Here is a 59,482-nt window from a genome sequence, read left to right on the forward strand (position 1 = left end):
GGTGGCTCAAATGCTGTATTTCACATCATCACACGTGATGCTGGATATACCTATTGCTACGAACCCGAAACCAAAAGACAATCAGCTCAGTGGGTGTTTCGTCTCAAGGATCGGCCAACTAAGGTAAAGAAAGGAAGATGTAAAGGAAGAAAGTTGATTGCCTCATTCTTTGGTTGGAAAAGTCATTTCGCAGCAGTTGTGCTAGAAGATGTAAGGATAGTTATTGCAGGTTAGTATGTCAATAGCTGTTTGCCTATCATCTTGTAAAAAATTCGACAGCATCGCCCTCGAAGCAGGATCCTCCTTCACCACGACAATATGTCATCCGCCATACAGTTTTGACCTGACACCGACTTTCATTAATTCCTAAAGATTAAATTCGAGGTATTCGCTTTACGAGCCCTGAAGATACGGCGAAAGCATAGGAAATTGTCATAGAAGAGACCCCTAAGGAACACTGTTTTTCTCACCGGTTCCATCGAATGCGTGAACTATGTGCAGAGACAACATTAGCACTTAGCAGTTATCAATACTTTTATTAGAAAGTTTCGACATTAAGATGTTTTTCATTTTCTAAACATTTTCGTTTATTTATAAAATAGCGCACAAAAGGCTTCATGAAGCCGTGGGTTGTCAGTTGTCACAAAATAAAACGTTCCATTCCTTACTATAATCATATTACCACAAAAAATAATTATCATATTTATTAATTTAAAAAGTTGAACGTTCTTATTATACAACGCTACTAAACCAAGAATATTTACTTTTAATTTTTATAAACAGATACGTAGTCTAACTTATTTTATTCCGTTCCAAAAATAGCAAACTTACAACATATTGCATTGCACGAAACGGGGTCGAGAGGGAAGGATCACGCCAAAGATTGCTTGCAATCTATCGTCGAATGAACAATCGGAAATAAAAGTTATTATAGTAGCACGCGGATTGGAGATCGAACTTTACATATTAATCAATCCAAGATTGTTTATAATCTTAGATTGAGAATACATTATTAATTTTGAGCGTTAAAGGTTAATGTTTAGTCATTAGTTGCAATAAAGGAGTTGAAGAGAGAAGACGTGTTTAAATTTTATTTAACAATATGTGGTATTAGTATAGTGGTAGTTATTTGAATATTGAACCTTAAGTGACCGAACATTTGGTCTATAATCGAGCCGGATGAAGTAAACGTGCAAAACAAAAAATAGTGAGCTCGGCCGCATTCCTTAGATAAGAAACCGGTTTTTGATGCATTGAGTGGTCGTTTTGCGCATAGAAAGAATAAATGTGAATAAGTGAAGAATAAAGACGTTTTGAAGTTTTAAGATATATTTAAAATATAAACATTATATATATATATATAAATAATAATGACGACAACAGTTAGTGCTGAACAGCAGGTGCTTTTAAATAAACTAGAAGATTTAGCCTCAAAAATTAAAAAAAACCGAAGTAAATTTTAAGAAAAGTCCGAAGTCAAGAATAACTACTGGATATATTCGTGCGAGGCTGGAATGTATTGAAGATTATTGGAGGTTATTTAATGTAGCACATGAAGATTTGTCGTCATGCACTCCAAGGGAACAAAAGGGAATATTACCCTATTTTCTAAACGAAGAATATTATAAATATGAAGAGTTGTATTTGTATTTTAAAGCCGATATGTTGGACTTATTAAGTAAGAATGTAATTGGTAGCCAAGAAAGTTGCAGTAACCACCAGAGGTTAAGCACCGAAACAAATTCATCTTGTGTAAAACTGCCTCAAATCGAATTACCCGTATTTTCCGGTAATTATGAAGATTTCTTAACTTTTCAAGATTTATTTTTAACCCTCATCCACAATAATAATTCGCTTGCCAATGTACAAAAGTTGCACTATCTGAAGTTAAGTGTTACCGGCGAAGCAGCTACCTTGTTAAAACATATTAGTGTAACAGAAAATAATTATGACCAAGCATGGAATATTTTAAAGAAGCGTTACGGAAATAAGAGAATAATTATAAATTACACATTAAAAAGACTGTTTAACCTACGTAAAATCAACACACAGACATCAAATCAAATTAAAATAATTTTGGATACAACAAGTGAGTGCTTAAATAATTTAAATAACTTGGGAATATCGACCGAGTCTTGGAGTCCGATTATAATACATGTAGTGGTTTTCTAGAATCCAAGTATCGAACTTTGGAGCTAGTAAACACAACTAACCAAAACTGTTCAAAAGATCTAAGACAAATAGTACAAAAGAGTTTTTACGTGGCTAAAGAAGGTGTTGATACTAAGCCCTCATGCTCCTTCTGTAACAAACACCATTACATTCATAATTGCAAAGATTTTATTAAGCAAAGTGTGGAAGACAGACATAATATTGCATTAAAAAACAACCTGCGTTTTAATTGCTTGCTACCAAATCACAAGGTGACTGAATGCAAGCGACACATTTCATGTAAGATATGTGGAAGAAAACATAATTTTCTTCTGCATTTAAAAAGGAAACAAGAAGCTCCTGCATCACTAAAAACAACTTCATTGACATCTCAAGATATTGAAACAAAGGTAGCATCACATTATTCCAGCGAAGAAAAATCGAGTCAAGGTGTTTTATTGGCTACTGCACTAGTTCACGTGAAATCAAGCTCGGGTGACTATCATACACTCCGTGCCCTTGTTGACCAGGGTTCAGAAGCGACTTTTGTAACAACCAGAGTCGTTGAACTTCTTAACTTAAAGAAAGAGAAAGTCAACGGCACAGTTTCGGGTATCGGTGAAGAAAAGCATTGCCTTAAGTCTAAAGTCCAGCTATCAATTAAAGCTAATTCTACTTACATTTACACTGAAGCCTACGTTCTAAAAACTATTTCATCATTAATACCTGCGAAGAAAGTAATTATGAATAAAAGTGATTTACTAAATATTGAGTTGGCTGACCCTACCTGTTTTATGCCAAGTCGAATTGATTTATTATTGGGTGCTGGTGATTTTGCAAAAATAATAGAAGATGGGTTAATGCGTCTTGAATGCGGTTTAGTAGCTCAGAAGACTAGTCTTGGTTGGATACTGTCTGGGAAAACCCTATGCTCCAACTATAACATTAATATTACAAGTATGCACATTAAAGAAGACAATGATTTACTGAAAACTTTTTGGGAAATTGACAAAGATTTATTTAAGAAGAAAGTTATATACACAAAAGAAGAAGAAGAATGTGAAAGAATTTACTCAAGCACAACCCAAAGAGACATTGACGGTAAATATATTGTACAACTACCACTAAAGCGAAGTAAAGAAGATACTATTAAGCAAGTAGGAGATACTAAAGAACAAGCAATAAAGAGATTTCAGCATCTAGAGAAAAGATTAAATAAAGATTTACAATTAAAAGATGAATATACAAAAGTTATAAAAGAATATATCGATTTGGGTCATATGAAAGAGCTTGAAGATCAGAATGACTGCAATACAATTTATCTACCTCATCATGCGGTAGTAAGACAAGACAAAGATACTACGAAGGTTCGAGTAGTCTTTGATGCATCAGCAAAAGGTTCTCAAGGGTATTCCTTGAACGATACAATGTTGGTTGGTCCTGTAATACAACAAGACCTTCGAAGTTTAATTATCACATGGAGACAACATTATATTTGTTTTGTCTGTGATATAATGAAGATGTATAGAATGCTGAAGATGTCCGAGGAACACACAAAATTATGCATCGTTTGGCGAGACAATTCAGATGAAATATTAAAAAGTTACCAATTAACGACTGTAACATTTGGAACGGCTGCAGCTCCATTCCTAGCTGTAAGAAATCTATTAAGGTTAGCCGACGATGAATGTTCTAGTGACGTTAAGTATTCTGAAGCTATGAAAGCAATAAAAGAGTCATTTTACGTTGATGATTTAATGGGGGGACATGAAGATGTAGAGAAGGCAAAAAAGTTATGTGTTGACATTAAAGAGATATTAGAAAAAGGCGGTTTCAAAATAAAAAAATGGTCAAGTAATTCTGAAGAAGTACTACAACACATTCAAGAAAACACCAAAATTGAAGATTCATTGGAAATTAAATTAGACAAAGTTATTAAAATCTTAGGACTTACTTGGGATCGAAGAGAAGATGCATTTAAAATAACAGTTAACTTACCTTTACTTACCTATCCTATAACAAAAAGATCTATCCTGTCTGACATTGCCCGTTTATTTGACCCTTTTGGGTGGTTATCTCCTGTCATCATCATAGCAAAAACTTTTATACAAAAGCTATAGCTTCTAAAATTTGAGTGGGATGATGAACTTCCTGAAAATCTAGTTAAAGAATGGATAGATTATAGAAATGACTTACCAGCTCTACGACATATTAAAGTGCCTCGTTGGTTTCATATGTCATCAAACACGAGAGAAGTACAAATTCACGGCTTCGCAGATGCCTCAGAAAAGGCGTTTGCAGCTGTTGCTTACCTGCGAGTAGTTGATGAAAATAATGCAATCTATGTATCAATGATTGCATCTCGAACAAAAGTGGCTCCTCTAAAACAGCTTTCTATTCCAAGACTTGAATTGTGTGCTGCTGCATTGCTGTCAGAATTAATGGAAGAAGTCACTGAAATACTAAAAGTTTCCATCGATAATGTTTACGTGTACACCGATTCCATGGTAGTGCTATCTTGGCTTCAATCTCAGCCGGGTAGATGGCACACATTCGTCGCCAACAGAGTGGCAGAAATACAAAGATATCTTAATAGTAGCAAGTGGAATCACGTACAATCATATGAAAATCCAGCTGACGTTGCCTCCAGAGGAGTAAAATCCAGTGAACTTAACAACATTGACTTATGGTGGAATGGGCCAGAATGGCTTAAACATGAAAGAATACAAATCTTAAGAAATTATTCTATAACTCAGACCTATGAAGAAGAAAAAGAAGGAAGTGAAAAAGAAGGTTTTTATCATACCAACATATTACAGGAAGACGAAAAACCAATATGGGAACGATTTTCAACCTTAAACAGATTGAAAAGAGTTATTTCGTACTGTATGAGAATGAAGAAAGGAAGCAAGAAGTTACATATAACAACCGAAGAAATGGAAAATACATTACAAAGGTGTGTTCATTTTTATCAAGACAGAATATATCAAAAAGACATTGAAGACTTGAAGAAAGAAGGAAAGGTCAAACCCAAAAGCTCACTGTCAACATTGTGTCCTTTTCTAGATAAAAATTGTATCTTACGAGTAGGAGGAAGACTGCAGAATGCAGAAATATCTGAAGCTAGTCAACATCCAATTATTTTATCTAAACAAGTGTAAACGTTTCGACGTTACTAGTACAAATAGAAGCATGTCTAAACTCCCGCCCCATATACCAAAAGAGAAAGATTTCATGTTATGATATTTTTTGCATGATATTTTTTATTAATACAGTCCACTATTCGAAAGGAAGTTTTTCAAGTATTGTTACATTTTTTTTTATAAGGTTAATAAGCATTATTATTTTTGTATAAAGTTAAGTAAGAAGTTTAAGTTCAATATAATAAAATGTAAAGCTTTAAGTTAAAAACAATATGTTTTGGTGAGCGGTATGTTTAGTCATTAGTTGCAATAAAGGAGTTGAAGAGAGAAGACGTGTTTAAATTTTATTTAACAATATGTGGTATTAGTATAGTGGTAGTTATTTGAATATTGAACCTTAAGTGACCGAACAGTTAAGTTAAAATTTACAACGTGTAATTGTAATGTAAAACAGATCCTACTGTTTTAATCCAATACCTTAATCTAAAAAACAAAAAATATTTATAAAAACTTAGAAGCTTATTATGTTTTTATAACGAATGATTTATTTTCAATCAATTGGCTGTATCATGCTTACATTTTCTTCGCCATCTTTTTTTTTTTTTTTTAAAATTGGTACTTTCTGTTTAATTGCAATTGATATTAATCTTCCTTAAAAATGCGAGGCATATTATAGCACGTGTTATGAAATATGCAAATTCTTAATTATCGAACGCTAAAGTTATAGTTTCAATGTCATATATAACAATAAAGTGCTTATGATAATTGGTTATTAATCATTAATTTTGACAAGACTTCCGTTTTCTATATCAAAAATTAATTAAAAAATGTATAAATTACTGTACTATTACAAAAAAGATTACATGGCATAATATATAAAAGGACGGCGCTTTATATGAACATGTGTATGCTACTACAGAACTGTCAATGATGATGGGCGTCTCAAAGATATCCTTTATATTAATGTTAGCCGCATGGAGCGCACAGGGTAAGTTTTCTTTACATTCTTATTAATCAACCTTTCATAAATATAATTTTCAAATTAAGTATAGAACCGTTTATTGTAGGCGATGCTAAGTCTGCAGAGGATGAGCCTGACACCCGAGTGGTGGGTGGCAGCGACGCACCCGAAGGCCTGGTGCCACACCAAGTCGCTCTAAAATATAATAAAGACGGCTGGACTTTCTGCGGTGCTGCCGTCATCTCGGATAGATGGATACTGACAGCTGCCCATTGTGTCGAAAGGTATATAATACATATTGTGTTAACTGCGCCCATTTAAGAGGCATTAGGTTATATTAGGTTGCAGTTTTTTGTCTGAGCTCTTAAAATTATATGTAATAACTATTACCTTTTTCCAGTCTCAAACCATCCGATTTTACCGCTGTAGTTGGTACGTTATCGAAAACAAAAGGTGGTACAACATATAAAATAAGCAAAGTCATTCCTCACAAAGAACATAATAAGCCAAATAAATTTAACAACGATATTGCTGTTATAAGTACGAAAAAGGCCATCGAGTTCAATAAAAACGTTCAGCCCCTGCCGTTACCCAAAAAAGATATCAAGGCTGGATTGTGGTGTATACTGAGCGGCTGGGGTAAACTTGTGAGTAAACATTTTTGTGGAGATATTTGGAAATTTTTCATTATTATTATTTATAGCCTTATATCAGAATCATCAATATATACATTATTTTTTTCATTATGTTTTTGTTGTCTATGATTCTGTTTGCCCACTGGCAAAGGCCTCCCACATTTTTACATTTAAGGTTGTACATTTGGGGGGTTGTGGTCTAATTCCCCACGGGGACCAACCGGTTTTCTTTTGTTTGATTATGTTTAATTGTTTGATTTTGTTTATTTGGGCCCAATTGGGACTATTCAGTGACTATTTGAGCAATAGGACCCAGGCCACAAAGATTGGTGATAGTGTGAGCGAGGACCTTCCTGTTCGATACGGTGTCCCGCAGGGTAGCGTATTGGGCCCTACCCTGTTTTTAGTCTATATTAATCAGCTATGCAACCTACAGTTAACCAATGGAACCATTGTAACCTTTGCGGATGACACGGCTTTATTATTTATTGCACCGACTTGGGGGGAGGTTTACGCTCACGCCCAATCTGGCCTGGATAGGGTGACGGATTGGCTTAGCGACAATGTCTTAACGCTCAATGCAGACAAAACAAAATACATGGCATTTACAAAACGAGGGTGCCATCCACAACATCAGTGGAAAATCGTGACTCATTGCTGCCCCCGTCTGCAACGCTCGAATGGTTCGTGCGACTGCCCACGGCTGCAAAACGTTAGTACAATAATGTACCTCGGCGTACTTATAGACCATAATCTTAGCTATAATGGTCACATTTAATGAATTGAATTGCTTTCGGGACACTTGCGTAAGCTAATGTATGTATTCAGGAGCCTGCGTGGGGTTGCTGACTCTACTACAATTAGAATGGTGTACGAGTCGCTTTGCCAATCCCTGCTAATTTACTGTGTCTGGGTCTGGGGAGGCACCTATAAAATCTCTCTCCTGAAACTTGAGCGAGCCCAACGAGCAATTCTTAAAACCTCATTGTCTCTCCCCTTCCGATTCCCTACTGATGAACTTTATAAAACCTGTGCTGTACTTACAGTTCGTCAACTATTTATCTTATACGCTATTCTTAAACAACATTCGCTGTTATTTTTTGATACCGTTATATTGGACAAACGTCGCAAATATAACGTTTGTACAACCCCATCTTTTTCTAATTTTTCTCAACGATCGTTCTCTTTTCTTGGCTGTTACTTGTATAACAAACTCAACAAAACTCTGAATATATATGCTAAAACAAAAAAATGTGTAAAGCAAACAATTCATAAATTTTTAAGTACTTTGAGCTATGATGAAACTGAAATTCTACTAGAAGTAATAAAATAATAATTTTCACATAATATGTACTTGTCATGTCAAACACCCTTTAACACTCACTAACACACGCATGCGTACCCTTCCCCACTATCACACACAAATACACACACACTCACATACACAATCCCTTACAAACTTCCTTTTTGTTATGTATATGACTTGCTATGGAATGGAAGCCTGGTTATCCATATTACAGGTTCTTACCTAGTTTGGAAACCAGTCTCCCAATACTGTCACTATATTATGAATTATTATTGTTAATGTTTAAGGGTGAAAAATAAATAAATAAATAATAATAACAATTATTATTATTATATAAATTATATTTCACCCGCCGGTGCACTCCAAAAAAAACCAATTTAATATCAAACTAATTTATTATAATTACAAATTAATAGAGTGATCTGTAGCGCGATGCTTACAAGAATGAATTCTTAAAACTAAGTCTTATATCTAGCGTCGCCGGTGGCGTCCTACATCAGCAGAAATCCTATATCGTTAGGTGCAGGGCTGGCACATAACTCCTCCCCCCGCAGATCCGCAACTATTTGAGGACGTTGAGGGAAAATGTTGCGGCTGGATCACCTTCTGGGTGTCCCTGTTGCTCTTGAATTCCAGCATTCTGGGTACTTTTATGGAGTCGACGATATCCGATGTATATTACAAAAATAGCTGAACACAGGAGCATTACGTAGAAGGGTAAAGTGGTGTGGTAAATGATGGTTGGATTTTCCGGAATAATAGGCATTTGTACTTCGATTTGCTTCTCTAAATTATGTAATCCATTCAAATCAATCGTATGTATCTTTAAGGATCGCTGTGGTGTCGTAGGGGTAGAGTTCATTGGTAGCAAAATCTTCAAAGGCTCCCCTTTTAATTGGTTATTTATGTTAACAATGGTGAGGTCCTTAGTATGCAGAGAACAGTTCGGCGGTATTGTTACAAGGTAACTGCCCTGCAGATTCAGATATTCTCTTCGTTTACATGTCAGGGATATTTTAGTTAAACTCGGAAACGTAACGCAGTAATGTTGGTCGTCTAATTTTTCCATGGCAGGCTTAGCGAGTGTCAACGTTGTAGGTATGCATGAATTTGACACTTGCTGGCTGATGACAAGGTCTGCTATGCAATCAGGTGAGCGTTTTATATGATGATTAAGTGTCTCTTCACACAGAAACCGATTTCTTGACTTCGGGCATTCAGCCTCTATGTACACATAATTATCGTTATTGGTTGCTATATAAGGAAAGGGAGGTAATAAATAATATGTGTATACCAATAATGTGTTGGTAATGATTTGGTAAGATGGATAATTTAAAAAGGGTAAAAGTATTAGGGGATATTATGGGAAACCGTAACACTATAACTATTCTATTATTACTAAAATATGACCCAGTGCGAATTACGCTATAGTATTCGCGGAGTTCTAAATCTAATAACTGTTCCGGTTTATAAACAGAACTTAAAGTACCTAACATACTACGTAACATACTTATATCTAACATAATATGGTGCGCTGTATAAGTGCGCGTAAAAGCTAAACTATCTTCGATATTTCTTATAACTAATAGTAGCTCATTAATATTATCATCAAATGAATTTAATAATTGGGAAATTTCTGCGAAGATTACTGTATCTACATGTTCAGTATTAAATTTCGAAATCATAAAATACATTGTTTTATTTAAATCAATTTGATTTTCCACTAATTTATCAATAGTTTTTGCGTGCTCGGACATCCACGCCTTACTAAGACTTATATGATTATTAAATTCGGAAATTATATTATCTTGATTATTTTGAAGAATTTTAATGGCCTCGTCATATTTAATGGCATCGCTGTAGTCTAAGTTACCGGTTACACTTTTAATAATAGAGCCTAAACCATTAATTAAACCTCTTTTAACGCGACCAGGTTTTAATGTATTTAATAACAACGATGCTTTATCTAATTTTTCCGTTAAATGTTGAAGACGAGCTTTAGAAATAGGTAAACTGTGGTTGTCAAAGTAACCCTCAATGTCATGAATTTGAGTCTTTAATGTTTCAATCTTCAGGCCAATTTCATCCAATTCAATGAAATGCAAAAAGGTATGATAATGGGTAATTATGTCAGTAAGTCCGATATTAAACGGTAATAGTCCAGGTCCGTTGTCCATATTCTCAAGTCTTATCTCCTGGGTCATTGCTATGTCCAGGGACAACATCAGGGTTGTCAGCAGCATCCTGTAACAATTTACTACTTTTTGGAACACGTTTTAGTCGGGACTTCGATACAGGTAATCGTTTTTTGGAGGTATATATATGTATGGGTAAATTTGTAACAACTTTGTCTTGTATATAACGTTGAGCTAACTTTTGTCTCGCAGCTATCGGATTACTTATATAAACATCCTGTCCAGGTGTGTAATCAGTCTCGGGTTCCCTATGGGAATTGTGTCTCTGCATTATCGCTTGGCGTTCTGCGAACGATGAGTCATGTATCATACTATACACTGTTAGCATATTGTTACGGTGACTTTGTATGTATTGTTGCAAAAGTCTTTCTGTTAAGTTTAAATCTGTAGGGTCTCTAGGGTCATAATGTTCAGTAACAATGTCATATGGTCTACATTTAGTCAAGCTATGTATAGAATTATTATATGCTAAAATAGCGTATAAAATTAAATTGGCTGCCGATTCGTTTTTGTGTTTTAATCTTAATATTCTAATATGTTCTATAAGGGTGCTATGTAAACGCTCTATCATTCCGTTTTCATTAGGACTGTGAGGTGCTATCATATGGTGATTTATTTTATGTAGGCGTAGGAATTCAGCAAATACTTGATTTGTGAACTCTGTTCCTCTATCGGAAATTAAAGTCATAGGTGATCCATGATGTGTCATGAAAGTTAATAGTTTATCAATTATGTTTGGAGCTGTACAGTCATTAAGTCGGTATGCTTGAGCATACTTAGAAAATGCGTCAATGAAAGTCAAAAATTTATCTTGTTCTAAGGTCAAGACGTCTATGTGAACTGTTTCAAATGGTCGAGAAGGTGGCGGTACAATTTTAAACTCTGGGCGTACGGGATTACGGTCGTATTTTGCGGAGTTACAAATTGGGCATATGCTTATGTAATTAACTATATCTTGTTTCATTCTAGGCCAGAAATACCTTTGGGATAAGGACATATATGTTTCATTTATTCCGCGGTGGTTGGTTTTACCTTCATGATATTTTCTAATCGTGTCCTGTTGGGTTAAATAATCTCTAATATTTTCAACTTGCCGTTTAACAAGTAATAATTTCATAGATGAGCTTCGAAAAGTGTTTTGAATAATAGGTACTATACTCAACATTTTTCCTAAGGGTTCGACGAGTATAGCAGTACGTATTTTCGGATCTACATATTTTTTAATTATGGCGATAATTTCTTGTTGAAGGCTGTTCTCATTAATTTGTACAGAGACGCGCGAAAAATTCTCAAAAGGTCTATTAAGAACGGGTTTAGTTGAGGGTGAGTTATTTGTGATTTTTATTAGAATTTGCTTTCGAAACAAGTTAAGAGGGTCTTCACTTATGGGGATGTCAAGTATTGGACTTTCGCGACTAGTATGTTTTGTACCTACCTGATTTATATCAGCTCCGTCGTCGCTTCCGTCAGTGCTGTATGCTCTTAAAGTTGGTGCAGTATCAGTCGATGAAAGGCTAATAAGAGGTCTATCGTCAGGACATGTCACAGTCGATTCGGAGTCAGATATATTAACTACTAATGATTCTACTGTCTCGTTATTTAATTCTACACGTGACAAAGCGTCGGCATTCGTGTTCGACTTACCTTTTTTATACACAACCGTATAGTCATATTCACTAAGTTTTAATCGCCAACGGGTTAAACGTGAGTTAGGCTCTTTCAAATTCATTATCCATTGTAAAGGCTTATGGTCTGTAACGATTTTAAACTTACGGCCAAATAAATAGGGTCTAAAGTATTTTGTAGCCCAAACTATAGCCAACAATTCCTTCTCTATCGTACTATAATTAATTTCGCTTTCATTTAAAGTACGCGAGGCAAATGAGACAGGTTTATCTGAGCCTATTGTGCCTTGAGAAAGAACGGCGCCAATAGCTAAATTAGATGCATCTGTGGTCAGTATAAAATCCTTTGTAAAATCGGGGTATTGCAAAATCGGGTCATTAGTTAAAAGAGCTTTACATTTTTCAAAACAATCCATATATTCTGAATTTAAAATAATCTTACTACCTTTTTTTAAACATTTAGTTAATGGTTTGGTAACACGTGCGAAATCTGGAATAAATTTTCTGTAATAGCCTAATAAACCTAAAAATTGTTTTATTTCTTTTGTAGTTTTCGGGACTGGGTATTTTGTTATAGCTTTAATTTTGTCCGGATTTGGTTTAATTCCTTCTTTACTTATTATATGTCCTAGGTATGCTGTTTCTAATTTAAGGAATTCTGATTTGTCCATTTGTATTTTAAAGTTAGATTCGCGGAGACGTTGAAATACTTTTTCAAGGTTAATTATGTGCTCTTGTAAACTAGTGCTAAATACGATTATATCATCCAAGTATACTAGGCAAATAACGTTTTGTAAGCCACGTAAAACATTGTCCATAACTCTTTGAAAGGTTGATGGTGAGTTCTTAAGTCCCATGGGCATTCTCAAAAATTCAAAATGCCCGTGTTCTACATTAAATGCGGTCTTTGAAATGTCGATTGGGTCCATTTCCACTTGGTAAAAACCACTAGCTAAATCGAGAGTAGTGAAGTACTGGCAATTCCCTAATTTATCAAGGACATCGGTTATATTTGGTATAGGATATTTGTCATCAATAGTTTTCTCATTTAATTTACGAAAATCGACGACTAATCTCCATTTCTGTTTTCCAGAAGCATCTGCCTTTTTTGGTACTATCCAAATTGGTGAGCTCCAAGCTGAATCAGAAGGTTTAATTATCCCTTGATTTAGCATTTTTTCAATTTGTTCCCTAACTTCCTGCCTGTGTATTTGCGGATAGCGATAACTTTTAGTATATATGGGGATTTCATCGGTTGTTCTAATTCGGTGTTTAATTTTGTTGGTAAAAGTAAGCGATTCCCCTTCAATATAAAAAACATCTGCATATTTAGAGCAAACTGAAATTAAATTCGCTTTTTCCTCCGGGTTTAAATGGTCGGTACGTAATTTTGAAATAACCTGTTCGACTTTATTTGGTGAACGACTGTCAAAACTTTCAATATTAAATAATTCCGCGGTTGCAGGGCGATCGAATGAAATAATTACGTCATTATCTGTGGGATTGTCAATTTCTAAAAATCCGCGATTATTTTTAACTGTGGTTAAACACTCATGTATAATACAGTTACATATTAATTGCTCATGCACTAAGACTTCACCGTCTAATGTATTAATAGGAACTCTAATTAATTTTGAACTGTTTGCAGGCACTATGTCTTCGTATAAATTACAATTTTTAGAATCGTACATTCGAATCGGGTTAGTTGCAAATTTAGTCACTAATGTTTTATGTTTAAGGTCTATTTTAGACTCCCATTCTGTCAACAAGTCAAGTCCAATTAAACCGTCAAAGTAGTCATGAAATTTATACATAAATAATTTAATTTCTTTATCACTATTAAATTCCTGGAAACAAGGTATCGTAATCGAATATTTATTTCGAGATGTTGCATGAACGTTAGTGACTTCAAACGGATCGTAAGTCAATGGGATATGGTAAAAGTAAGTATTAACTGCGTCGGGGCTAATAAAGGATTGGTTTGCCCCAGTGTCTATTAAAAGTTTAAGTGGGGGATTCTCAATTTGTATATAGGGCAACTGTCTTTGAGTTTGAAGATTAATTTCTATTTTGGTTCTTTTGAACTCTTGACCTTGGTAAAATTTCCAGTGTCAGTCATGTCAGTTTGTGGATTTGATTCGTTATCTTCGTTATAGTCACAAGGTTCGTTATAGTACTCTTGATTCCTGTCTTCGTAATAGTAGTTGTAATCGTCAGAATATCGATCATAGTAATAGTTATACTCAGGTTCATAATAGTCATAATTTGGGTAAAAGTTATTGGTTGCACATTCATTTAAATTTACGTCACGAGTTTTAAAATAATTTGTAGGTGGTGGATTTCCGTGTATACGCCAATCGTGTCTAGGTACGGATTCCTTTGTCACATAATGACTGACGCCACTCATTGGAGTTGGGCCAGTTTGGGGTTTCGGTTGAGGACGTGGGGGTGCACGGAATACATTACTTTGAGGATTATAATTAGGTGGAAGGGCACGGAACATTTGTTGGGTACGTGTGGGCATTCTAGGTGGGTATTGTTGGTTTAGAATAGGCATTCTAAATTGGTAAGGTGGGTTAGGTTTAAATTGTGGCGGGAAAGTGTATGGTACTTGTGGTAAAGTAAATCTGTTTAACGAATTGTTAGTGTTATATGTAGGCTTAGGTACATTACTGTTATAGTTAGATGACTGATTTGGCTTAGATGAAGCATCGTTACGTTGCTGTAAATATATAGTATTTAATTCCTCTTGAACGTATTCGAGAGCCTTTTCAATAGATTCGGGCCTCATGCACCTTATACGAGACCCAAGTGGCTCCTTAAGGCCACGAATAAACGCCTGTTTCGTTAATTTTTTGTATAAGTGCCGTTTGGCCTCTATTGTTGTAGAAAGGGTCTCGTGTAACGTGACATAAGTCATCATTGTACTAAATAAGGATTGTAACTTATCATAAAATTCCTGAGGGGTACTATTACCCTGAGTTTGCAAAGAAATGTCATTGTACAGCGCCGTCTCATCCCTCTGATCTGAGAAGTTGTTAATTAACGCTTCCCTAATGCCACCCCAGCTCTCAGGGATGCCATTACTATTTATGAGGCAAGCGGCCGGTCCCGTTATCTTATTTAAAATGCCGTTAATCAAAGATAAATTCGATAGAGTTGATTCGGCGTCATTTTTTAAATATCTTTTCACCAGTTCATCACAAATTCTTATAAATCTAGTTAATACATGTGGGTTCCCGTCAAATTCGGGCACCACCCGTAAAGCTTTAAAAATAATATCAGGGTCGAAAGACATTTCTTCTATATTTCTAATTCTATCAATAAAATTACTTCTGGAAGACTGTTGGTAAGTAACAGCCTCCTTATTACTTAATTCCCTCGGATGGAAAATGATGGAACAACTAGGAAACTAGGATATATAACAACACAATAAGTAATTTGTGCAACTCACATTGGTTTTCTGGACTGCTGCATCGATTTCTAGATTCCAGGGGCTTTCTTCTTAACTCGATACTCGCTTGCGGTTTTTAGAAAAACCGGTCGGCCAGGCGGGGCCTCGAAACCGTTATATTTTCTTAATTTTCCGGAAAATCTTGCCCGCGAGGCGCGACCCGAGTATCCTACCGACTGCGCCAATTATATTTCACCCGCCGGTGCACTCCAAAAAAAAACAATTTAATATCAAACTAATTTATTATAATTACAAATTAATAGAGTGATCTGTAGCGCGATGCTTACAAGAATGAATTCTTAAAACTAAGTCTTATATCTAGCGTCGCCGGTGGCGTCCTACATCAGCAGAAATCCTATATCGTTAGGTGCAGGGCTGGCACATAACTTATATTTGTTTGATTTTGTTTATCGGTTCTATTTATTTATCGGTTTTATTTATTTTAGTTTGTATTTTCCTTATTATCGATGTTTGGTTGCTAGCTGCCACCGTTCTCTGTTTCTCTGTGGCATCTATTCTCATTTTTTCAAATGCATTAACCTTACTGAATATTGACACTGGTGTAGATTCACTCTCAATCTCTCAAAATTTGGAAAATTTTAATATTACAGAAATTATAGTGACTTGCGAACTTATGTTTATAAATCAAAATTAAATTAATAGTTTCTATACTTTTAGGGCGCTGGTTGGTCTTCGCCAGACAAATTGCAGTATCTGTATGTAAAAACTTTAACGAGTGACCAATGCAGTGAGAAGTTGAAAGGACGCTCAGTCATTATACGTTCGAGCCAGATGTGTACCATTAAACAACTTGGACAAGGAACATGCCAAGTAAGTGTATCTTTAAAGAATAAAGAACGTATCACCTTTTTAGCTATCTACGTGCAGCGTATAATGTTTGTAATTTAAAATTTTCAGGGTGACTCAGGCGGCAGCTTGGTGTGCAACGGCACCTCAGCCGGTATCGTGTCCTTCAACTGGCCCTGCGCTAATAATATCCCTGACGTGTACGCGAACACGTACATGTATAATTCTTGGATTGACGAAAATACTAAATCACCTTAAGCATTGTCAATTATAAATTGTTATAAATTTCGTAGTTTAATTTTACGTTTTTTATTTAGCTATAATCCCTTAATTGCATATTTTCAAACACTAAAAGCATTAAAAATCCTAATATAATATTTTTTTTGTTAAAATTTACGATATCTTGGTAGATCACCTTGTTAAAATAATAAAAAACCTAAACAATTCCTCAGAACACTCACCGTGGTACACTTTATAGAGGAGGCAAAGAGATGCCACGTCTCTGCGTAGAGACAGAGAATCAAGCTGATCAGTAAGACTTGGGTCATTGACAATTCGACATGCCCTTCGCTGAATTTGGCCAAAAGAAGCTGGTATTTGGGAGCACCAGCCCAGAGATGTGAGCAATATTCCATATGAGGCCGTATTTGAGCCTTGTAGAGCTGCATACGATGCGCTTCAGTGAAATACTGCTTAGCGCAACCCAAAACACCCAGCTTTTTGGAAGCCAGTTTGGCTTTTTCTTCCAGGTGACTGCGGAATTGGACATCCATCGGAATGCCAACCACAAGCATACTGAGGCTGTGTGACGTACGAAGGACAGCGCCTTCAAATTAAGAAGACACGATAAAAGGATCTTTCTTTGTAGAAAACGAACAAACCTGAGTCTTTGCAGGATTAAACTCGACAAGATTGCTACTACCCCACACAGAGACTTTAATATTATATAACAATATTGTTATTTCTCTTAGTGAGGCAGACGTGACTAGTCGGAAATACCCTAAAAAAATAAAAGTAATAATAGTGTTACGAGCTAGGGGATCGGATAGAAACTGCCGTCGATTTATTCAAGGGTTTATTTCAATAAAATCTTCGAGGAATTCGTTTACACTAATATCTGGAAATTACGCACAGAAAAGCACTGATAACACACACACAATGAAACACTGTCACTAATCACTTAAAACACTCAGTACTGTATCACTAGTATCACTTATTCGCACTTATTCTCTTCGGTGTTTATCGCTTGGAATCGCATTCAAAACTGAACTGAGTGGTCGCGTTTTGGCTCGCTTATATATCCCTGGGAAGAATCTCGAACGATGTTTCCGATGTTTACGAGAACTTTCTAGGCGGGAGCGCTACTGAGTAGCGATCGCCTAATTCTAGAACGCGCGTACTTGCTATCTCTTTCGCACACTGCTACGTGCTTGTCGTACGACGTTCTAGAGTTCTCGGTCTAGATTCGAGAAGGTTCTTATCTTTTCTCTCTTTCGCGTATCAAACAGTGCTTGTCCCACACCTAGAAAATTCGTTCTAGAATATTCCTTCTTCGAAGGGCTATAACCAGGCCTGAAAACGCCTGAAAACGGGTCTGCTGAAAAGTGTACCATTCGTCTATACGTGTTCTGAAACCGACTGAAAAAATTTTTCAGCCTCCTGAAAACTACGGCAACATTACGTAAATTTCGATTTTATAATATGTGATTGACCCTCTCCCGAAACGGTCATAAATCATATTTCAGCCTGCTGAAAAGTTCTCTAAGTAGTGGAAAAATCTAAAAACATTGCAGTTGACCCGCCTTCGTAACAATAGGAATCAAAATATTATCGGTTGGAACAAACATGTGAAGCCGGCACACTCAGAAGCGAGGCTGAGGTTTTAGGATTTGGTTACTTCACGGGAAACCAGAATCAGGAAAAATTTATACTGACATATGTGAAAGCATAAAAATATTTAAATCACGACAATGGTGTCAAAACCATAAAGATTTAATAAAAATGGAAAAACTAGCCACTTGTTATAATAAAAAAAAATCAAAAAATGAAACAGAGAGGCTGATGCCGAGGCCGGGACTCCCAGTCAGCGTCGGAGGGTTAAGCGACTCGAAAGAAATTGCTGATCTTTTCCGAGACAACTTCTATATTATATTACTAGCAGACTCGGCCAAGCGTTGCTGTGGCTAAGGTTTTTGTTATATTACATAGAAGTAAACTATTCAAGGGAAACGGTAGGAGAACTTATGTCAAACATTGGTACGTTTAACACAGCGCCATTTGTTAGAATTGTATCATAATATAATAAACAAATAATTTACAATAAAATAAAATTGCGACTATAATTTGAGATTTAAACTATCCTATCTCTCAAGTTGGATCGAACTGCACATGGTGTGCGAATTTTATTATAATCGGTTAAGTGGTTTAGGAGTCCATTGAGGACAAACATTGTGACACGAGATTTATATAATATATTAAGATATCATCCTCGCTGAGACCGTTGCGAAATGAATCAGTCAGAGCTGTACCCATTGGTGATAGGGTTAATACTCAATTTAGCGCCAAAGATGTAAGAAGCGTTATATGTTCTATGTCAAGAGGAAAGTCCCCTGGTGGGTTAAGCATTGAGCATATACAGTACGCTGGTTCTCATATATATAGGTTTACTAGCCAGGCTATACTCTTTGTGTATAAGACTTATACTATAGGTCATTCATATCTACCCTATGATCTTATGCGAACATTAGTTATACCGGTTGTAAAAAGCAAGAGAGGAGATTTGGCGGATGGTTCAAACTACAGGCCTATATCGCTGGCGACTATTATGGCTAGCCATGGTGTGGACGGTTTTGGACGGTTTGCTTAGTACTCAGCTAAATAAATATCTACATTTGCACGATAATTAATTTGGGTTTCGACCCAAGCTGAACTGATGGTGCGGTTCATCAGTGTGGTTCGGATCAGCTACGCAGACGATATGGTGCAGCTGAGTGCGTCGGTCGACCGCTACTAACGGACCCGACAGAAGTTGTCCTGTCTTAACTATTATTGTTGATTTTGTATCGTTGTATGTGTTTATAATATACAATAATTTTTGATTGTTTTTTTGGCACGTAAATCAGGTCAGATTTTTCTGTAGTATGATTAGATCGGTAATTAGCATGATTTGTAGCATGTAGGGTTCTTCTACCTAAATTGCTATTTATTTATTTTTATTCGTCTTATATGAGGCATATCGAATATCAACTGTGTCACACGCTATAGTAAATGATTATAGGTAACACTTCTTACAAAACTAATATAAAAAAATTAATCAAAAATAAATCGAAAAAAGGTTTATTCTTTATGGATTTTCCAATTCAAAAAAAAAACAATTTTTGAATTCGAAAATCCATAAAAAACAACACGTGTGCACCGGCAAATTGTTAAAGTCCTTCAAGCCATACCATTGTTATATGTGTGTAGAGTTTTTTTCCTATTAGTATGTATTTAAATAATTTTGCACAGATGGGGATATTAAATTTATAATTAAAAAATAATACCCTTTTTTGCAGATGTAATGACGTGAAATCTGTTTCATTTTATGACACGTGCCGAAACTAAAACAAAATAAATAGTTCCGCGAAACCAACCAAAATTAAAATCAGTAGTAATGCCCAATACATTTTTTGACTATTTAATTTGGTTGAGTTCGCGAGTTCGTTTCACTTTTGTTGAGTTAACGCAACATTAGATCCTCCACCGCGAACACATAGACTGTTTCGATAGATAAGTTTGAATTTCAACTTTGAAGTAATACACCTACTTTGCTTAGACAACTGTGAGTGCTTGTAATTTAATAAATAAATAAAATAAAATAAAAAATAAATAAAAAGCCTTTTTATTTCCTACAAATATAACTTTTTACATTGGCCCATCTCCAAACGCTTACTTATCTAATTAAAATTAATACCATCTTATTTTTATTTATTTTCTACTTATCTATAACTATTAATTAAATATTAACTAGCAATAAAGTTCAAATTGACTTTAAGTTTTAGTTATAAAAGGTTTGTATTGAAAAAATAAAAGGACTTTTTTAGTGTTTGTCATGGAAAATATTTGAATTTTTCCCGCCGTAAAAACCACTTCAATGAACATTCAGAACGACTCAGATAACCTCCCCGGCTGGTACTTCCTACTTCTCCTACCAGGGGTACAAATTGGAACATTCATTTGTGCCGCGGTGCTTTATAAATTATATAAAACGCTGTCACATAAATTGGATGCGACAGGAGATGGCCAGGAGCACCTTCAGACGTTCGAGTACCAGGCGTAAACCAAAGCGAGAGGAGAAAATTCCGGAATCTATCGTTTAGCCTTGAGTTTAGTGACGGAGAAAAAAAAAATGTGTGTGCAAGTGCGTTATAAGTGAAAGTGAAATTGTGTCGTAAGCAAGGTGTAGTTATTATAGACATATACATATTTTATATCTTTATACATTATATACATTGCTTTTTTTGTACTTTATAATATTTTTTTTTCTTTGTACTTAATATGTACATTTTATGTAAGAACTTAAATGGATGATTATATATTAGAATAAAAAAAGCAAATTGAGAGTATAAAAATTAATTAAACGAGTAAAAGTAAAAGAACTAAAAAGTTGTTTCAGCAGAAATACTTAGAGGCAAAATGTTTATATAATGAATATATTACATACCGTGACTATTTAAAGTTTAATGTTTCGAAAGGATATGTAAAACCGGACCATATAAATAGCGTATTTCCTGTATTTGAGGAAATTAAAACGTTTTATCAAAAAATCCAAATATTTTGTTTAGAAAGTGGACAAAATTTTAGCATCATGACTGAATTTGACATATTTTGTCAGGTTTGGTCTGTTAAATATTTTAGACCATACCTCTACGGAAGAAAGTTTATTATAGAAACGGATCTCAGACCGTTGGTATATTTATATAATATGACAGATCCTTCCAGTAGACTGACAAAGTTTCGGTTAATTTTAGAAGAGTATGATTTTAAGGTTGTGTATGTGAAAGGGCACGATAATGTAGCTGCAGATGCATTGTCACGCATTGAAATGAGTAGTAAAGAATTGAGGGCGATGAATGAACATGTTTCGTCAGTACTTACAAGGACACAAAAGAAGAAGCTTGAGGAAAAACCTACTAATTCTACTTCGGAGGTAAATATCCTACCAACGATTGGTCTGATCACCCAAGAGTTGTAGAAATGTTAAAACTGCCGAAAGATTACACGGAGTTATTATTTGAGAATGAAGAAGAGTGGACAAAGTTTAAAAAATGCGTATCATTAGAGCGTGGTGATTATGCATACTCGTCGTCAAATCGTACAGTTTTTGTGAAACTATTTACCCAATCGCAGCGTACATGAGCTGTCTCTGTGAGGGAAATGGAATCATTTTGTATCGATTTAAAAATAGATACTTTATATATAATAAAAGATGAGTAAAATATAAAAATAATTAAAGAGCTAGCTCAGTTTATAAATAAAATGCGTAAGTGGTCCGGACCCCGTTTATGCGTAATTAAAGGTGTTATAAAGATAAAAGACGACGATACAAAAAAAGTAATTTTAAACGATTATCATATTCTGCCCACGAGCGGACACCCAGGAATTAGACGTATGTTAAATAACATTCGTAAAAAATATTTTTGGCCAGGGTTTGAGCATGATGTTAAGCTTTTTGTCAGTAAATGTGAAAAATGTTACAAATATTTAAAAAGTGTTAAAGAACCTATGTCTATAACGGATTGTGGGAACTCGGCTTTCGATAAAATTTATTTAGATTTAGTAGGTCCGTTAACAAAAGATAATAATTATAATTACATTTTAACGCTCCAGTGTGACCTAACCAAATATGTCGAGGCATATCCGATTGCAGGTGCACGTACAGTCGCAACAACACTAGTAAATAATTTCATACTTAGTTATGGCATCCCTCGGCAGATCGTGATCGATAGAGGAACAGAATTTGTTAATTCTACAATGTAAAAATATGTTAAATTTTATACATAAGTCAACTAAAATCGACAGCTTTTCATCATCAAACATTAGGTTCTCTAGAAAATAATAATAAACATTTAACATTTTATTTAAGAATGCAAGTTAATAGTCATAGTCAGGAATGGAGCCCGTGGATTCCTTACTGGTGTTTTTCATATAACACTACGGTACATTAAGTACAGAATTTAAACCGTACGAATTTGGTAAACAATGTAACTTACCAAGTATTCTCACGTCAACTATAGATCCATTTACAACTTTGACAATTATGCAATAGAACTGAAATACCGATTACAAAAGTCACAAAATGAAGCTAAAACTAACCTTGAAAATTGTAAAGTCGCAAGAAAAATAAAATATGACATTAGTATTAACCCAGTAACATATAAACATGGAGATTAAGGGCCTGTTTCACAATGTCCGGATAAGTTCCAAATAAGCTATTTGCTACTTATTGGTAGGATAAATAGTATTTTTGCGTTTCACGACTGTCAGATAGCGCTATACGTCATGAAATTCGAAGTATCTTATTTGGAACTTTTATCTTTCGAATAATTTATGTGTTGCATAGCTATTTGGCACTTTATCCATACATTGTGAAACAGGCCCTTAGTATTGGTAAAAAATGAAAATAGCAACAAACTTGATCCTTTATATATAGGTCCATATTTAGTTGTAAAAGATTTATCGCCGAATGTAGTAATTTTAGTTAATGGCAAAGAAAAAACTATTCATAAAAATCGGACAAGACTTTATATTAAATAATGAATATATTGATAAGACTTTTGATTGTATTACTACACTTATGTTTAGATACTTACTTATATTTTTATGTGATAAGATATTGCTATTGTACATTATTGTATTTTAAATTTAAGAATATCTTTAATTAAAAAAATACTATATTTCTTTAATTTCGTTTAACATTTTAAATTGTATGTGTACTCATATTATTAATATTAATCATATTATGTGATAAAAAAAATGTTTCTATATATTAAATTTTTTTTTGGTGGGGCATGTGGCGTACCTATGCCTTATATCCATATTAATAATTATATTAGTATAATTTCACATGCATTGTATTAGAGCTGGGAGTATCAAATGTATCTTCGAACTGTGAACATCGTTCTTATTTAGTCCTGTCCTTACAACTAGCCGCAAAGTATTTGGTTCGGAGAGGCACTAAAGCTTAGGTTTATAGGCATTTTATTCTTACAATATATAAGTCTCTTACATGAGAACAGTTATATCCTAAAGATACAATTAATGTGCGTTTTCCATGTTAAGTTATTGTCAATCTATAATCCAATATATTTTTCGCTTTTCTTTTCAATTACAGGTACATTATTTACTGTTATAGGCCAATATGGTGGAATTTAAAAAAAAATTAGGTTTAAAAATTAAGTATGAAGTTTGAGCAATGTTAATAGTTAGCAATTTCGACTGAAACCATATATATAGATGGTCAAGCTCTTTTGCACTTGAGACATTATATCATGCACAGATGAACTCGCGTAAAGAAGAGAGGTATCATCTGCATACAAGGTTATCTGTCCATGCAAGTTAAGGTGTTGAATGTCATTTAAATAAATTAAAAACAATAGTGGGCCCAAAATTGATCGCTGGGGTACTCAACAAAACGGTGTCGGAGGCTGTACTGTGGGGTCATTTCTAGCATGACACTTTACGGAGCCCCAGTGTGGCAAGACTCCCTTACTTTGAACAATAAAATCCTTCTTAGGAGACCGCAAAGAGTTATGGCAAGAAGAATTATTCGTTGTTACCGAACAGTGTCTTTCACCGCTGCTTGTGTATTAGCTGGCACTCCACCTTGGGAGTTAGAGGCTGAGGTTCTTACTGCTGTGTACCATTACCGGATGGAGCTGAGGGCTGAAGGTGTTTACACTGGCGTTAGGGAAGTCGAGGATTTGAGACGATTGGCGCGAACAGCTACAATGCAGAAGTGGTACCAAAACTTAGCTGATCCAATAGCAGGGCATAGAACGGTAGAGGCTATTCGTCCAGTACTTAGTGACTGGGCAAACAGAAAAAGTGGTACCCTTACCTTTCGTCTTGTGCAGGTAATGACAGGACATGGATGTTTTGGGCGGTACCTGCATGACATAGTGCAGCGGGAACCAACAACTAGCTGCTTGGACTGTGGCGCAAATGATGACACTGCAGAGCATACGTTGGAGGATTGTCCACAGTGGTCTCAGTTGCGTCATAATCTTTGTTCTGTGGTGGGTTATAATCTTGCTTTACCTTGTGTTGTAAATAAAATGCTCGGCAGTGACGAGGTATGGAATGCAGTGGTATCCTTCTGTGAGCATGTAATGCTACAGAAGGAGTCAGCAGAACGAGAAAGGGAGCGCTTTAGGACGAATCCTAGGGGTAGAAGACGGGGAGGAAATAGGAGAAGATATGCCTATCTCTTACCTCCTATGTAGTGTATTGCACGAAAGCTTTTTGAATGTATTATGCCGTTGAGGTCCCGGTAGAATGCGATAGCGAACCCGGAGCCTCTGTAACGCGGCTTTGTAGGTATTTGTCGAGGTGTTTTTAGTGGGTATTGTTCACCCAGTCTCTGAATAGCAGAGATTTTGGTGTGGGTCGAGTCCCACATACCCCTGCAACTTTCTAGGGCAGGGGATGCGCAAATGCATTTCCACCTCGAATAAAAAAAAAAAGGGGGGGTACTCAACAAGGGATAGGTAAGAGTTTACTTTGACAATTATTAATTTGAACTAATTGAAATCTATTGTTTAAATATGATTTGAATATCTTTAAGGCACTGCCGGATATTCCTATTGTTTTACGAGAAGCGAGTGGGAAACTGTGTCGAAAGATTTCATTTTATCAATGAATACTACCAGAACAATTTTCTACTGAGATAAATTGTATGTATAATGTATTAGATTTTGATCTAAATCCATATGCATGTTTGTATAAAAAGTTTATACTATTTAGGTGGTCTAATAGGCACGTGTATAGAACTCTTTCTAATATCTTGGACTTTACTGGTAATACCGGGATGGGTCTGTTATTACCCGTATCATCTCTAGGGCCAGATTTGTGTATTAGACTGACCTTGGCTATCTTTAAGTTATCAGGGAAATTGCCTTCCCTGAGTAATTCATTAAGACAGCACGTTAGGTTATCAATAATCTGGATTTTAATACATTTAACGGTTTTGGTTGTAATGCCATCTTCTCCTGAACTACAGTTTGAGCCAAGATTGTTAATAATATTCCTAATTTCTTGGGCAGAACACGGCCTAAGGTTATTTAAAAAAAATTGTATGTTGTTATTTGGAAAGGTGAGGTTAAAAGTGTTTTGTTTATTATGTATAAGATTAGTAAGATTTACCCAATAGTAGATAAAAAGTTTCACAAATCAGAATTGGATCAGTTATTATGGATGAATAAACATTCAGCTTTAGGGGAGCAACGTTATCTTTATTTTTGTTTGCGGCATGTTCTTTCAATAAACTCCACATTTTATTTGGATTTGTAGTGCACTTTAGAAATTGGCTGTAATAATATTTTTTTTATGAAATTCATTTTGTATACTACAGTTATCTCTGTTATTTTTGTGTTTCTACAACATTCCTTTCATTTACAAATCAATTATTTCCTTACTAATCCAATCATTTCGTGGATTATTTAAGTTTTGTCTTACTTACTGTATTAAATCATCAAGAACTATGAATTCAAAATCTGGATTCTTAATGTTGACATTTGCTAAACTTTTGAATAAATTTTCATAATTCATAGTGTCATATTGAATTCGCTGCTTCGAAATTGGTTTAATCTTTTTTAATTGCAAATATATCTGTTTGTGGTCTAGGTATTGACAAGTGAAAGTTATCATTTAGCAAATCTTTACTGACATGATCAATTATCATCCTTGTTGCATGGGCTTCTCTAGTACAATAGATTGGATCAATTTTATTCAATAACTTGTGACCTTAGACTTTCTCCCTGAAGTAAATTTTTGTTGTATTGTGGTATTTCTGTTTCTGGTAAGTAAATCTATATTAAAATCATCAAAAACGGTTCCGTTTCAGTATCTGAGATTCATATATACCTAATAAATGTTTATAATTAGTTGTACCAGGATTATAAATAAGTCCAATTTCAAACGAATAGTTCACAAGTGTTACTCACAAGTAATGATTTCCATCTATGAATGAAGATTCACTTAGGATATGTTATTTAGTTTTTTTAGTTTAGTTAGTTATAGATCATTGTGTATAAAAATGTAAACATCTCCACCTGTTTTATCAGTTCTATGGTAGTGTGTATAACTATTAAGTTGAAATACTAGAATAACATACTCGTTATGTTCTTCACTTTTAATCCAAGACTCGGTTAATAATATAATATGGTCTTGGACTTAATGCACTTCAGGGGCTTTTAAATTCATCAAGTTTACCTCCACGACGTATATACTGCGAAGATTATTAAATAAAAATTCTTACGTGAGCTTGCAATTTGTAGATCTTGATATATAAACAGCAGGTCATGTGTTACAAGTATTTTTTGATACCGCTTATTGTTTGGCGTTTTCTGATTATCTACAGCGGTAAAGTCCATTGGTTTAACACTAAAAAAAATATTTAATGACAAAACAGCTCCTCTATAAATACTTAATTTTTCAAAATATATTACAAATATTTGGATAAAAAAAAAAAATCATTATCTGCTCATTAGTTTCATAATTTCCTGTGAAGATAATTATTAAGTGGTTATCATACGTACATAATTTGTAGAATTCGATCTTAAATAAAATGGTTTGAAAATTTATCGATTAAACGAATAGTTAAATCTTTAATGACTACATAGCATTTTAAAATTTTCATACATTGCATATTATTCATTTTCATTGTTATTGTTATTGTATCATAAATTTTCATTTTCATTGCATATTATTATAATTATATCAGATATTAGGGGATGTCGTTTATGTGGCTTTCTCTCTTTGCTTTAAAAACGTATTTTCTTTAAACTGTCATACTGCGAATCTTCGTGTATACTGTCGTGGTGTGTTTTAATCATTTAACAATTATGTCGACAACTGCTTCAATATGAGGTAATGATTCAGGAACGGACTGTGCATTCCTGAATCCTGATTGTACAAAAGACACTTTGAAAAAAATGTAGTGAAAATAAATTGTTTGCATGGCACTTACGAAACTTCTAAGAATAGGAACTTCGACAAGTTTAGGAGTCAATATTCCCTATTAGATTTGAAAAGATGTCGAAGGCGGTAGCTTGTCTTGATATTAAATAAATAAATAGGTATGCCACTAATTAGGTACTGAAAAACGTCAAAATTACTTTAATTATACTTTTAATTGTTTCCACCTAATAAGCAATTGTAATTTATCTGATAATTGAAAAGTATACTAAACAACAGCTAATAGCTTTTTTACTGCTAGGAAATCTATTTATATATTTAACCCCGCGCGCGGCCATCTTATTAATGTTAGGCCCTTTCTCCACTACTCCGGTCCGACGTCGAATGCCAGAATGAGTCATGAGAAAAATTTCGGAAGGCCGGATTGCGCTTCTCCACTACATTCGATCCGACAATAATCGATCAAAAAAGGTGAAATGTACTGAAGCAAAATATGCTTTATATAATAATTTAATTTAATACATTATGTAGTATTATAACGAAGAGGATATAAAATAAGGAGATTAAAGGATCAGATATTTTTAACAGTTTAGCGAGTTTTTTAAGAAGGCCGTGGCTGGTGGCAGACTAGTGGCACAGAGGAAACAAATATTTGGACATTGCTAGTCCTTCAATAGAAGTAAATAATCAAGAATAAACGTAGTGTGTGCTTTCTTTGTAAATAAAATCATCCGAAAGTAGGCTTATAATTTTGTTAAAGTAACATCGCCTTGCGACCAAGGACATTCAAAAATCAAGAGTTAAGCACGCGTTTTTTGTGTTCTCTCAGCTCAAATTTCATAATTAAAAAATATCTAGACGTAGTTGCTTCGGTTGTAGCCAAGAATGGGAAGATACATCTCCGATTCAAATATCTTCGGGCTCAAAAACGTAGACGAAAAAGAGGAGCCTGACCAATATTGGCAGATGTGGCGTTTGGCGAGAGACCAGAAAACGATTTTTTTTTATCATGGGAGTTCCGGGATTTTAGATTTGAAGTTGTAAAACAGTTGAATAGCCAAGCAAAGAGATATGCGGGAAGTATGTCTGTCCACACAATCGGAGTTAAAGGATAGATAGCAAGACCGCTTCCCACACACATCTCAATAAAAAAGAGACCAGGAAACTGGTGTTGGTAAGCGAAATGGTTAGTGATTTAATACTTAGTAACCTAGCAAGTCAGAAGTACGTCAAATCCTGACGTACTTCGTGGAAGAAATGTGGAGTCATTAGAAATAGGGGCTACTCATAGAAAGAAGCACTTTCATATCTGGCGATTAAGTTTAGATACTACTGGGGAAAAACTTACATCGTAAATAAAATGAACATGTGGAAGTGTACGTTAAGGTTATTAAGATTAAGTTCAAAAAAGCAAAGGAATATGCCGCCTTTATTGTAACAAGGTCAAGGAAGAAAACAAGGTCTTGTGTTTCTAGTGGCCACGCGTGAACTGCGGTTACGACGTGTGAGAAAGAAAGAAGTGTAGTAAGTAAAAAAAAAGAAATATAAGTGTAGTAAATCTCCGATTTCCGATATTTCCAGATTGCTGGAAAAAACAAGGGTGATTCCTATATGCCAAAAGTGATGGAAAAGTGACTTTTTGAATTATTGACTCTCGCTAAAATATTCCAATTCTGCACCAAATTCTTTTCAAAACAAGTAGAATCGTACGTGTCAATCTGCCAGCATGGCTTTGGACCCTTTCGTAATACAAGCAGTAACTGAACGCAACTAATTATGTAATCCCTATAATGGACGCCGGATTGCAGGTAGATGCTGCATACTTTGATTACAGGAAGGCGTTTGACGTCGTGGATAATGGCATACTGCTATAGATTAAAAACTTGGCTATTGAAAAGAGTGAAAGAAAGTTTCTTGCCAGTTCTTCTTGCCCGCTCTACGGCCTTGACTTGCGAACTGGTAGTAAATGTAAATTTACAAATAATTTAATTTTTTTGACGTTCATAAGTGTTTACCTATATGAATAAAGATATTTTGATTGATTGATTGAAGTAGGCCAGTATTGGATTCACTCAAAAATTATTAAATTTTTTTGCTAATGTGTCAGTTGGAACCATACTACACCGAATCAGGCGTGAGTCAGGGCAGCAATCCAGGGCCAGGAGGTCTGATTGTTTTACAGCAGAAGAAATATAATATGAAGTGTTCATAATATTTATAATACACAACCAAATGTGTCAGGGCGCTGGGAGACTAGAATGCTTTCTGATGTTTAACATAATATCCATCATATTAAAAATTAAAATTATATCAACTTCGCAAATCATTTGCGCCGCGCGTCGGCTGCGCCCGAAGTCTGGTTAGAGCATCTCTCTTAATATTATACATATTGCCATAGAACTTACAGGACTTTGCCTTCATTGCATTCACATGATACGTCGGAACAGATTCGTGTCCAACATAATAACCTAAGTAAATTTTTTATTTTTTTTTTATTTTCCATTAAATTTTCCTATTTCCTATCCAGTTACAACTAATGCGATAGAATTCCATTATATTACCCACACCAACTAACCTACATACAAACATTAAAAAATTAAACTAAAATTCCTAAATCTTATAACTAACAATATAGCAAGCAACTCTTGTGAACTCAGCCAGCGTACAAACAAATAGGTCCACCTCAATGGAAATTTTGTTAATGATCTGTATTGCTTGCGTGAGTGGCGCTTTGCTAACCAGGTTGGAATGTGCGCGCGGTACATCCAAAAGCTTAGACGTAAGCCTCAGGTTTCTACTTGGTACCCGTAGACCCAGTCTCTCCATTATATCCGGATTATGCACCCGACCCGTAAGTATTTTAAATATATAAACGGTCACAGCTGCCTCTCTTCTGAGGCGTAGCTGGTCATACCCCACCATACCCAGAACAAACAGGGTCGGGTACATAAGCGGATACAAGGGATACACTCCATACAGTCTCCTGTAGAGGTAGCGAGTGAATTTATTTAGTACTCGCTCTAACATGAGACTTGTAGCGAAGGAACGGGTATTCGTTGCGAATTACTCTCAGACTAATCAACTTTTGACGAAAACGGAACCAGGGTTGAAGTTCGTTAAATACTGTGGTTCAGATGTTTCTTCAACTTAATAAATTCCTAATACACATTACTAAAGTCCTCTGCAGCATAAAATTTAAATAAATTGGTTTTAAGATAAAACTGTGAAAGTAAACTGCATATTATCGTGTATTTCAGCTGGTGATATATAACACAATTAATTATAGTTACTCCAATATTTGATCTTTCTATATTTAGGAAACATGATCAAAACAAGGATGCCAAGACTTAGAATCTTTTAGTTTTTAAAGATATTATTTTGTTTACGGTTCGTTCAGAGGGCCCTTTTATCGTTATTAAATGTTTTTGGTTATTTTGATAAGACGCAATTTAGCGATTGCAACTTAATAAAACACATGTAATAATTTTTACGACAAAATTTAAAACAATTTATGAAATACAACACTCAGGGTGATTTAGTATTTTCTTTTATCCAGGAGTTGTAATGGTACGTGTTGGCGTACGTGTCAGGGAAATTGTTGGCGCAGGGCCAGTTGAAGGACACGATACCGGCCGAGGTGCCGTTGCACACCAAGCTGCCGCCTGAGTCACCCTGAAAATTTCCAATTACTAACATTGCACACGGATTATTTGTATAGTTAAAATGTCGTTATTGTTCTATAATTCATAATATGTAATTATAAACTGCTGCTATGAAACTCGAAAAACAGTAAGCTATATCTGCACCCCAAGGCTGTGTAGTCTTAGATTATATTATACCATTTAAACAGACCAGAAAAGGTGATGCGCTCTTTAAAGATATACTCACTTGGCATGTTCCTTCACCACGTTTGTTAAGGGTACACATCTGGCTGGAATTTATCGTCACTGGGGAGCGTCCTTCAAAATATTTATTACACTGTTCGCCGGTTAAAGTGTTCACATATAGATACTGTAGTTTATCGGGCTGTGGCCGCCTATAGCCCTTAAAAGTATACAAATCAACTATGAATTAAATTGATTTAAAAATAAATGTTCACCAATAACAATTATTTATATAATATCCAATCTTAGAAACATTTATCTCCTAAATTGTTTACTCACAAGGTAACCCCAGCCGCTCAGTAAACACGACAATCCAGCCTTGATATCCTGTGTAAATGTGGTAATGGCAGGGGCTGAACTTTTTCGTTGAATTCGATGGCCTCTTTCGTACTTATAACAGCAATATCGTTGTTGAATTTATTTGGCTTGTTATGTTCTTGGTGAGGAATTACTTTGCTTATTTCATACTTTGTGCCACCTTTCGTTCTCGATACTGTACCTACTACATCGAAAAATTCTGATGGTTTAAGACTGGAAAAGAATTAACTTATTAAATATAATATCAACTGGCCAGACAATCGACGCAGTTATCACAATACGTATTATTACTTTTTGACACAATGGGCAGCTGTCAGTATCCATCTGTCGAAGATGACAGCACCACCGCAGAAAGTCGTGCCATCTTTTCGTTTTAGAGCGGTTTGGTGTGGCACAAACTTTTCTGGAGCGTCTTTTCCACCCACCACTCGGGTGTCGGGCTCTTGCCCTCCAGATGTAGAGGCGAAACCTTCAGCATCGCCTACAATAAACGGCACTTTTCTTAATGAGTAAATAAATAAGGAAATGATATTTCACTCGAAACGGGCCTACAGTTCAAACTATTTCCATTAAAAAAAGATTTATTTATTTACTTATATATACATTCTAAAACAATGTGTACGCTAAATACAAGAAAATATGACATCACAAATTTAACACACACATACCTACATATCAATTAAATTAGAACCTAAGCAATATATCAAAGGAACAAAAGAAACGGTCACAAAATAAACAAAAACAAAACAAAATCAAATTTCTAATAATATAAATAATAAATTAAACTAAAAAGATAAAAATAACAGTCATAAAATTCAAACTTAAACCACATTAAGATTTAAGAGCCTGCAAAACAAAGTTACGGAATGTTGGTAGACTGTTGTAAAACACATCAATATATTTTTCATCAATGTTTGTAATAAAGTTGTAAGAGCGAGATAGCCTATTCACTGGACCATTAAAACTAGCAGATAAGCGAGCCGCAGGTACGTAAGTTACTCTAACATTACAAAGAAAGGAAAACTTTGTAAGAAGATTTACGAAGAAGAAAGTTAAATATTTTATATAAATAAATAAATAGTCCAAACGAGCCTCGTACGTTTGCAATACACCACGCAAGTGTAGACGATTGCAAAGCTTTCTAAGGAACCGGTTTCTAACAGTTTCAATAGAATTTATGTGCATTTTGTAATGTGGTGCCCAGATTACAGTAGCATACTCTAAAATACTACGGACAAGAAATTTATAAAGAGCAACTTTTAGAGACTTTTATTAATAAGAAAATAAAAAAACAACTTACCCTGTACGCCCCATGCTACTAACAGTAGAATAAAGGATATCTTTGAGACGCCCATCGTCAATGATGCTTCTGTAGTGAATACACACGTTCATGTAATGTCCTTTTATATATTTATCGGCGCAAATTTATATATTGTTACGAAAAATATTAATAATGTTTGGGATTCATATTTTATGATAGTCTGTAGTAATTTTATATTCTTTATTATTTATGTTACAGCAATGGCGTGTTAGTGTCAGCTGCCACTGTCATTATCATTTAATGACATCGAAGTCAAATCTCTTTAAAACCGTTAATATGACTAGTTCATTTAACTTGTCAATGTTGCTAGATCTTATAATTAATCACTATTCAATGATCGATAATAATTCTGACTCCATAGTCATAATTATTATTATGGAAAGTTATTTATCATAATTTTAAATATTGGAGACTAGATAACAATAAATATTAAAGTAATCTTTGACACTCGTTCTTATGACTCTGTTTGACTCTGTGGTCTATTCGGGTTCGGTCGTGGAACGAGTACCCGAAATGTTACGAAGCTTGTTTATTACAAATTCTGGTTGTTATAAATACAGGAACTGATTGGTGCGAGCCTCAGCTAACGATAAATTAAAAGCCGCCCGCGCGGCCAATAATAATAGCAGTAGCAATAGACAGATTAGGGTAAAAAACCGCCTTCACCGGGGAAGGCGAGGACCTTTACTTCGCACTTCGCTCACTCCAGTGAGCTTCCGTCCTGCCCTTCAGGCGATTGACCCCCCCGCGACGGCCCAAGCCGAGGTTCGAGTCTCACAGGAGACGCCCTTGCGCGAGTCGCGGGAAACCCCCCCTTTCCGGCTGAGCTAAGCTCGCCAAACAGCCCGTGCTGAGCTGTAAAGGCCCTTAAGGCCAACAGCGAGATTCCATTCAAAAAAAAAAAAAAAAAAAAAATGCGAGCCTCAGTTCGATTGAGCGGTCGAACCAAGCAGAAGCCTTTAAAGTGTAGACTCTAATGTCGAAATTAAATGGCAGATGCCAACAAACTAATCTATGACACCAGTATTACTGACGTCATTATCTTCAATAATTTAATGACAGCTTTAATTAATCTGGATTCGTTATTTACAGGTGCTTCGCGCCGACATATTCGTAATGTAAATAATTTTTAGGAATAAATTACTAAAATTTTATGAGTTTAAATGACAAATACCAAAAAACTACAATTAGTCAAACGATAACAAAAATTAATTAAAATAAATTATTTTTGTTATCGACTGACAAACAAGTGGCTTAATTATTACCATGCCGTCAGCACTAATTATTATTAGTAAAGTATGATTTCAATGAAATAAGGATCAGAGAAGTTGAATAAAGATATGATAGATTTTTTAAAATTATGTCTAGTCTATATAATATAAAAATGAATCGCAAAATGTGTTGGTAAGCACATAACTCAACATCGCCTGGACCAATTTGGCCAATTTTTTTCAATGTTCCTTGAAGTTCAAGGAAGGTTTTCACGGCGAGAAAAATTAGAATAATTGCCGGTAAAAACATAAAAACAGCCCTTTTCTTTTTCCCATACAATTTGAGCTTTATATCTATTTATAAAAAGTTCATATTAAATTACAAGCACTCACTGTTGTCTAAGCAATGTAGGTTTGTTCCTAACGTCAAAGATCATATCTGTCAAATCAGTTTACGTGTGTGCGTTGTAGCAGAGAATACATCGTTGGAAGAGTTTAATTTCGCGGTCAGAAACTCGCGTTTCTTATGAATTACTTTCGATCAGTCAAATACAAACCACGTTATCAAAAATGATTAATTTTTAAAGTAAAACTTTTTTAGGCGTGACTAGGCAGTAACTCGGATTTTTTCTGACGGAAGTAACGTAGTTTCCGCTATTTACAAATAATAACGATAGCGTGTTTTATAAGTATGTCAGCGCCAGCTAGTGGTGCATTATTTGAACTGGTTTAAGTTATGGGATGTTCTATATTTATAAATCACAACCCATTTTATCTTTGTTAAATTGATATATTTCTTCACAAACAACGGTAATTAATTTATATTCTAATAGAAACGCTCAAAGGAAAAAATACATGCTCACTCGTCTTAAAAGTCTATTCTGAGTGACGTCTGTTTTCTTCTTTTCTTAGTGTCCTGTATTTATATTGCCACATACATCAAAATCGTATAGAAAATACTACACCATATAGTATGTACATTTTAGTGCGTATCTACGATACGCTACAAAGTCAGTTTCTTGGTAGTGATTATTTTGGATAGCATTCACTCGTTTTATTTGATACTGATTCTTGTAAATATGTTATTATTAGTATATTTATATTTAAAATGAAAATCCATACTAGTAACAAGTGTACATATTAAAATTCCACTAAAGGTTCCCATCCTAGCATGCCTGATCATTTCAGTGAAAAGGTTACACGCACACACTTTTTTTTTAATATTACAATTTTACATATGTACATAGAACATTGGTACGGCTTAAAGGTGGACAACGGTTTGAAAATGACAAGGAACTTCAGAATGCCGTTGAAAACTGGTTCAACTCTCAGGCGGCGAGCTTCTATGCAGATTGGTTAAGGAAGTTGGTGAAGCGGTACGAAAAATGCTTAGAAATAAACGGCGATTATGTGGAAAAGTGAAAATGATTAGTAGGAAACTAAATGTGCTTAATATATAAATGTAATTATTATAACTAATATTTAAAAATAAATGCTAGATGTACCTATTGTGATAAATGACATAATTATTATCTGTTTAATATTTTATACTCTATGGTTAAAACTAATAATTCTAAACAAACTTATTTTGTCCTACCCTCATTTGTGAATCATATTTGTTTGTTAACGGGTATAAAAGAGCGGAGCTACGGTGGCGTAGTTCAGTGACTGGTTGACTTCCAAAGTGGTAATACCTAAAGTGGCTCATTGACATTCAAAGGTGATAATATCTAAGTGGCTCGTTGACTTGGTAATATCTAAGGTACGATATATTTGATTATTTTGTATATTGTCTATTTATGTCATATTGAGGAATCATATAATCTTATTATGTAACGTCATTATATACTGATGACTGGCGTATTTAATAAATATGGTTAATACAAACAGTTGTTGTAGTTGATTATGATTAGGCATATTGTTATACAGGGCGTCCCACGGCGATGCCACACGGAGGGAAAGTACCTTAAATATTAATGATAGGATATTTTAGTGAAAGAAGACATCGTTTAATTTTTAATAATAAGTAAAACTGCATTCACAGATTTTTTAAAAATCGCCTACCTCAACCGGGAATCGAACCCGCCAAATGTGACAGTAAAATTACATGTATTTTATAATAGCGTTTGAAAGGGCTACTCATAAGCATTATTTTTTCCTTAATAACCTAGCATATTAAATGAAACTAAAAACATAAAATTTGACATTTTATTTAAAATTTTGTTCAGAGAAATTTCCTCTGACTTGGCCATGCCTCCAACAATTAAGATTATCATTTCAAAGATCTACCCACTTGAGATACGAGATTTCCGTGATATAAGTACATGATAATAATAAAGCGATACATAAAGTGTAGTAGGTACTTCTTCATGAGCTCACAATTACCATGCAACTGGCTGATATTAGTAAAAATAAATAATTCGAAAATGGAACACTTAAATTTTCAAGCGTCTGTTCTTTTGTTTATTGTGAGTTTCATTTTCGTTTATTAGCAATTTTTGTGTTAATTTATTTACCATGGCGTACCAAAATAATTTGGATTTAATAGAAGCATATTTTTTAAATCACAAAGACATTTCATTAGCTTTGCGGTGGTACCGCGAAAGATATCCCGATAGACACACACCATCTCGATTTGTGTTGAAAAGATTGGTAACTTTAAAAATTTAGGACGTTTTGATCATCGCTTACAGCAACCACATCAGCAGATAATAAACGTCAGCGATGATGAACTCAACATTCTGATTTACTTTGAAGCGTACCCGAAGAGTTCAGTGTGGGATGGTAAAGAAGAAAGAATACAACAGAACAGATCACATTTTGAGCATTTGATAAATTATTATTTTTTAAATAAAATGTAAAATTTTATGTTTTTATTTTCATTTAATATGCTAGGTTATTAAGGAAAAAAATAATGCTTATGAGTAGCCCTTTCAAACGCCATTATAAAATACATGTTATTTTACTGTCTCATTTGGCGGGTTCGATTCCCGTTTGAGGTAGGCGATTTAAAAAAAATCTGTGAATGCAGTCCTACTTAATATTAAAAATTAAACGATGTCTTCTTTCAGTAAAATATCCTATCATTAATATTTAAGGTACTTTCCCTCCGTGTGGCATCGCCGTGGGACGCCCTGTATACACTATTGCGATAAACACTGGTTATGTACTACGAGATAATTAAAATATGATTATGAATTTAACCCTTTTATTTATATTTCCCCTTAATAACTAATAATAATAAGATTCTAGTTATATATAATATCTTTTAAAATAAAATTTATAACATCAGAAGTGGGATAGACTTACTTCACCCCTAGTAATACATTTATATCTAAGTTTCAGAATGGATCCTACTATCTTGGAAGGTCTGCTCAAGGCAATAACTGATGCTGTCTCTGGTCGTCGTCATGCCGATGACGACGTGGCACTCCCGGTCTTCGACCCAGCAACTAGTGACAGCGGTGCGGAAGGCTGGTGTAAGAGCATCGAGGAGTTATCAAAAGAATTTGGATGGAGCAGTATCACAACAGTCGCAAGAGCCGGTAAGGCTTTAAAAGGTTCCGCTTTGTTGTGGTTTGAGTCTTGGATACCGTCAGAAGGTCGAACATGGGAAAATTTCCGTACAGACCTCACAGACTTGTATCCTGAAAAACGGAACCTGTCTGAAAAACTATCCAAGGCCGTGTCATACAATTCCGATTCTGCAGATTCCTATTGCGAATACGCTAGGGAAAAGCTTAGATTGCTACGTAGTACGAAAATATCATTCACTGAAGACCAATTAATCGAACTAATCTGCGGTAGCGTAATCGATGTGAACGTCAGGATGGCTGCTTTCAACAGTAATGTTAAAACCACTTCTCAGCTAATATCCTTGTTCTCCAGTTATATAAAACCCAAGAAACGACCAATAGAACAAAATGATTATTACAGTATAACAGGACAAAGTAAAGCCAAACGTCCAAAGTTAGAGATCCAAAATAATACTTCAGAAGGAAAAAAATGTTATTTATGTGGTAAATCGGGTCACATCAAAACTCACTGCCATTTAAACCGAAATCCGCCAACTGAAACATTGATTAGTACTCCAAAAAGTAAGGTTTCTGATAAGGTTACATGTAACTTCTGCAAAAAAATCGGTCACACTGACTCAGTGTGCTGGTATAAAGCACGTTCTGATTCAGAGAAAACCGACCCTAATAAAAGTGAGGTTAATTTTTTAGGCAAAGCGAATTAAAGCTAACAGTCGTATTTATCCACGACATTCCAATTGAATCCCTAATAGACACAGGTGCTAATTGTAGCCTAATCAGACAATCCATAGCTAAACAGCTTAAATGTAATATACTACCTTGTTTCAAATACCTTACGGGAATAGGACACGTTAGATTTGAAGTCTCGGGTAAAATAACTGTCCCTGTAAGATTCGATGATATATATATCGAACTTGATTTATTTGTCGTTAATGATCAAAAAATTCATTATAATCTATTAATCGGTAGAAATGCTGTTGAATACCCTGACATTGAGATAATAACAGATTGTGATGGAAGTAGAATTCGGAGGAAAACTCCTAACAATGTAGACTTACACGTAAATACCTTGCTCCAGCCAGATTTTTGTAATATCCAGATGGCCGAGTTAAAATCAAAATTAATTCACTTAGAAGAAAAATTGCAACACCAAATTATAGATATTTTTGAGAGACATATTGCTATATTAAACAAAACTGGGTCAGTCACAACAGGAGAATTAAAGATAAGGTTAAAAAGTGACAAAGTAGTAAATTATCGTCCCTATCGTTTGGCACCTTGTGAAAGAGATAAAGTAAAACTCATTATCCAGGAATTAATGGATAGCCATATAATTCGTGAAAGCGAATCACCGTTTTCAAGTCCTGTGATTTTAGTAAAAAAAAAAGATGGTAGTGACAGACTTTGCGTCGATTATAGGTCCCTAAATAAAATCATTGAAAGAGACACATACCCTCTCCCTCTTATTGAGGATCAGATCGACAAATTAGGGAAAGCCAAGTTTTATATCTCAATTGATATGAAAAACGGATTTTATCAAATTCCAGTATCTGAACACTCTTCTAAATATACAGCCTTCTCAACCCCTGACGGACATTATGAATTTATAAAAATGCCTTTTGGCATCTGTAATGGGCCATCCGTATTTCAACGGGCAATTTCCAAAGCCGTTTCACATTTAGATTTCCTACTTGTCTATATGGATGACATTCTTATTCCATTTTCAACTATTAATGAAGGTTTAAAATACCTAGAACTAACAGTATCAGCTCTCACCACTTCTGGTTTTAAAATTAACCCTAAAAAGTGTCAATTCTTTGTTAACTGTATCGAGTATTTGGGTAGACAAATATCTGAAGAAGGTGTTAGGCCATGTACATCTAAAGTTTCGGCCCTAATAAATTCACCAATTCCTCGTAACATTAAACAAGTACGACAATTTATGGGCCTGGCCTCTTATTTTAGGAAATTTATCCCAAATTTTGCAACACGTACTGCTTGTATTAGTAAATTAACACAGAAAAATCAAAAATGGGAATGGGGTTCTGAACAGGACATTGCGAGGAACTATGTACTGAATTACTTAGTATCCAGACCATTGTTGTCAATCTTTGATCCTACTTTAAAAACCGAGTTATATACTGATGCTAGTGCTATAGGATATGGTGCTATTTTAACCCAGAAAAAAGATAGAGATTCTAAAGTTATCGCTTATTTTAGTAAAAGAACTACACCTGCAGAGTCAAAATATAGTTCTTATGATTTAGAAACTCTAGCTATTTACAATGCCTTGAAACATTTCCGAGTATATTTACTAGGAATCAACTTTACAATTATCACAGATTGTAACGCTATTAAATCAACAATGAATAAGAAAGATTTATCACCACGTGTAGCTCGCTGGTGGACATATATGCAGGATTTCCAATTTGAAATTACTTACAAAAAAGGACAGTATATAAGCCATGTCGATTTTCTCAGTCGCAATCCTGTTGGGGACCCCATGTCTGCTGATATCACAGTAAATTTAATAAATGACCCGCAATCTTGGTTAGAACTTGCACAACAAAGAGACCCCGAAATACTATCAATTATTCATGGTGTACAAACGGGAGAGTATGATTCAAACCAATATGTAGTTCGTAATAATTTATTATATTACAAAGTTAATCCAAATGGGGAATTAAAGTTGTACATTCCAAAGGGTACAAGATTAAGTATTTTGCGTCTCTACCATGATGAAAATTGTCACGTTGGCTTCGAAAAAACTGTCTCTAAAATACGTGAGCATTTCTGGTTTCCTGCTATGACAAGTTTTGTAAAAAAATATCTGTCTCATTGTTTGGTTTGCATCAAACGCAAAAGTCACCATGGCCCTAAGCAAGGCTTCTTACACCCAATACAAAAAACCGCACTGCCTTTCCATACAATACACTTAGACTGTACAGGGCCTTTTACCCAGTCAAATGAAGGTTTTAAACATATTTTATTAATAGTAGATGGGTTTACCAAGTTTTGTTTGCTTAAACCACTCAAAACCCTTAACGCTCAAGAATTAGTACCAGTTTTACGTGATATCATTACCTTATTTGGAACTCCATCTATAGTAATTTCTGATAGGGGAACTAATTTTAATAGTGGTCCAATTAGGTTATTTTTTGATGACCTAAATATAGAACATCACTTGATTTCCACGGGTACTCCCAGAAGTAATGGTCAAGTAGAACGTTACGTGTCTACTATAACTGATATGCTTAACACTATGTGCAATGAACAGTCAGATTGGCCGAACGTTCTGTGGAAAGTACAACAATCAATTAACACAACTGTACAAAAATCCACAGGCTTTACCCCTTTGCGACTACTTATCGGTGTAGACGCAAATATTCCATCTGTCCAAGCTCGTTTAGACGACGTACTTGACGAAAATGATAGACAAAGTTCAAATAATTTAGAGAGCGACCGAGAAATAGCTAGGCTACGCCTATTACAAATAGCAGAAAAATTCAAAAAACGTTTCGACACCACTCGTCGTAACAATGTGAATTTTAACGTAGGAGATATAGTGTATGTCTCTCAAAATCATAGGCGTAATGATAAATTGGCACCTAAATTTAAAGGGCCTTATGAAATATCTTCTATCCTTCCTAATGATCGTTTTGCTCTACAAGGTATAGGTAGTTTACGAAATATTTCAGTAGCAAAAGAAAAGTTAAGATTATGGCCAGGTGAATTAATTGATGAAAATATAAATGTCGAAAATGATATGGCACATTAACTCCAAGTTATTATAATTATTAAGTACTTTACCTAATTACGTTTACATTATTGTACTGACTGTTGATTGTATAGATATTTACTTTATCTAATTAGATAGACATGTATTATTGTTCTGTTGATTGTAGAGATATATTATAAAAAATACTTTAGGTACCTAATATATGTGATTATATAATATATGTGATAATATGTGATTTTATTTATAAATTAAAAAAGATCCACTGGACAATCGTTTACTTGGTGCTTGTCTATCTCACCAGCAGTGGGTGAATGGGACTTGCATGACGAGGTAAACGGTAAAAATTGTTTCCGCTGGTCGGTCATTTGCTTGGTGCAAGTCTATCCCACTAGCAGCGGGTGGAGGGGACTTGACACGTCTAGGCACTTGGCAAAACAAAAGTAAAATGTAATGTACTTCGAGAGCGAAGTACAGGGTAAAATTTGTTTCCGCTGGTCGGTCATTTGCTTGGTGCAAGTCTATCCCACTAGCAGCGGGTGGAGGGGACTTGACACGTCTAGGCACTTGGCAAAACAAAAGTAAAATGTAATGTACTTCGAGAGCGAAGTACTTGTCAGTATGGCCGTAATATATAAATGTAATTATTATAACTAATATTTAAAAATAAATGCTAGATGTACCTATTGTGATAAATGACATAATTATTATCTGTTTAATATTTTATACTCTATGGTTAAAACTAATAATTCTAAACAAACTTATTTTGTCCTACCCTCATTTGTGAATCATATTTGTTTGTTAACGGGTATAAAAGAGCGGAGCTACGGTGGCGTAGTTCAGTGACTGGTTGACTTCCAAAGTGGTAATACCTAAAGTGGCTCATTGACATTCAAAGGTGATAATATCTAAGTGGCTCGTTGACTTGGTAATATCTAAGGTACGATATATTTGATTATTTTGTATATTGTCTATTTATATCATATTGAGGAATCATATAATCTTATTATGTAACGTCATTATATACTGATGACTGGCGTATTTAATAAATATGGTTAATACAAACAGTTGTTGTAGTTGATTATGATTAGGCATATTGTTATATACACTATTGCGATAAACACTGGTTATGTACTACGAGATAATTAAAATATGATTATGAATTTAACCCTTTTATTTATATTTCCCCTTAATAACTAATAATAATAAGATTCTAGTTATATATAATATCTTTTAAAATAAAATTTATAACATGCTCTTCTATTCCTATTTCATATAGTTATAATTTTTGTATGATAAAACGGCCATTATTTTTTGAATATGCCTCGTACATGTTGAAACAATGGGCAGCTGTCAGTATGAGATATTATAATTCAAAAAAACAAAAAGTCTTTATCTTCTTATTGTGTTGAAATTATATAAAGAAATAGTTACACTACTAATTAGTTTCTAAAGTACATCAAGGCTTGGTAAAAAAATTACTTTAATTATATTTTCAATTGTATCCACCCAATAAGTACATGGCAAAATAAAATAATTATCTATTAATTGAGTAGAAAATTAACCAACAGCTAATAGGTTTTTTGCTGCTGGGTGAACAATTAATATCATTAACTATTTCATTTAATTTCAGTTTTACATTAATATCTAAGTCTAAATCTTGTTTATTTATTTCCTTTAGCAGATTTTCATCATTGCCTGATTGCTCTTGGAGTTCGAAGCCGCCTGTCTTTAGTAGGTGGTAATATCGTTAAAAAATTGCTTTCGTTCTGAAACTGATTTACATCTAGAAAGATGCGACGGGATACTCTCCTCCTTCATCGTGTGCTACGTTCAAAGTTCGAACTGCAACGTAAGGGGCGGACGCAGTACCAAGAGTTACACGTAAAAGGTGAAGATGCTGTAAATCTTCTGTAGGGTCTATGCCCCACACTAAACGTTCACCAACCAGATGGACCGATCAAGTGAAAGACTCGTCGTCTTCAAAGCTGTACAGTGTAAAAAGGGAAGCGCTGGACTGAAACCGATGGAGGTAGTCCGCTCTAGATTATGTGATGACTATGTAGGTGACATAATTATTACCAAGTTATCAACACTAATTATTAGTTAAGTATGATTTCAATGAAATAAAGATCAGAGAAGTTCCTCGGAATAAATGTTTATTGTTATTATGATCATTGTTTTTTTTTTTGAATGCGTAATTAATCTCTCGTTTTACGTATAATTAGGGCTCTCAAAAACCGTTTATGATTAAGATGAGTTCGAGAGCCAATATAGTTTCAGTCTCGTCTATTGTAAAACGAAACCCATCGTGACCTAAAGCAAATATCAGTCGCAACATCGTGACTTCGGCACTTCATGTATTTTTCATACATGCAAAGCCCGGCTTCGTTCGAAATATAATTAAAGCGAAAATTTGAAAATGTAGGTATAGGCTTTAAAGGGGTATAGGGAACTTTTGCGAGGCAACCACAAACCGAACATGAAGTGGGACGTGGCATGCGGTCACGACTATTTATTATGTGAAGTCTCACTATGCTTGTAGCATTTTTGTTGTTTGAATTAATTGTAAGTAATTATACTCATACCGTTATCCAAGATTGATATCGCTATATAAGATGCTAAACTATGAAGCATGGTTTGAACTAAAACACACAAGCCTACAGATTGCTGTAATTTCCAAAGCTGAACTTTTTCAGTTGAACTATACTGAAAAAAATTGAACCATCATTGTGATATTGAGTAATGTACAATAAGATGCTGGCTGTTGGCGACGTTAGAATATTGTGAGCGAAATTAAGTATGAGTTTTAAGAGATATAAGTTAGACAAAAATATTTACGTGAGATATAATGTAAGTGAGAAATATTATTGTTAAATTATAAATGTCAACTTATTAAATAAATAAATAGAATGTTTCGCCGAATAAAAGCAGCACAGCTCCGGATGCAGTATACCGGCGCAAATGTATGTAAACGTAGCTCTCGTCGCGGTATACTTGTGTAGCACTTAAGCTCGGCGAAATCTACGATCGGGTTCGGACTCGCCGTTCAGACTCGCGTTCAGACTCGCGTTCAGACTCGCGTTCAAGCGACTCGGTGAATCAAGAGATTCGGGCTCTTTCCTCTATCCTGTGACAACAAGCCACGAACAATCGGCGAAGCAAGAAACAAGAACAAGGCGCAGTTTCATTTCAAGACAACACCTACAATAACGCACTAGCAGGGGTGCGTGGGTCGAGCCGTCTTGACAAAAGCGATACGAAGTCAAACTCCACCGGTATACAAAGCCGCAGGTTACTTTGGTTACTGTACGGGTGTTATCAAACGAACACACTTAAATGCATTATCCCGTGCGGGCCTGAGTATATCTGAGGTGTCGTCGGGGTTGGCAATCAATACTGGCTGACTGTTCATTATTTTACTGAATTATTTTGAAGGTTCCATGTCCATTGTCTATAAATTTAAAATGAGAACCCGCACTTTGACTTTGCTTTAAAGATAAACTGTAAAATGTTTCAGAATTAAACTCATTGATCAAACTGAAATCCACTAAGCCACCACAACCACACAGTTAACAAACCGATTGCGACACTAAAACGGAATACCGAATCATGTGTTCAGTAATTCCACAGTGCTTTGAATATTCTCATATCGCATTTAGGTATTATTTTTATTAGTCTATAAGGTTATGATATATAAAAGTTCTAGCTTTTATAGCATTTTTTCAGCTTGTTTAGATGTCCAATGTATTATAGCAAATGCAAATGATACTAAATATTTTGTAAAAAAAGTTTTTCTAAGAAGTTCTTGAAACATGCTTCACTAATTGTTCTCAATTTGAACATTTCAAATATATTTTGTACCACACAAAGAAATAAGGGCTAATCAATCAATTTATGTAAAGAAATTTGGTTCTTAAAATCAAAGAGAGCCTCGTAATCCGGAACTGGCAAACTAGCTAATGCCTATTGATATTGATATATCAATCACAATAGCTCAGCCTGTTGTGTTGTGTAATTATAGGCACGTCCAAGACACTGCCTGGTTCGACACAATTAACATAACGACAGTATTCAAAGAAACAAAAGAAGTTCTAGGTGGGATACTTTTAATACCGATGGTCTGAAAAAAATATTTCCCCGTTTAAAAAGCCTGGTAGAAGACGACGACATGAGCGATGGGACGAGATATTCACAAAAATGATGGAAAATACATGGAACGCATCGAGCGCATTGAAAGCGAATGGAGAAGAGAGGGAGAGGCGTTTGGCAAGATGATGAGGAGCTTGTGTTGTATATAAAAATTACTGTATTATCTAAATAAAAGGCTTTATTATTTTGTTATTAATATTAATTACGTGGCATATCTACGTTATTTAAAATATGTTAATTCTTAATTAGAAGATGCTTACATTAAAGTTTCAATGGCAAATAACAATAAATTGTTCAAATCTTTAAGTATTTTGTATGCTAATTGCTTCGTAATAATTAATTTTAAGAGGTTTTCGTTTTCTATTATCAGGTGTAATTTATTTATACATTACCTGGTCTGTATAAAAAGAAATGGTTATACATGTTTATGTGTATTCAGCTCAGAAATATCATTGACGATGGGCGTCTCAAAGATATTCTTTATTCTTCTGTTAGTAGCGTGGAGCGTACAGGGTAAGTTTTTGAATTTCCTTATTAATTATTATACACTTTTACTAATTAAGTACTGTGCCTTTTATTGTAGGTGATGCTGAAGGTTTCGCCTCTAATTCTGGAGGCCAAGAGCCCGACACCCGAGTGGTGGGTGGCAAAGACGCCCCAGAAAAGCTTGTGCCACACCAAGTCGCACTAAAATTCAAAGACGGCTGGACTTTCTGCGGTGGTGCTGTCATCTCCGACAGATGGATTCTGACAGCTGCCCATTGTGTCAAAAGGTATGTAATACATATTGTCTTAACTGCGTCCACTAAAGAGTATATGAGGTTGTAGTATTTTGTCTGACCAATTGATATTTAATTTAATTTAATTTTTTCCAGTCTTAAACCATCAGAATTTATCGCTGTAGTTGGTACATTATCGAAAGATAAAGGTGGCACAAAGTATGAAATAAGCAAAGTCAATGCTAATAAAGAACATAACAAGCCAAAAAGATACGACAACGATATTGCTGTTATAAGTACAAAAGAGGCCATCAAATTCAATGAATACGTTAAGGCATTACCATTACCGGAAAAGGATGTCACGTCTGGAATGTCCTGTATACTGAGCGGCTGGGGTAAAGTTGTGAGTAAACAATTCAACAGACATATATTATATATAAATCTCTTTTTTTGGATATAATAGAAATAATTGACTTGAATTCATCGGTCATTTTTATACTTTCAGAGCCATTATTGGCCACAACCTGAAAAATTGCAGTATCTGTATGTAAAGACGTTAAATAGTAACGATTGCAATAAGAAGCTTCAGGAACGCAAAACCACAGTAGGGTCTAGTCAGATGTGTACCCTTAATAAAAGAGGAGAAGGAACATGCCAAGTAAGCAGATAAAGAAATCATCACGATTTTTGTGAACTCTTCGTGCCAATAAGACGCTTTTTATTGGCACGAAGAATCTACAGCTGCATTTTTCAATTAATCTGTTTCAACGGTATAGGACTACACAGCGTAGAAGTGCAGATTTATCTTCCTGACTTCCGTAGGTATACAAGAAAGTAACATCTTAGTAATAACGAATTTTTGAATTTTGTATCAGACATTATATTTTTTATAATATATCGAACAATAATTATAAGTCATAAAATTATATAAAATAACCGCGTGCAATACAGTGCATACAATGTTTGTAATCGAAAATTTTCAGGGTGATTCAGGCGGCAGCTTGGTGTGCAACGGCACCGCAACCGGCGTCGTGTCCTACAACTTTCCCTGCGCTAGAAATATGCCTGACGTGTACGCCAACACATACAAGTACATTTCCTGGATAAAAGACAATACTAAATCACCCTAAGCATTGTCAATTGTAAATTGTCATTAAATTCATTGCAAAAATTATTATACGTTTTTTATATTATAATATAATAATCGCTAAATTGCATATTTTCAAACTCGAAAAAGCATAAAGCATACTCTGCGAGATTCCAAAAATACTTATTATATTTAGACCTTAATGAACCTACGATATCTTTTAAGGAAAGTGTAGATCACCTTGTTTTTTTTATTATAAATATTTCTAGATAATTCCCCGTCTATATAGTCGTTGGAGGTATTAATTAGCTTCCATAAGTGTAATTAAGTGTTTTATCATCAAACACTATTACCTATTTCTTTTAACTACTTTTTATACAACCATTACAGCAAATCCCAGAAAGATGCCTCTTAATTTGATGTTTAAGATTATTTCCTTTAAATTTGTCTCCGTTACTTTTATGCCCAGCTTGCTCAGTGTTAAACCTATCGTATCCATACATTGGACAGCCGGTCAGAACATGTAACACCGTCTCCTCATCCGTATCGTCACAAGGACAGAACTGTGTTTAATCCTGAATCTGTAAAAGTACGACAGGAATACACCATTACCTGTCAACATCTGGGTAATCAATCCCGTTGGTTTCATTTGTTTAACTATAGAAAAAGCTGAAACAACATTTGGAAAGAATAACTTAGTTATTGCCGCTGTTTCCATTTCTATCATGTTTCCACGTAAACAGTTTTTCAAATGCGATATGGGGAATCTATTGTACACGGGCGCCCCTTTTAGGTGCACAGCTTCTTTTGCCAGTTGGTCTGCTCTTTCATTCCCCTCCACGCCCGATTAATTTTTTGTTGTTGAAACGTGCTTTATTTATATTATATGGATTGAAAGATTACCACCCGCAACACGTTCGAGTGCCCATCTCGTTGCTTCTGGGAGACAAAGGATCCTTTGAGTTGCTTTACGAGTAGCCACCAGTTCAGCTTAATACACGGCACAGCATGAGGATAGTTGAGGTAGTTTGAAAGTCTCAAATTTGGCACCATTTTTCCATAAGAAAACACTAGCACCGATGAATTCGTCTATTTTACTTCCATCCGTACATATATTTACTACTGGTGCATCTATTCTAGAACCGTCTCGTTCTCCATAGGCATGTATTTGATATCAGGTTCTTTGGATGGATGAGGACGTGGCATGCGGTCACGACTATTTATTATGTGAAGTCTCACTATGCTTGTAGCATTTTTGTTGTTTGAATTAATTATAAGTAATTATACTCATACCGTTATCCAAGGTTGATATCGCTATTTAAAATGCTAAACTATGAAGCGTGTTATGAACTAAAACAAACAAGCCTACAGATGGCTGTAATTTCCAAAGCTGAACTTTTTCAGTAAACAATACTGAAAAAAATTGAACCATTTTTGTGATATTTAATTATGTACTATAAGTTGCTGGCTGACTGTTCATTATTTTACGGTATTTTTTTTGGTTCCATGTCCATTGTCAATAAATTTAAAATGAGAACCCTACCTTTGACTTTGCTTTAAAGATAAACTGTAAAATTTTTCAGAATTAAACTCATTGATCAAACTGAAATCCACTAAGCTGAAAACCACAACCACACAGTTAACAAACCGATTGCGACACTAAAACGGAATACCGAATCATGTGTTCAGTAATTCCACAGTGCTTTGAATATTCTCATATCGCATTTAGGTATTATTTTTACTAGTCTATAAGGTTATGATATATAAAAGTTCTAGCTTTTATAGCATGTTTTCAGCTTGTTTAGCTGTAGTAGTTGTCCAAGGAAGGTATTATAGCAAATGCAAATGATACAAAACATTTTGTAAAAAAAGTTCTTCTAAAAAGTTCTTGAAACATGCTTCACTAATTGTTCTCAATTTGAACATTTCAAATATATTTTGTACCACACAAAGAAATAAGGGCTAATCAATCAATTTATATAAAGAAATTTGGTTCTTAAAATCAAAGAGAGCCTCGTAATCCGGAACTGGCAAACTAGCTAATGCCTATTGATATTGATATATCAATCACAATAGCTCAGCCTGTTATGTTCTGTAATTATAGCAACCTATCCGTAGAACAGAGTCCGATGTGATCATGGAGCAAAAATGAGTTTAATAGCTAAACGAGATAAGGAATACGAACTCTACAGACTTACATTTTTATAATTTTCGTATCTTGTTTAGTTTCGGAGATATAGAATCGAATAACGTACCATCTGTCATTAATTCCGTATAAAAACGCACGAAGTGATCAAGCGACGGCACGCGGTAAGCGACGGCTACGCAGACGCCCCGTTCGATTGTCACTCCGGCTGCTGTTCGGTGGAGAGCCAAGACACCCTGTATTTGTGTTATGCGCTCAGATTTCTTTTTGGTTTGATGTTCAAAATAAATTAACTGCTTTGCATGTAAAAAAATATTTTTAAAGAAGTCACGTTCAAAGAAAATATCAGATATGTTACAAAAAACTGATGAAGAAAGGCCGGAACTTAGTGCACCATTTTCAAATTTTCGAAAAAAAAGTGTAAATACTGGTATATTGACGATTTCAGCTGTATTAGTTCGCGATACACACTAATAAATCTTATATTAACAAACATCATATCTGTATTGCTTTAATATTGCATTTTTGACTCAGTAAAGCGTTGTGGGTTTACTGAGTCAAAAATGCAATATTTATTGATTTTAATATAGGACGTTTCCTACTTATATTCATTCGATTTGCGATAGCTCATTCTGCCCTAATCATGCAGACTTATTATCTGTGATTTCTTCGTCTTTTAGCACCACGAATTCACCTTCTTCTTTGCACGTAAGCGATCCCACCGTGAATCCTAAAACGACTAGAAAACGTAAGAGGTGCCCAAAAGAATGGACAGACCTTAAACGCAAATGCCTTAAGAACTTAGATAAGAAATATGTCACGATAAAAGGAAAAGCCGTAGACGAACAAACGATGTGGCCGTCAGGTATACCGTTACAAATGTCCTAATAAAATATCTCACCAACAGCGGTTGGAATGTTTCAGAAAATTTTGGCAACTGGGATATCAAGCAGTGGAATTTCATCATCAAATATTCCGATAAAATGAAGAAGAAAAGATGCCTCCTAATAATAGAAAGCATACTTTTAACTATTATCTCGCTGATCACAGGTTCTAGTGAATCTTACTGGGAGAAAACCGAAGTATGCCAAACTTTGTTTATTAATACTCTTTCCGTTTCACCTCGTATCTTAAAAAATGCATGGAATAAGTACGATGGAAGTGCTATTTTAGAAGAGGAAAAACGGAGTCGCCACGATAATCATAAGATTGTTATAGATAACACAATGAAACAAAGTGTTTGTGACCATGTTCACATGCAACAACAACATGGTCACATGCAAGCGATTCAACTGGGACATTTATCCCAGTTGAATCGCATTATATACGCAAGAATAGCCAAAAGCTCTACCTACAAGGAGACAAGTATCGCCAAAATGTTTAAATTGTATCTTGAATGGTTCGACCCCGAGAAATACACCTCTAAGGTTACAAAGAAACGCCAATATCGTGACATTGTCAACTTAAACTTCAATCTAGCTTTTCATATTCCCAAAAAGGATTAGTGCGACGAATGTCACGTTTTTCGACTGAAAAATAATCCAACAGACCAAGAAAAAGAAACTTTTCTACAACACCATACTAATAAGAAGGTCGAAAGGAACTTAAAAAGCTGTGTGTTTGCTGCTGTGTTTGACTTTTAAAATGTATGGCAGCGTCTTGGTGGCAATATAAACATATTTTACTATAAGAGAAAGTTTTCTTAATTTCACTTCACAGTTTTTGACATGGGTGAAAGGAAGGCCGTTTGCTATATTTGGGATGAATCTGTGGCAAAACGTGGCGCAAATGAGTTCAGGAGTTGTCTCTTAGATTTTATTCAGGCTAATGTTGAACGTGGGGTCAAAGAGTTTCACTATTGATCAGACAATTGTGCTGACCAAAATCGCAACCACTTTATATTTTCAATGTACGTTTACGCAGCAGAAAAGTTCAATATATGCATGATAGACTGCTTCTTACAGAAAGGACATACCTAAAATGAAGGGGACAGTGTCTGTGATACAAAATGCCATTTAAGTTTTAACTTTTGCGCTACAAAAATAGTTTTAGCTATATTTATGTAAAATTTTATTGTTATTAAGTATGTTTGTTTGAACATATTGTTTATTATATAACTAATGCGAAGTTTAAATTTCTCCATACGCGTCTCCTGTAATTTTCATGTTCTATGTACCTATCTGTAGTTTTAGACTATACTATTAAGTACCTACCGTACCTGTGATGTGATGCCGTTCAAAGTAATGCCTTCTTATAGTACATATATATGTATATTTTAAGATTTTATAACTAATAAACTATTTTTAATAATATTTTTATTTTTTATTTAGTTACATGGGAGGGAAGTCATCATATTGCGAACATTATATTTAAACATTTTAAGATGTTTATTTACATAGGACTCATAAGGGATGGGTAATTCTAACAAAAAATTACCCATGTTAATATAGAACGTCACTTAATTCATACATCTCCGTAAAAAAACGTACAATGTTCACTACGGGCTCTTCCGCCATAAAACGTCCTATGTTTATATGAAACCCACTATCTCGTGAAATAAGACGATAAGAAATATACACTAGATAGCATTTAACTAGGCTGGGGTGTTGTCACATCATACCAAAAAATCAAAATCTCAAGTCTCACTGTTTAAGAATTACACAAGTCAACAACTTCTCTTGCCTCTACTGAAAACTATCAATCCTGCAGATGGGACTCTGCTCTACGGATAAGTCGATAGGCACGTCCAAGACACTGCCTGGTTCGTCACAATTAACATAAACGACAGTAATCAAAGGAACAAAAGAAGTTCTAAGTGGGATACTTTTAATACCGATGGTCTTCTGATTGTCTGAAAAAAATTATTTCCACGTTTAAAAAGCCTGGTAGAAGACGACGACATGGGCGATGAGACGAGATATTCACAAAAATGATGGAAAATACATGGAAGGAATCGAGCGCATTGATAATTGACGATGGGCGTCTCAAAGATATCCTTTATTCTACTGTTAGTAGCGTGGAGCGTACAGGGTAAGTTTTTGAATTTCCTTATTAATTATTATACACTTTTACTAATTAAGTACTGTGCCTTTTATTGTAGGTGATGCTGAAGGTTTCGCCTCTAATTCTGGAGGCCAAGAGCCCGACACCCGAGTGGTGGGTGGCAAAGACGCCCCAGAAAAGCTTGTGCCACACCAAGTCGCACTAAAATCTAAAGACGGCTGGACTTTCTGCGGCGGTGCTATCATCTCCGACAGATGGATTCTGACAGCTGCCCATTGTGTCGAAAGGTATGTAATACATATTATTGTCTTAACTGCGTCCACTAAAGAGTATATGAGGTTGTAGTATTTTGTCTGACCAATTGATATTTTATTTCATAAAGTTTAAATTCTTTCCAGTCTTAAACCATCAGAATTTATCGCTGTAGTTGGTACATTATCGAAAGATAAAGGTGGCACAAAGTATGAAATAAGCAAAGTAATTTCTCACAAAGAATATAACAAGCCAAATAAATTCAACAACGATATTGCTGTTATAAGTACGAAAGAGGCCATCGAATTCAACGAAAAAGTTCAGCCCCTGCCATTACCACATTTACACAGGATATCAAGGCTGGATTGTCGTGTTTACTGAGCGGCTGGGGTAAACTTGTGAGTAAACAATTCAACAGACATATATTATATATAAATCTCTTTTTTTGGATATTGTAGAAATAATTGAATGGAATTCATCGGTCATTTGTATATTTTCAGAAAACATTTTGGCCACAACCTGAAAAATTGCAGTATCTGTATGTAAAGACGTTAAATAGTAACGATTGCAATAAGAAGCTTCAGGAACGCAAAACCACAGTAGGGTCTAGTCAGATGTGTACCCTTAATAAAAGAGGAGAAGGAATATGCCAAGTAAGCAGATAAAGAAATCATCACGATTTTTGTGAACTCTTCGTGCCAATAAGACGCTTTTTATTGGCACGAAGAATCTACAGCTGCATTTTTCAATTAATCTGTTTCAACGGTATAGGACTACACAGCGTAAAAGTGCAGATTTATCTTCCTGACTTCCGTAGGTATACAAGAAAGTAACATCTTAGTAATAACGAATTTTTGAATTTTGTATCAATCATTATATTTTTTATAATATATCGAACAATAATTATAGGTCATAAAATTATATAAAATAACCGCGTGCAATGCAGTGCACACAATGTTTGTAATCGAAAATTTTCAGGGTGATTCAGGCGGCAGCTTGGTGTGCAACGGTACCTCTGCCGGCGTCGTGTCCTACAACTGGCCATGCGCTAGAGAAATGCCTGACGTGTACGCCAACACATACAAGTACATTTCCTGGATAAAAGACAATACTAAATCACCCTAAGCATTGTCAATTATAAATTGTCATTGCAAAAATTATTATACGTTTCTTATTTCGTTGTAATCGCTAAATTGCATATTTTCAAACTCGAAAAAGCATGAAGCATTTAAGTACTCTGTAAGATTGCAAAAATACTTATTATATTTGGACCTTAATGATACTACGATACGTACGATACTACGTATGACAAGAATCCACCATTACCTGTCAACATCTGGGTAATCAATCCCGTTGGTTTCATTTGTTTAACTATATAGCTGAAACAACACTTGGAAAGAATAACTTAGTTATTGCCGCTGTTTCCATTTCTATCATGTTTCCACGTAAACAGTTTTTCAAATGCGATATGGGGAATCTATTGTACACGGGCGCCCCTTTTAGGTGCACAGCTTCTTTTGCCAGTTGGTCTGCTCTTTCATTCCCCTCCACGCCCGATGAATTTTTTTGTTCTTGAAACGTGCTTTATTTATGTTTTCGGATTTCAACTACAAGGGGATTGAAAGAGTGACCACCCGCAACACATTCGAGTGCACATCTCGTTGCTTCTGGGAGACAAAGGTTCCTTTGAGTCGCTTTAAGAGTACCAGTTCAACTTGATACACGGCACAGCTGGATAGTTTCAATTTGAAAGTCTCAAATTTGGCACCATTTTTCCATAAGAAAACACTAGCACCGACGAATTCGTCTATTTTACTTCCATCCGTATATATACAAGACGGTTCTAGAATAGATGCTGGTGCATCTATTCTAGAACCGTCTTGTTCTCCATAGGCCATAAATTTGATATCAGGTTCTTTGGATGGATGAGGAATCGCACCCACGGTACTTTTTGCTCCAGGTCACCTTCCGATTCAGACTGGAACAATCCTCTCTTTGCTTTGTATTCTTTTTTTTGACGTTCATAAGTGTACATTATGTTACCTATATGAATAAATGAAATTTGACTTGACTTTGACTTTATAGCACAGTGGGCTTTTGGATTTTAAGGTCTAGGGGCAATAGTAGGGCGAGGATCAAGCTGGCATTCAGTGATACAGTTCGGTAACCTCTGCAGAGCTTCAGCACAAAGCCTCGTTGTATTGGGCTGGAGCCGAGACTGACAATTCATATAGGATTATGGGCTCGATAACTGCTGTGTAAATAGTGTAGGTGACGTTTAGACGATAATACACTACTTCTCCCAAAATACTAATTTTAAATATTTTAAGTGTTTGTTGTTGTTATTACTTGTTATTAATCTTTTATTTATACATAAGTTAGTGTGTTAAGTATATAGTTGCAAAGTATTACAGTGATATTGTGATTTTTAAGTGTATTAAATTGTGTCAGTGACAGCTGTATACTAGGTAACGTACTTAACACGAATCGTTGTCCATCCATCCAAATTCGAAAATTTGTGTTTATCTTTTTTAATACCTAAGGAAAACAAATAATCTCGCGAGCATACATTTACACTGCCCCTTTGTACCTATTCTAACTTTCTAAATCATAAATAATGACTACTCGCAGTGCCAAGAGTCGCCAGTTGGAAAGCCAACTCCAACTCGCGCTCCAAGAACTCAAAAAGTACAAGGAGCAGTGTGAACAACTAATTGTGGATAGGAATGACAACGAAATTGAGCCTTTGAAGGTCATTGATAGAAATACTTTACTTAAAGCTGAGATGACACAGCTTCACACTCTATGCTTGGAGGCACGAGAGGAAAGAGACCGGCTTAAAAGACAAACAGGCAACTTTGACCGCTGTGCCATTGAATATGAAGAGAATTTAAGAACCATGTCTGAGCTGCAGTCTCAACTCTCTTGTGCCTACAAAACAATTGAACAGCTCAAACATAAAATTAATAAATTAGAATCTTCTCATACTCAAAGTCTGTATGAAGAACTGGTTATCTTAAATAAAGGCAAAGACTGTATCGGATCCACTACAACAATTGATTTGACTGGTGATGACTCTGTATCACATACACCAACTCAATTCAATTGTAACAGCAAAAATAAATTAAAGAAATATATTAAATTGCATAAATTCATTAAAAAAACCAAAAGATTAATAAAAGGAGATAATATTTACAAGAATCACATAAATTTAACAAAAAAATATAGAAATGTAATTAATCAATGTAAAATGTTTTCAAGTGAGGTTGATTCTGTAAAAAATAAATATGAAGCTGACATTCTTGCATTGAATTCGAGGATTGCAAGTCTTCATAATTCTCTTGAAGAGATGACTCATAAATACAGTTGTGCCCAGCAACAAATAGGGGAGCACATATCGGCCATGAATGAGGTTCTGCTGCTGTCTCAATACAATGAACAACGCTTTCTGTCTTTGACCAACAATTGCCAGTGTCATTTTAATGAGACAAATGCTGAACCACCATTGTTATCATGTGAGCCTAGTGTACAGAGTGACAGTTTCATAGAAAAAGTGAACTTTATAAATAAAAGTGAAATTTTGTTATTTAGTGATGATATAGGGAAAAATATTGGCACTAAATTATATCAGTCCTCGGGCAAAATTGTAACTAATTTTTGTATGCCCGGAGCCACCCCTGTTAACATTTTAAACAAAGTTTTGTGTGGAAACTAAACAATTAACACAACCATAATATTGCTTTTTGGGAGAAGGGGAAATGTAGGACAAAATGAACTGTTGTCATATATTGATAAATTAAAATCACTTAATGTAAAATATATTATCTTGTTTAAATTTCCTTACATCAAAGGTGCACCTAGGGAAAATAAAATTAGACATAAGTTGAACATGCTATTGCACAATAGTTTAACAACTAATAATATACAATTAAATTGTGACTTAGGTACACTACCTAATTTAATTGACTTAAATTGTATATTTAAATATACCTATTTATTGACAAAGGATAGGTTCCACCTACCTAATTATTATTTACAATTCATCTTACTTTTTATTTACAACTAAAGCTAAACATTTAGCTTTTCAGACAACTGCTTCTATTGAGCAGTTTAGTTTCTTAAAAGGATGTAGTGATACTTGTAGTAACACTTCATGTATTAATAATAATTTAAATTAGATAGTCTGACAATAGAGGCAACCTCTCGCAATAATTTTTTACAACTCAGCTCAACACAAACATGTAATACTACTAACAACAATTGTTTAAACTTGATGCATCAAAACATGCAAGGTATGTTGGGCAAAGAGTTAGAATTAGAGTTATTTTTAAAATCAGGTAAAATTGATGTCCTATGCATTACCGAACATTGGCTAAAAAAATGCCAAATCATCTTTAACTTTGATCAGCACCAAGTTGCAAGTTCGTTTTGCAGATTGTCGGCGATTCATGGGGGCTCTTTGATTATTGTTAATAAAAACTTGAAGTATAAAGAGCGTAATGACATCGTGCGTCTATCTGTTGAACACTCTTTGGAGGTAGCCTGTGTAGAACTTGAGAATTGCATTATTTTAAGTGTTTACAGACCACCAAGTGCATCCTACGATTTTTTTGAAGAAAAGTTGGAGGAAATATTGTGTAAAGTTAGTTTTAAGAACAATAAGTATATTATTGTATGTGGTGACTTCAATATAAACTTATTAGAAAATACCTCCATTAGTAAAAAATTCTAATAATAATAAAATATTTTATTAAAATCTTACAATCTTGTAAACTTGTTTCTCGAGCCCACTAGAATTACAAGCTCCACTGCTACATGTATAGATAATGTATTTACAGATGCAGAGGCAATGCAAACCTCAACAAATCTTAGCTCAGATCATTGTGCACAGTTAGTGGCGCTAAAATGTAAAGTGGTGAAACAAGTAAAAAAGAGCAGTGTGTTTGTTCCAGTAAATAAAAAGCGAATGGTGAGATTTAGACATAGGTAAACACCTACCTCTATTGCCGGTAGGTTTACTACCGTTGATACACAATACAACAATCTAAGTGATTGTATAAATAAGGAGTTCAAAACCATCTTTACCCCAAAGAAAGTCTCTGATTCGCAGTGTAAATCGTTCAGTGATTGGGCGACAGCGGGAATTTATAAAAGTAGACAACGGTTGTTTGACCTTTACGCTGAAAAGTCATACAATCATAATGAAGAATTTACTCTCTATGTTAGAAATTATTCTAAATTATTTAAAAAAGTTTGTTAAGCGGCCAAGTCCTTATATATAAAAAACAAGATTGAAAATAGTACAAATAAAACTAAAATGACTTGGAAGATAATTGATAGTGAAACTGGAAGAGTCAAAGATCGCAATCGAGACATCGAACTATGTGTCGGTAACACTATAATCAAATCTAACGAAGAGATAGCGACTGTTTTTGATAAGTACTTTTCTGACATTCCAATTTCAACTACATGGTCTCTTCAATCTTCTCCCACCCTCGCTGAATCGCTGCTCAAAGATAATGTAAACGAGTGCAAGGTCAGTTTTACATTCCGACCCATTGGTGCCGACGATATAGTTAAAATATTTAGAACTATTGATATTAAGAACACTACCGATCTTTGGGGTATTTCTGTAAAAATAATTAGTAGCATAATTGATATATATGCCCCCATCTAGCTATAATTTTCAACAGTTGTATTGAAAGTGGGGAGTTTCCCGATCTTATGAAACATAGTAAAGTAATTCCTTTATTTAAAGCAGGTAATATGTCCGACTTCAGTAACTTTAGACCTATTTCCGTACTTCCTACCTGAAGTAAAATCTTTGAAAAAACTATATTAAATCAACTTTACCAAGGGTCGCTCGACAGCCGATGCCGGCGTTGAGTTATATAGATATATAGTTAAGGCTTGGGAGGAGTCGCATGACGCCTTAGGTGTTTTCTGCGACTTATCCAAAGCATTTGATTGTGTCCAACACGAGACCTTAATCGGGAAACTCCGCCACTATGGCATCAAGAATACCGCACTGAATCTTCTGACTTCGTACTTACACGGTAGAACTCAGAAGGTCGAAGTGAATGGTAAGAGGTCCTCTGGGTCGGCAGTAGATATATGGGTACCACAGGGCTCAATTCTTGGCCCTTTCCTCTTTCTTGTTTATATAAATGATCTACCTTTCATAGTAGAGAAAAAACATCAGATAGTTTTGTTTGCAGATGATACGTCCTTGATTTTTAAAATCAAAAACCAAATAATGAATTTTGACGATGTGAACAACGCTCTCTCTTCGATTGTCCATTGGTTTAGTATGAATAACCTTCTGCTTAATGCAAAAAAAACGAAATGCATTAAATTTTGTGCAAGAAATGCGAGGGTTATGGGTACTAGATCAATTATAAATAATGAGGAATTGAATCTGGATGATACAACTGTATTTCTTGGGATCACCTTGGATTCAAAACTTCAGTGGTCCCCTCATATCAACGGATTGGCGAAGAGACTTAGTTCTGCAGCTTACGCGGTTAAAAAAATTCGCTCACTGACTGATGTCGATACAGCTAAACTTGTTTATTTTAGTTACTTTCACAGCTTAATGACTTATGGCTTATTGTTATGGGGTCACGCTGCTGATGTCGAATCTGTTTTCATTCTGCAGAAGAGGG

General features: G+C 34.9%; 4 protein-coding genes across 5 annotated transcripts; 3 read left to right on the forward strand and 1 right to left on the reverse strand.

Annotated features, from left to right (window-relative positions):
• Positions 1-6,166: 6,166 nt before the first annotated feature.
• LOC123689890 (chymotrypsin-2-like) lies at positions 6,167-16,562 on the forward strand. The gene is made up of 5 exons (XM_045631804.1): positions 6,167-6,282; positions 6,362-6,539; positions 6,656-6,902; positions 16,149-16,301; positions 16,389-16,562. The coding sequence occupies exons 1-5, from the start codon at positions 6,222-6,224 to the stop codon at positions 16,533-16,535; spliced, it is 786 nt and encodes a 261-aa protein (XP_045487760.1). The 5' UTR covers positions 6,167-6,221; the 3' UTR covers positions 16,536-16,562.
• Positions 9,419-15,851, reverse strand: LOC123689889. Its single transcript, XM_045631799.1, has 2 exons — positions 15,471-15,851; positions 9,419-10,440 (listed from the first exon to the last, which is right to left on the reverse strand). The coding sequence occupies exons 1-2, from the start codon at positions 15,491-15,493 to the stop codon at positions 9,441-9,443; spliced, it is 1,023 nt and encodes a 340-aa protein (XP_045487755.1). The 5' UTR covers positions 15,494-15,851; the 3' UTR covers positions 9,419-9,440.
• Positions 16,563-45,997: 29,435 nt separating the features above from the next.
• Positions 45,998-47,503, forward strand: LOC111000418 (chymotrypsin-1-like). 2 transcript variants are annotated; one of them, XM_045631802.1, is made up of 5 exons: positions 45,998-46,123; positions 46,194-46,383; positions 46,486-46,732; positions 46,835-46,987; positions 47,313-47,503. In XM_045631802.1, the coding sequence occupies exons 1-5, from the start codon at positions 46,069-46,071 to the stop codon at positions 47,457-47,459; spliced, it is 792 nt and encodes a 263-aa protein (XP_045487758.1). In that variant the 5' UTR covers positions 45,998-46,068; the 3' UTR covers positions 47,460-47,503. The 2 variants fall into 2 exon arrangements, with proteins under 2 accessions (XP_045487758.1, XP_045487759.1); XM_045631803.1 differs by having other exon boundaries at positions 46,486-46,729.
• A 5,034-nt stretch (positions 47,504-52,537) lies between these two features.
• On the forward strand, positions 52,538-53,340 carry LOC111001082 (chymotrypsin-2-like). Its single transcript, XM_045631781.1, has 4 exons — positions 52,538-52,592; positions 52,663-52,852; positions 52,964-53,103; positions 53,318-53,340. The coding sequence occupies exons 1-4, from the start codon at positions 52,538-52,540 to the stop codon at positions 53,338-53,340; spliced, it is 408 nt and encodes a 135-aa protein (XP_045487737.1).
• The last annotated feature ends 6,142 nt before the right edge of the window (positions 53,341-59,482 follow it).

The sequence above is a fragment of the Pieris rapae genome, chromosome 16 (assembly GCF_905147795.1).
Source record: "Pieris rapae chromosome 16, ilPieRapa1.1, whole genome shotgun sequence".
Taxonomy (NCBI): domain Eukaryota; kingdom Metazoa; phylum Arthropoda; class Insecta; order Lepidoptera; family Pieridae; genus Pieris; species Pieris rapae.

Coding starts and splice junctions, on each gene's coding strand:
- LOC123689890 (XM_045631804.1), top strand. CDS start 6,222: ATGATGATGGGCGTCTCAAAGATATCCTTTATATTAATGTTAGCCGCA. Junction 6,283..6,361: donor AGCCGCATGGAGCGCACAGG/GTAAGTTTTCTT, acceptor CGTTTATTGTAG/GCGATGCTAAGTCTGCAGAG. Junction 6,540..6,655: donor GCTGCCCATTGTGTCGAAAG/GTATATAATACA, acceptor ACCTTTTTCCAG/TCTCAAACCATCCGATTTTA.
- LOC123689889 (XM_045631799.1), bottom strand. CDS start 15,493: ATGCAGCAGTCCAGAAAACCAAT. Junction 10,441..15,470: donor CAGCAGTCCAGAAAACCAAT/GTGAGTTGCACA, acceptor AAATTGTTACAG/GATGCTGCTGACAACCCTGA.
- LOC111000418 (XM_045631802.1), top strand. CDS start 46,069: ATGGGCGTCTCAAAGATATTCTTTATTCTTCTGTTAGTAGCGTGGAGC. Junction 46,124..46,193: donor AGTAGCGTGGAGCGTACAGG/GTAAGTTTTTGA, acceptor CTTTTATTGTAG/GTGATGCTGAAGGTTTCGCC. Junction 46,733..46,834: donor TGAGCGGCTGGGGTAAAGTT/GTGAGTAAACAA, acceptor TTATACTTTCAG/AGCCATTATTGGCCACAACC.
- LOC111001082 (XM_045631781.1), top strand. CDS start 52,538: ATGGGCGTCTCAAAGATATCCTTTATTCTACTGTTAGTAGCGTGGAGC. Junction 52,853..52,963: donor GCTGCCCATTGTGTCGAAAG/GTATGTAATACA, acceptor AATTCTTTCCAG/TCTTAAACCATCAGAATTTA. Junction 53,104..53,317: donor CAACGATATTGCTGTTATAA/GTACGAAAGAGG, acceptor GTATATTTTCAG/AAAACATTTTGGCCACAACC.